Source organism: Chlorocebus sabaeus, chromosome 10 (genome assembly GCF_047675955.1).
Source record: "Chlorocebus sabaeus isolate Y175 chromosome 10, mChlSab1.0.hap1, whole genome shotgun sequence".
NCBI classification, from domain to species: Eukaryota; Metazoa; Chordata; class Mammalia; order Primates; family Cercopithecidae; genus Chlorocebus; species Chlorocebus sabaeus.
Genome location: NC_132913.1, coordinates 17,889,065 through 17,961,153, shown reverse-complemented (window position 1 = coordinate 17,961,153; position 72,089 = coordinate 17,889,065). Strand labels below are relative to the sequence as shown.

The 72,089-nt window shown below is 41.5% G+C and overlaps 1 long non-coding RNA gene and 1 other non-coding gene across 2 annotated transcripts; one reads left to right on the top strand and one right to left on the bottom strand.

Annotated features, from left to right (window-relative positions):
* Positions 1–30,546: 30,546 nt before the first annotated feature.
* LOC103216963 (uncharacterized) lies at positions 30,547–71,620 on the bottom strand. Its single transcript, XR_012094175.1, has 5 exons — positions 65,982–71,620; positions 36,141–36,445; positions 35,253–35,369; positions 31,314–31,459; positions 30,547–30,841 (listed from the first exon to the last, which is right to left on the bottom strand). It is a non-coding gene; the product is annotated as an uncharacterized lncRNA (long non-coding RNA).
* On the top strand, positions 31,398–31,504 carry LOC119620591 (U6 spliceosomal RNA). The gene has a single exon (XR_005237082.1). It is a non-coding gene; the product is annotated as a U6 spliceosomal RNA (small nuclear RNA).
* Positions 71,621–72,089: the final 469 nt, after the last annotated feature.

The window sequence follows — 72,089 nt, the reverse complement described above, 5'->3', positions numbered from 1 at the left end:
ACAGTAACAAGGGATGTGAAGGACCTCTTCAAGGAGAACTACAAACCACTGTTTAAGGAAATAAAAGTGGACACAAACAAAGGGAGAGACATTCCATCCTCATGGATAGGAAGACTCAATATTGTGAAAATGGTTATACTTCCCAAAGTAATTTATAGATTCAATACTATTCCCATGAAACTACCATTGACAGTCTTCACAGAATTAGAAAAAAACTACTTTAAAATTCATATGGAAGCAAAAAAGAGCCCATATAGCCAAGACAATCCTAAGCAAAGAGAACAAAGCTGGAGGCATCATGCTGACTTCAAACTATATTACAAAGCCACAGTAACCAAAACAGCATGGTACTGGTACCAAAACAGACATATAGACCAATGGAACAGAACAGAAACCTCAGAAATAACATCGTACATCTACAACCATCTGATTTTTGACAAACTGGACAAAGTCAAGCAATAGGGAAAGATCTCCTATTCAATATACAGTGCTGGGAAAACTGGCTAGCCATATGCAGAAAACTGAAACTGGACCCCTTTTCTTACACCTTATACAAAAATTAAGATGGATTAAAGGCTTAAATATAAAACCCAAAACCATAAAAACTCTAAAAGAAAACCTAGGTAATACCACTCAGGACATAGCTATGGGCAAAGACTTCATGATGAAAATGCCAAAAGCAATTGCAACAAAAGCCAAAATTGACAAATAGGATCTAATTAAACTAAGGAGCTTGACTTTTATCCTTAAACTTATCACCTCGTAATAGCAAAATGGCTGCCAGAAATCCAGGCATCATGACCTCACACAAACTTGCCTAAGCCAGGGAGGAAGTGGGGTTAAGAACAACTCCCCTCACATGTCTCTCTTTTATAATCAAATAGAAGAATTTCCCCCCACAGCATTCCAGGACACAGGACTTACAGTACTAAATCCAAGAAAGTCCCAGGCAAACCTGAGTTGGTCACCTACTTCATGTCAGAATTGGGTCACATGGCTATGTGTCTCTCATGGGTAGCAGCCCCAGTCAGTAGGAAAGAAAGGGACAGGAGTAGTTGCTGGATAAGAGCCTAGCAGCCTGCCATACAGGCATGCCTCTTCCCTTCTTCCTGGTAGAATCCCAATTTTACTCTGGAAGCCACCACCCTTGACCACACAATTAAGCCAATCATAGCCGTTCTATTTCTGCTTCCTCTGCCAATGACTGATTAAGAATAGCCATATGATGCAATCTGGACAAAGAAGTGGAAGGGGAAACCTGTTTGATAAACCTTCTAGAAAGATGTTTGCAGGTTTAAAAAAGACTCAAAAAATAAAGTAATTGTACAATCCAGCAATTGCACTTCTGGGTATATCCCCAAAAGAATTAAAAGCAGGGTCTCAGCCAGGCGTGGTGGCTCACACCTGTAATCCAAACACTTTGGGAGGCCAAGACGGGTGGATCATGAGGTCAGGAGATCCAGACCATCCTGGCTAACACGGTGAAACCCCATCTCTACCAAAAAATACAAAAAATTAGCCGGGCGTGGTGGCGGGCATCTGTAGTACCAGCTACTCGGGAGGCTGAGGCAGGAAGATGGCGTGAACCTGGGAGGCGGAGCTTGCAGTGAGCCGAGATCGCACCACTGCACTCCAGCCTGGGCGACAGAGTGAGATTATGTCTAAAAAAGGGGAGGGGGAGGGGGAGGGGAAGGGGAAGGGGAAGGGGAAGGGGAAGGGGAAGGGGGGAGGGGGAGGGGAGGAAGGAAGGAAGGAAGGAAGGAAGGAAGGAAGGAAGGAAAAGGAAGGAAGGAAAAGGAAGGAAGGAAGGAAGGAAGAAGGAAGGAAGGAAGGAAGGAAGGAAGGAAGGAAGGAAGGAAGGAAGGAAGGAAGGAAGGAAAGGGTTTCCAAGAGATATTTGTCATAGCTGCATTATTCACAATAGTGAAAAGGTAGGAGCAACTCAAGTGTCCCTTAAAGGATATGTGGATAAACAAAATGTGGTGTATACATACAGTGGGATGTGAGTCAGCCTTGAAAAGGAAGGAAATTTTGACATATGCTACAACATGGATGAACCTTGAGGACATTGTGCTACGGGAAATAAGCCAGTCACAAAAGGACAAACACTGTATTATTCCACGTATATGAGGCACCTGGAATAGTCAAATTTATAGAGGCAGAGAGCTGAACGGTGCATCCAGTGCCTGTGGGAGAGCGGGTGGGCTATGGTTTGAATGTTTTTGTTTCTCAAAAATTCAGAGTGTTCACAGATGGATGGCGACGATGATTGCACGACAACGTGAATGTACTTAATTCTGCTGAACTGTACATTTTAAAAAGCTTAAGAGGGTAAATGCTATGTTATGCATATTGTACCATAAATAGAAAAAGGTCAGGGGGAGGGTTACTCAAGGAAGGGAAGCACTTGTATTTCATTATACAAGGTGGTAACACTTAGACTCTTAACCATTGTAGGACTGTGAGGGAGCCTCCCCTGAAGAGGAAGATAAAAATGATGAGAAGAGAAAGTGGGAGGGTAGAGAGACCCAGGGTCTTGAAGACCATCGAGCTGCTGTCTTAAGCATCCCAGAGGCCTCTACCTTCAGCCTTTTCATTGTTTAAACGTGTTGAGTAAGATTTCTCCTTATTTGTAGGTGAAAGCATCCTAGCTGATACAGCATTCAGCATGTGCTCACTGTTATTACTTTTATATTGGCCATCCTTCTTCAGTCCTGTTCCCACAGGTCTCATTCCTGGCTATTTTCCTGAACTCTGGACTGCTACTTTTCATATTGCTGTGCTTTCGGATCTCATCTGAAGGCCTGGCCTCTGACCTGCTTCCTGTCACGTGCAGAGGAGAGTGGTAGCTTTTGTGTCCCCTGTGGTGGGGGTAAGGGACAGTCCACTCAGCCCAGCTCATCGTCTTCTGGAAACATCACCCCCTCTTTTTTGCTACAGAGCCCCTTCCACAGGAGCCTCCTTTGACCAAATGTGGGCACATGATTCAGACCCAGTCAATCAATGCCCTTCCCAGGATTTGGCCTGAAACTGTCAGAGAAGAGGCTCTCGTCTCCTGGGGTTTCTACCGATGAGCATCACATAAGCCGGGAGCTGCTTGGATCCCCTAGCCCCCTCTGGCTCATCAGTCCCAGCAGCTGCATGCCAGATCCTGTCAGCTTCTGTCACCCCTAGCCAACTTAAAGAGTCCCTTAATGATGGCAACTGCAGACTCCACCCAGCCCAAAGTCTGACCTGATAAGAACGATGCTAGAAGTCCTCACCCCACTGTAGAAGCTGGACACAGCCCGTGACTCTGCATCCAGGTAAATGAGCCTGGGAAGGGGAGGAACTGAGCTGTGGTGTCTGTCATCTCTCAGGCCTGTAGTTTCCCTTTCATCATTTCTGAGGGTGGCAGGATTGCGCCAGACCTCAGGCACTCGGCAGGGAGCCTCAATGCTTTCATCTGGTTTCTATGCATCATTCTTCCCCAGGAATGAACTTGAATATCTATTCTCAAATAGGTTCTACAGAATGACAATGAAGACAGACAAAACCTGGGGACATTCCACGCAGCCTAGCTCATCTGGTTCCTCACCCCTTGGTGACCAACCCAGGCTGGAGTCAGTCCTCAGATTGTCAAACCCAATGTAGCTCCCAGGCTTCCCGCCTGAAGGCCTCTCAAATGTCTCAGTGATATGGCAACCGCACAACCATTACCACAAACAAGTGAAAGAAGGATTCATTTTTACTGGACGCTATGAGCACAATGTAAAATTTCCCGAAGGAATTGCCAGTCTCAAGTCGAGAATACCTGTGAGCACAGGAGGAAGTTTCACACTTGACTGCAATTCTTTCATCAATTCCATTAAAATCAGAATAAGCTGGGCACAGTGGCGCATGCCTGTAATCCCAGCATTTGGGGAGGCCAAGGCAGAAGAATTTCTTCAGCCTAGGAGTTTGAGACCAGCCTGGGCAATGTAGTAAGACCCTGTCTCTACCAAAAAAAAAAAAAAAAAAAATTAGCCAGAGATTGTGGCATATGCCTGTAGTCCCAGCTACTTGAGAGGCTGAGGTGGGAGAATTTCTTGAGCCCATGAGTTCAAGGCTGCAGTGAGCCGTGATCATGCCACCGCACTCCACCTTGACTGAAAATAAAATAATAATAAAAATAATGATAATGAAAACAATTCCATTAACATTAGAATGGCTATTGCTAACCCTGTCCATTCTATCTTCAGAGAAATAAGGAAAAAATGGAAAAAGAACTTTTTAAAAAAAGAAACCCCGACAAAGTGAGATCTATCTGCTTTTCCCAGTCTTCCCCCTGAGTGTCCCTGTGTCAGTCCAAGTCCTCCAAGAAGAGATTGACTGGAAGAAATCCCTGTGAAGGATAAAGAGGAGAGGGAGCTGGTGTACCTGGGGAATGGCTTCAGACCACAGTGTAGGTCTGGCAGCTGTGAACCGAGAGAGGGAAGGAAGAAAGGGGTAGAAGAAGCCTCACACTGCAGTGTGGCTCTGAGAAAGCCTCAGCCAGGCTGGTGCAGAGCCCCAGGATGGAGACGGCCCAGTAGAAGGTCTTGCAATGGGCAGAAATGGCCCAGCTCTAGGCTCCTGCCATGCTTAGTATTAGCTGGGAACAGCCCGGGAAAGCGTGGCCTCTGTGTGAACCCTGGCGGATCCAAAGGTGCAGTAGCTAATGACTATCCACCAGCTACCCTCCTCGCAGCAGGTTCTCTTGAAGCGAGGTCTTAGTGGAGTCCCCTACGGCCACCACAGCCCCTCCCAAACCTCTGCCTCCCGTGAACCCTCCTGCACCGGCTGCTTCTTGGTGTCTCCTCTTTACCAGTCATAACCTGCCCTGCTCCCTGGTAATCCTGGATTATTAATCATGTCAATAATATTGACATGGCACGGGGATGCAGGGTACCTATAAAGATTAATCCATTTAACCTTGATCAACCACCCACCTACTGTGTGGGGATGCAAAGATAAGTTAGGCCTAGGGCTCAAGAAACTCCAAATCTAGCCTAGGGATTCTCAATGTTGTCTGTACATTACCACAAGCTAGGGGTTTTCTAAATCAGGGATCAGGGGCCAGGCATGGTGGCTCACACCTATAATCCCAACACTTTGGGAGGCCACGGCGGGCAGATCATTTGAGCCCAGGAGTTAGAGATCAGCCTGTTCAACATAGTGAAACCCAGTCTCCACTAAAAATACAAAAATTAGCTGGGCATGGTTGTGCACGTCTGTAATCCCAGCTACTCAGGAGGCTGAGGGAGAAGTGTTTGAACCCAGAGGTGGAGGTTGTAATAAGCCAAGGTCGTGCCACTGCACTCCAGCCTGGGTGACAGATAGAGACTCTGTCTCAAATCAGTCAATCAGGGATCAGTAAACTATGGCCTGCTGGTCAAGTCCAGCCTCCACATGCCACGTTTTTGTATGGCCCACAGCGAAGAATGGTCTTTACATTTTTAAGTGACTGAAAAAAATAGAGAAGGATAATATTTTCTAACTTGAATAGCATATGAAATTTGAATTTCAGCGTCCATGCGTGCCATCTTATGGGAACACAGCCATGCTTCTTCATTTACGTATCCTCTGCAGCTGCTTTTGAGCTACCGCAGCAACACCGAGGAGTCACGACAGAGACCAGATGGCCGCAAACCAAGGATATTCACTATCTGGCCCATTACAGAAGAAGGTTGCCAACTCCTGGGTTAAAGCCTTAAAAGTGAATCCTGGAATCCCGCCTCTAGGAGCTTACTGGGACATTGGCGAGAGTTGTTTTGGAGGCTCCTCAGGACATAGGCAGAAGCCACACTGCACTGTGGGCCCCAGGTTCCCAACACACCACATGCCCGACAGATACTGTATCCCACTGACCAAGAAGAAAGGGGAAGAAATGATGAATTTCCTGCTGACCATCCTCCGTACAGCCTGACTTTAAGGAAGGTTTAGTCTTTTAAGTAATTTAGAGGAAAAATTACTGTCTGTGAAGCACAATGTTTATACTGCTTCTTCTGTATAAGTAAATACATTCTTCCTTGTTCCTAGATACGATCCTTCAAAGCAGACTCCAGCACTAATTCATTCCTTCTGCCGAATCCCTCACATATGTCTCATTTCTCTGTCTTTCCATCTTTGCGCCTCAAGTTCTATCTGAAAACATGTAATCTGAAAAGATCCTAGGACCCTATGAGATGTTGATGTCGCTTCAAAATCAACAATCTCAATTTATCACCTCCACAAAATTAAAGGAAGAGCCTTGTTTGGTTTGAACAAAATGCAGAAACCTGTCCTTGAAAATGTTGTCTAGTTGAAGAGATAGAAAATATACATACATAATAAATGTATGTATCATAGAGGCTTAAACTTCACCATCCAGAAATCCAGTATTCGCACAAAGTTGGAGTGAATGGTACTGATGATGGATGGCTCCCAATTCAGTTCCTTGCTTTTTTTTTTTTTTTTTTTTTTTTTTTTTTTGAGTTCTCAAAAAGGACATCCAGGTTGAGTCCATTCTGAATCCTTAACTGTCCCTTTCATTCGATAATTGCCTGCTTCTGTTTCTTTTGTGTTTCCCAGCAAATGCTTTGGAATTCTCTTCACCACTATATGTATTTTCTCTTAGTGATAGTATCTCTATCAGTCCTCCTGATAGAGAACTACTTTGTGTTTTCATTTCAAAGATAATCTTAACATTTCTGTCCTTTACTAATTATAATAAGAAAATTTTTTGGCTGGGCGCCGTGGCTTATGCCTGTAATCCCAGCACTTTGGAAGGCCAAGGCGGGTGGATCACTTGAGGTCGCGAGTTCAAGACCATCCCTGGCCAACATGGTGAAACCCCATCTCTACTAAAAATACAAATTTAGCGAGTATGGTGGCAGGTGCCTGTAATCCCAGCTACTCGGGAGGCTAAGGCAGGAGAATCGCCTGATCCCAGGAGGCAGAGTGAGCCGAGATTGCTTCACTGCACTCTAGCCTGGGCGGCAGAGCAAGACTCCATCTCAAAAAAAAAAAAAAAAGGAAAATTTCTCTTTAACATCAATAATCAGGAAGTCAAATATTTCCACAGAGTAAGATTTTTTTTTCTTTTTTTTTTTTAAGATAGTGTTTCTCAAACCAGGATTTGAGGATAAATTCTTGAGGAGGCATAAGAATTTGTCTTTCTTGGGCCGGACTCAGTGGCTCACACCTGTAGTCCCAGCACTTTGGGAGGCCAAGGCAGGAGGCACGAGGTCAGGAGATTGAGACCATCCTGGCTAACACGGTGAAACCCTGTTTCTACTAAAAATACAAAAAAATAGCCGGGCGAGGTGGCGGGCGCCTGTAGTCCCAGCTACTCGGGAGGCTGAGGCAGGAGAATGGCGTGAACCCGGGAGGCAGAGCTTGCAGTGAGCGGAGACTACACCACTGCACTCCAGCCTGGGCGACAGCGCGAGACTCTATCTCAAAAAAAAAAAAAAAAAAAAAAAAGAATTTGCCTTTCTTGTAATCAAACGTGAAGTATAATATAAAAATCTGTGTTTTGACATATGGATATGAGAATTTGGAAGCATTTAAAATATCTACCAGTGCCAAGAAGACTGGGATGGTCGGACTCCTCAGGGTTTTAATACCTTAATGGTTGACAGTCAATGCTGGCACTCCACTAAAGCTGTTCACCATGAGCTGCTGGTTACTGTGGAAAGAAATTAGAGGTGGTGGAAAACAAGGAAAATATGAGGTACAAGCTAGCAGTATCCATCAACAAGTTCTCCTCTGAGCCACGTTGGAGTCATGGTATAGCTGGCGATCGGGAGAGGATGTCAGACGTCACAGTGTCAACATCTTCTGCAAGTTGTGGGCCGGGACATTTTTGTAGCCAAGGGGGCGTGGCCTGTAAAAATGGGGCAATGGGGTTATTTTTACCAGAAACAATAATACAACGTACAAAATGGGGAATGGCATAGAGGAAAAATTAACAAAACGAAGCATTTGTTGAGGACCTTCTCTGTGACGGACACCACCTTAGCACTTTTACACCCATGGTTTTGTTACTCTCGCAACAACTCTGGAAGGTGGAAACGTATTCTCTTCATTTTATGATGAGAAAACTAAGGCACAGAGAGATGAAGTAATTGCTCGAAGCCAGAGGCTAGCAAGTGCCAGGCAGTGCCCAGCAGAGCGGAGACACTCAGCTGTTAAACTCCACCGAATCTCACAAGTAAACCACTGGTGCTATTCAGAGACAGAGACCTTACTAACTGGGAAATCCGGGAAGGCTTCTTCGTTGTGGGCGATGAAACATTTACAGGCATGGAACAGTCAGGAATTAGGAGGTAAAAGCACCTACGATAAAGGAACAAGCATATAAAAGGGAAAGCATTTTCTTTCCTGTTTCTTTCAGGTTTGTTTTGGTATGTGGAACCTCTCTTCCTAGCACCCAGAACAATTATTCACTCACACTGGACATTCAAATAGTAGGTGTAGTGCCAATATGGACAGAAATCGATCTGGGAAGTACAGAGAGGTCTCCTTTGAAAATAGTTTCGGAGATTTTGGATCCAGCTGTGCCTGAAGCTAGCCAGGCTTCCTCTGACCTTTCCAGTTACCTGAGCCAGTGCATTTTCACAATTTTTTTTTCTAGTTAGGGTGCTTTGAGCTTTGTATTTTCTCCCTGGCCACTAAAAGAGTGAAGCATGAAGAATACACTCTGAAAGCAACCAATTATCTTTTAAAAATCCCATTCCAGAACCTTTGGCAGGGACCAAATCCTCATTCTCCTCCTGCTGAACCCACCTTCCCTTAAGCTGGTGCCAGATAAAGTTGCTTTGAGCATGACAAGGAAGAAAATGTCAGGAATTCCCAGGACATCCTATCAATGACTGGAAGGGAACAAGCACACCATCCCTTCCTTAAGTCTCTAGAAGCCCTCCTGCTAGTAGGGTCCATTTGCCAGCCAGGTCCCCAAGCAGGCAGGCCCAAGCAGCCACATTCCGGAGAGCAGCTGCAAAGCTGGCCATGCTAATGTTCAGTTTGGTACCTAAATTATTTCTCATATAAAGGAAAAGATGGTCCTCTGGGAATATTTTCAGATGCACTCAAGAGAACAAAGCACTTCATGGAATTTGTTGAGAAAAGAAATGAACATGGAGACTCCATAGCCTTTTTCATGCTCTAGTTCTCAAAGTGTCATCTTCTGATCACAGCATCAGCAAAACCTAGGAACTTGCTAGAAACGCAAAATCCTGGACCCTAGCCATCTTTGGTTTAACAAGCCTCCCAGATGATTTGACGTCCATTTTAGAGAGTTTGAGAGCCACAAGGAAAACATGTAAGAGTTGTGGTTTACTCCCTTCATTCTATAAAAGTGTCTTTGGTTTGCTATGCTCTATGATTTAAGGTGATTTAAGGCAATTTAAGACTGGATGCCATGGCTCATACCTATAATCCCAGAGCTTTGAGAGACCGAGGAGGGACGATCACTTGAGGCCAGAAGTTTGAGACCAGCCTGAGGAATACAGTGAGACCCTCTCTCTACAGAAGATTTTAAAAAATTAACTGGGTGTGGTGGCACATGCCTGTAATCTCAGCTACTCAGGAGGTTGAGGTGGGAAGATTGCTTGAGCCCAGGAGGTCGAGGCTGCAGTGAGCTACGATCACACCACTGCACTCCAGCCTGGGCAACAGAGGATGTATTAGTCAGGGTTCTCTAGAGGGACACAACTAATAGGATGTATGTATATATGAAAGGGAGTTTATTACGGAGAGCTGACTCACACGATCACAAGGTCAAGTCCCACAATAGGCTGTCTGCGAGTTGAGGAGCAAGGAAGCAAGTAGTGGATCAGTATGAGTCCCCAAACCTCAAAAGTAGGGAAGCCGACAGAGCAGCCTTCAGTCTGTGAATGAAGGCCTGAGAGCCCCTGGCAAACCACTGGTGTAAGTCCAGGAGTCCAAAAGATGAAGAACTTGGGGTCTGATGTTCAAGGGCAGGAAGCATCCAGCACGGGAGAAAGATAGGGGTCAGAAGACTCAGCAAGTTCACCCCTTCCACCTTCTTCTACCTGCTTTATTCTACCCATGCTGGCAGCTGATTAGATGGTGCCCACCTACACTGAGGGTGGCTCTGCCTCTCCCAGTCCACTGACTCAAATGTTAATCTCCTTCGGCAACAGCCTCACAGACACACCCAGGAGCAATACTTTGCATCCTTCAATCCAATCAAGTTGACACCAATATTAGCCATCACAGAGGGAGACCCTGTCTCAAAAAACAAAACAAACAAACAAACAAAAATTTATATCTGCATCAAAAAGACAAACATGTCCTTACATGTCACAGAAACAAATCATAAGGCTAGTTTGGTATAACAGAGTCCAGCAAATATTCCCCTTTGCAACTTTCTCGATTAATTCCAATATCACTGCTGTATAAAACAGAAGCAGCTGTAGGAATGTCAACATTAAGGGAAAGTGAGATTAATTTCTAAACATCTGTCTTTCTGTTCCAAGACTTCTAGGGCAGAGCTATCAACCATTCACATTTTAGGCTAAGTGAGAAATGCTCTCCTCTTGACGGAAGAAACATTAAAAAACAAAAACAAAAAAGAAAAAATAAGAGTATACGGGCAAGAGAAAACACATTATCCTTCCAGCAGGCTGTGAAAGAGATGGAATTTGCATGAGAGAGGGGATGAAAGGAAATGAGAATGGGGAAGGGTTGTTCAACTTTAAAGTTGAGGACATTTGCTCTATTAACTCCTCACCTTTCTATTTAGCATCAGCCCTCAGCTCCTCAGTAGAAGGGACTTGGGAAGGGAAAAGGTAAGCCAGGATAGCCCAGAGATGGGTAAGCTAAACACAAAAGTGGGATCTAGTTTAGGGTCTTAGAAGTTTTGAGAGAAGGAAATGCTAGGATTCCCCAAAGCAAGATGGCGGCCCTCTTTGACAGGCAACACCAGCTTCCAGGTTTTGCTGGCTTCTTTTGCCTTGCTTCATGGTCTCACCCTGTATCCGTTGTCTTTGATGCTCTTTCTGGATGGAACAATAAAAGGCTCTCCCATTTTCATTCTGTTCACTGACTTCCTAAAGGCAGAGCCAAAGTTTTGCTAAGAAGACCAAAAAAGCAAATCCTCTCCCTTCTCCTCTAATCTGCGGAAAGTAAAGGCAAAGGTAGACTGTTAACTGTCTCGGCACCTTAGGGCTGTGTGACTTGGCACACGTATGAATGAAAAGCTAATAGGAAGAAGAAAAAATATGCGTTGAAATACCTTTCTGAAAAATAAGCTAAGTTTTAGGATTTAAAAAAAGGCACACATCTAATTCACTCCCAGATTCCAATTAGTTTCTATTACTTTGAACTCCATATTAAACACCTCTGTGTTGTCTGTGAACAAAATTTATCAATTAGCAACAGTCAAGGCCAAACATACATCCCATCAGCTGATCTGAGTTGGCCTCACACATGGAGGTAAAGTTGAAGCTAGTAGTCCCCTTGCTGGAGGAGGGAGGGGCCCCAGACTGTTTGCACAGCCCGCAAGCCCCACCCAGGCTCACTCCTCCCCCAGTAAAACAATCCCCTCTTAAAGCGGAACTTTATGACACCCACACTCAGACTCTCATCTCCTTGGCTGCGGATCACTAAGCTCTTCACTTCCCAAAGCTTCTCTGATCTGCTACTGTGCACACATGGGCAAACACTGGCAATTGCAATCTTCATCCCAGTACTTGGTGCTAGGATCCCTCCCAAAATGTGTGTGGCCATCGACATTCTTTGCAACACCCACTCCTAGTTGCCTCTGACTTCCTGTCCAAGTGGCTCGTTTCCCACTAGCGAGTGGGCAGAGCTCCCTACAATCTTCCAGGTCCTTTCCACTTTGGCAGAGGGGAGGAGCACACTTCCAAATAGTTCAGGACCTAGTGCCAGGCGTTGACTTCCTACAGAGGCTAGGCTGCAGCTGGAGTACACGGGTGTGGGCACATCCTGCTTCTGCTAACGCTGCAGTGCTCCCAGGACAGGGCAATAGCCGCCCATCCCCCCAACATCTGGTTGTCCAGCAGTGGGGTTCTTGGCCCCTCTGGCTCCTCTCAACTCTTGTCACAACTCAGCTCCTGGAACCAACTCGAAAGGGACCCTCTCTACCCTGCCTTCAAGAATTCAAGAAACTCAGATTTCAGAGTGTTGGCAAATTTTAGAGAAAGACAAAGAAACCAAAAAAAAGGAAAAGCAAGGAAGAAAGAATTCACAGATTTCATCTTTTGCTACCACTGAAATGCATAAAAATAAAGACCACATTTCCAAGCCTTCTGGATTATGGTCACAGCTTGCCTTCTGCCAGGATGCTCTGCCTCCAGAGCAGCACTACAAGAAGAAGGAAATAGAAAGTTGCCAAACGCCCAGTCTGTTTACTCTGCAAATCATGCCTGGAGGAGGGGGCTGTCTCCAGATGGCTCTGGGCAGGCAGTGAAGCTGAAGAGTTTTGGAATGTGCTGCTGGGAGGCTCTGCAATGGCCCTAAGCAGATTCTCGCCTGAGCTGGCAACTGGAGCCACTCAGCTCCCTATCACATTGTCATCAATCATGAACTTGGAAAAACTTTCAGTGCTAGAGTTTATTATCAACTCTTAATGAAAATATATGGGTTTCACAGAAGAGTCTGAAAAGCACAGTGTTTGAATGTGAAATAGCAAAATTGTCTGATTAGGTGCTAGGGCCAAACTCATTGCCTGATTACAGCTGGGAGCAGCGGGAGGAGAAAGGCCATGGCACCTTCAGTACTCGGAGATGATCACACCTCTGGAGATCCAGCCAGGGCAGGAGTAGCCTGCTCTAGAAAGTATCAGGAGACTTCACTCCCATAAAAACAGTCCAAACATATAAGCTTCTATGTTGAGCACTTAGCAGGCTCTGTGAGGAGGACTCTGCAACCCAACTTCATTCAATCCTCACATCAATCCCATTTTACAGATGAGGAAACTGAGGCTCAAAGACATTAGTAATTTGCCTAGGTCTCACTAGAATCCAAACCCAGGTCTGTCTGATTCTAGAGCCTGAGCTCTTAAGTAGGAGTCAACAAACTTTTTCTGTAAAGGGTCTAGTAAGTAGCAAATATTTCAGGCTTTGTGACCACATAGGGCGTGTCTTCATTTGGAGGGTTTTGCTTTTGTTTTGTTTTCTGCAATCTTTTAAAAATGTAGAACCCCTTCTTAGTTCACTGGCAGTACAAAAACAGGCTCCCAGATAGATTTGGCAGATGGGCCAGAGTTTACTGTTCTTCATCACCTCATGCTTCCATCTACCTTGTGGCCTTGGACAAACATTTCTCCCCTCTCTGCAACCAGTGAGTTTTTTGAAATGGGTTAAACACAAGGACAAAATAGGAAATCGGGAAATGGGAGGGTGGTACTAACTTCCCAGCGTTCTGGGAATATTACCATCTCCTGTAGCTTCTACTGTAGTAATTTCTTTGTGATTTTTACATTGGGTAAATCCCACTAAACGCTAAGTTTGTGATAATTAAATAGCCAGTTACTTCAAATTTGTGTTGGAAAAAAGTGATTGCGATTAAATAAACATATATGAACCATACAAAGTATCACCTAGTCAGTCATAAGAGTTCAATGCGAAAAGACTGACATCAATTGCTTAATTTGATCCACAGCCTCTTCTCCTTTAATGGACAAAGCGGACTTTAAACACATGAAACGTGGGACAAAAAATAAATAAATAAACCAGAGATTTACCTAGCTGGAGGAAAGTTTAGGGTTGTATTCATATGTACATGGAAATAAAACAAAATTAAGTTATTTATAATAATTCTAGGTGATACACATGTTGGGCAAGAAAGAAAAAATAACCACTGGCAACTTCACCGGCGGTTATGATTTGCATTTATATAGCAGTACCAACGCCAATACTACATGGAGCCCAAACAAAAGCAAGAGAATTCTATCGGGAGGATGGAAGAATGAGTGGTGAGGGGATGTTTTAGGTACCAGACAGAAGAGTGAACATGAGCTAAATCTTCATCTTCTCTAATAAGAGAGTCAATAGATACTGGCTCAAACTGGGGGAAAAAAAAAGAAAAAGAAAATGAAACAGCAGTATAAGCATGTGGAGATATGGAGATAGATACCAAAAGAATCAACTAAAATAGTTGAAATGGTTGCCCCAGGGAGTAGGAAAATGGTGGTGGATACACAGGACTGCTATCATTTGTAACAAGTTTTGTAAAACTATTTGACTATGTGTATGTACACTTTGATAGAATAAAAGTCAAATTAAAAACAATAACTGGGCCGAGCGCGATGACTCATACCTGTAATCCCAGTACTTTGGGAGGCTGAGGTGGGTGGATCACCTGAGGTCAGGCGTTGGAGACCAGCCTGGACAACATGGCAAAACCCCATCTCTACTAAAAATACAAAAATTAGCTGGGCATGGTGGCAGGCGCCTGTAATCCCAGCTATTGGAGGGGCTGAGGCAGGAGAATCACTTGAACCCAAGAGGCAGAGGTTGCAGTGAGCCGAGATCACACCACTGCACTCCAAACTGGGCAACCGAGTGGGACTCCATCTCAAAAAAATAAAAATAAAAATAACTACCTGGAGAAGAAATGATAGACTATTCAACATATAGTGTTATAACAATAGAAATTTTAATTATGTGCCATCTCTTTGGGTACAACATGAGTTTCTGTAATACAAATTAGCTCATACGCAATTGGTAAATAAAAGAATCAGGTCAGTCTAATGTGGAGTCATGTTCATATTCAAGGGTTTCCAAGAAATTAAAGTTTTTGCAACTAACGAACAGCAACTGACCACAACATATGCTAAAACAGCTGAATGTACAATCTGCAAAGGGACACAATTCTACATGCAGTGCTTCTTCACTGTATATTTTTCTCTGGGCTTAGTTTAGTAACATGCCCATAGTGAGGCTTCCCTGCTCTTTGCACGTTTTCCATTATTGCTGCACTTACAGTCTCCATCTTTTCTTACTCCTCAGCCATTAAGCTACACTCAGTTTTTTCTCTGTTAGGTAGAATTCTATATATGCTACAACATATCATTATTTATTGAGCATTTAAACTGTCTTTTAAACTGTGCTAGTAGCTTTGTTAGCATTCTTATTGTCTTTTTAGTGCTCTGGTTACAAAGTGGCTTAGGTTTTGAGTGGTCTTTCCTGAACTTTCATTTTCCCATAACCCTGGGATTTTTAGTGTGTGCTTTTGCAGAATATGAGGGTTTTCACAAAAACTTCATCATGTTACAATAGAAGTTCTTGTACCTACTTGACATCGTATGTAATTATTAAAATTCTCAGCCTTCTTTATAAGCAATTTTTTAAAACAGTGCTGTTTAAAAGCAATGTGGTAGCAGAATTCTAAGACAAACCTCAAGATTCCCAACTCCTGCTGTGCAAGACCTACATTATCTCCTTTCCTTGAGTATGACTGGGAGCTGTGAGTATGATGATTGTCATTGCTATGATGATGTTGTGTTAAATGGAAAATACAAAAGCATTTTTACAGATGTAATTAAGATCACTAATCAGTGACTTTCAGATGATCAAAAGCAAAATTACCCTGGAGGGCATAACCTAATCAGGTGAACACTTAGAAGAGGATCTAGGGGTGAGAGACTTAAAGCCTCAAAGACACTCCTGCTGGCCTTGAAGAAGCAAACACTATGAGTTCCACCATGAGTTCCACCACGAGCAAGGAAAGGAATTCTGCCATGGGAGCTTGGAAGAGGATCTCAAGCCTCACATGAGACCCCAGCCCCAGCCAACACCTGGATTGGAGCCCTGTAAGACACTGCACAGAAGACCCGGGCTGTGCTCAGAATACTGGTCCAGGGAAACTGTGAGTAATAAGTGCATGTTTGTTTTAATCTGCTGAATTTGTGGTGGCAATTGGTTATGAAATAGAAATAGCAATAGAAAACAAATACAGACAGAAAGAATTTTTATTCCTTCTCTTAATTATCTGAGTTTGGGTTAGTCTTTCCTAAAGAAGGAACAGAACCAAGAATCTTGGAGAATGAAGGAGAATTTTGATTAATCAGATTTCATAATATTTTGAAACTGTTATATAATAAAAGTCGAGGCTGGGAGCAGTGGCTCACGCCTATAATCCCAGCACTTTGGGAGGCTGAGGCAGACGGATCACTAGAGGTCATGAGTTTGAGAGTAGCCTAGCCAACATGGTGAAACCCCATCTCTACTAAAAATACAAAAATAAATTAGCTGGACGTGGTGGTGCACACCTGTAGTCCCAGCTACTCAGGAAGCTGAGGCAGGGGAATCACTTGAACCTGGGAGGTGGAGGTTGCAGTGAGTTGAGATCTCGCCATTGCACTCCAGCCTGGGCGACAGAGCGAGACTCCATCTCAAAATAAATAAATAAATAAAAGTCACCACAAGTAGTGTTAAACACCAATAGTATGCTAGAGGAAAAGATTTCTAGCACATATATTTACAGCGGAAGTAGACTTGGACACAAAGAGACTAGCAGCCTCCTTCATGACATGATCAACCAGTATATGTACAGTTCTGCAATATGCAAGGTGGGGCATGGGGGTGGGGCATGGATGATGGGGAAAACACTGGAATCTTTTCTTACTATCCCCATGGAGAAGCTGGGACAGAGATGGGTTCCCAGTTTTTCAAATTCAGAGCTGGAACTCCAAATATGTTTTCCATGAAAATGATTTGGTAGCCTATTGAATCCATAGCATGGCAGACATGGCTGGCATCTTTGCAAATTGGCAAGAAGAAATTCCTCCCTAATCTCTACCAGAGGTGGTAAGAAGTGAGGCTTCCTGAGAAAGTCACAGGAAATTCCCTGCTATAGAAGACGACACTGGAGCCACAACAGCCATTTGACTTTTCTAGACCACCTAAAATTTGTCAACATTTAAGTTCACTGGAATGTACATAATAGAAACCTTCAGTTAACTGGATATTTGGCATGGTTTCTATTAAGAGAAAAGAGAAGCCAAGAGAAAACAAAATCTAATATCTAGCCTTGATTGTTTAAAACATGCCTCTTCCAAAAAATTCCTGAGTACAGTTAACATTCATCCCAGTTTCCATTTCCATTCACAATGACAGACTGAACAGTGAGATTTAATGATCAAGACAAAGATCCTGGAAGGGCTGGACAAATTCAATCAGCAAAAATTAACTTCTGCTCCACAAATCGTAGTTATGAATGCAGGACATCAGACACAAACATTTTGGAAAGATATTTTAACAACGAACAATTGAAACAATTGTAGCATGCTTAAGTTGCTTTCGGAAAACATACCTAAGCTTGGAGGATATTTAGGAGTGGACAGTCACATTCCCACACATAGGCTACTATATAATGTTGGGGAAAGAGGCAGAATCCTGCATTCCTGAGAGCTTCTAGGTAACGTAGCTGAAGTTTGGGTCATTATACATGTCGAATCAAAAGGAAAAGGCAATTATCCAAATAATTTAGCCTTTTTTCAAACCTCTCACTTGAAATACAAATGGCTTATTTTGTACTCTGGGCATATTTTAGGTGTGTATTTGAATTATTCATATGAGTTCTTCCATTGTCCATTTCTGTTTTCCTATGTGGAAATATTGCAAGGCTGACGTGATACCGTAGCAGAATTCTAAGTGTGTTGACAGTGGAGTCCTGGATTACGGATGCAGGCCCCAGAGTTGGGGGAAACATTGACCAACTGGACAGCCAGTGACTTCTTCATTTAAAGACCAGACAGATAAAGTACAGCTCTCTCTGGCCCTGTGGGGGGCACTGTTTTTTAGAGTCCAATCAAGATATTAATGGGATTCTGTAGGATGCCTCAAGTCCAGCACTTTGCAGCATGCAGAGCAATAATTATGCTCAATTACAGCCTAGCATGTGGTTTCTGGCACCATAAAAATCACCTTGTGTCAAAACAATCTTCAAGGAAAAGAAGGACCTATTTTAGCGCTCTTCTGCCCTGCTAAACATCCATCCCTAATTTCGTATCCAGAGAGCTTCCACCATTTCATATCTGTTACCGGCTGCCGCGAAATCCCAGGACTAACATGTTCAGTGATGACATCAATATTTCCAGCAAGCTTCAAGACTCAACCTGATTCAGGGATGAACAAAGGATTCTCACTGCCCCCGTCTTATAAAAATGGATCCCTGTTGAGGTCATATGATGAGAAAATAAGTCAGAAGCGAAACAGAGAACAGCCAACATTTGGTAATGGATTTATTTTCATTTTAAGGTTTCAGCCAAGCGTGCTTGTTTGTTCCTTCTTACAAGCACACACCCACCAGCTGTTACGAATAAGAATAGGTAAAGCTAAGCCAAATAAAACAAAAGAAGCACAGGTACAGTAAAGCAGCAGATGCAGAGGCCTGTGCCACCAACCCAGAAGGGGCAGTCTGGATGAGCCACAGCCTTCTCCCTGCCTGCAACTCTGGGCACAGAGATGAATTTCCAAGGCTGGGTGTTGAGATGCATTTTAAGAATCTGTTCATGCTCTACAATACTGAGGAGACTGCAAAACCATTGGCTTCTTGGGTTCCATTATCGAAAACGTACTTACACTCACATATTTCAAGCAATTCCAGTTTGGACTGATAATTTAGGAAGCCCCTAATTTCACCTTAACACTAGAAAGCAAGATTCATCCAGATTCAGGAGAGTCTAATGTAAAGGAAAGGGAGTGAGGGTGGAGCACTGGCCAAGAAACTGGCATCGAGTAAATTACAGGCATGACCAGCAATTTACAATGAAATAACTATAAATGTCTACAATAGTAAAGCACAAAATTATGCTTCTGTCCCTATAAAACTGTCATAAATGAACCTAACATAGTGATCATCCAAGGGACTCCACTGTTCTCTAAAATGTTATATAGTGCATAATAACCCTATTATAAATTTGATGTAAAATTAATTATGCCAGTTTTAAGCATGAAACATTTTATATGCCTCTGTAAAATTAAGAGGCAATTGGAGTATCAATTTAGATGTCTTGAAATCAGAAAAAAAAAGATGTCAGCTAGGAATGTCTGAAACATACTGGACTTTTGTTCCAGAAATCAGCCAGCCGTAGAAACACTCAAAATTACCCCAATGATTAAATAGCACTTTTGACAAATACACCCTGCAGTTCCAGCGATGGCCATTAGGTGATATGAATCTGCATGGAAACCACTTAGGGGGCTCGGGAAACTCAAAGGGGAGTCTACATTTATAAGATTTGAGTCTGAAAATAACTCCAGGCTGAAAGGCCAACACGTCTCATATTAATTGTTTATAAAGTGAAGTGTGTCTGCAATACAGTGCCTGCAGCAATTGGGTAGCAGGCCAGAGGCTCTATGTGAAGGTCCTCCAGAAGAAAGAGCTGTTTAAAGCTAAAAATCATGCAGTTAGGGGCCAGGCGCGGTGACTCACGCCTGTAATCCCAGCACTTTGGGAGACCGAGGCAGGCGGATCACGAGGTCAGGAGATCGAGACCATCCTGACTAACACGGTGAAACCCCGTCCCTACTAAAAATACAAAAAAATTAGCCAGGCCCGGTGGCGGGCACCTGTAGCCCCAGCTACTCCGGAGGTTGAGGCAGGAGAATGGCGGGAACCCGGGAGGCGGAGCTTGCAGTGAGCCCAGATGGCTCCACTGCCCTCCAGCCTGGGCGACAGAGCGAGACTCTGTCTCAAAACAAACAAACAAACAAACAGATGATGCAGTTAGGGAGGCTGGCTGGGTCAGCCAAGAAACCCATCTGAGAAGCGTCCAAATAAAGCTCATTAATCTGAAGGCTCCAGAAGAAGGTGTTGGGGGCAAGGATGGTGGGGGTGGTCTTTTCTTGGACAGAGAGCTTGGTCGTGTGTGGCTTGCATCTCCAATGCTCTTGAAAATGGCTATTTCCAAAGGGAAAGTGTGATTCCGAGTGGGTCAGTAATGCCTTGAGAAAGGCTGGTGCTAAGTAATATGGATAATTTCAACCACAGGTAAAACTGAAAACGTCAAATTGGTCTGAAGGGCTCTCTTCGTCTCTTTTCCATGTCTCAGGTAGGTGTAGTGGCTCATGCCTGTAAATCCCAGCGCTTTGGGATGCGGAGGTGGGAAAGTGACTTGAGGCCAGGAGTTCAAGACCAGCCTGGGCAACACAGCAAGACTCTGCCTCTACTACTACTACTACTACTACTACTACTACTACTACTACTACTACTAATAATAATAATAATAATAAGCCCTGTATGGTGGTGTGTACTCCTAGTCCCAGCTACTTGCAAGGATGAGGCAGGAGGTGGGAGAATCATTTGAGCTCAGGAGTTTGAGGCTGCAATGAGCTATGATCGTGCCACTGCACTTCAGCCTGGGCAACAGAACAAGACCGTTTCTCAAAAAAAGGAAAAGAAAAAAAAATCCATTCCCTTTCCTTTCTCCAAAGCTAGGCTCTCATGCTACTGCCAGCTCCTGTAATGTGTCTATGCGCCTAGCGCCACCCATGCAGTGAGTAGATCAGGTTCTCACCCTCTCCCATCAAAATTTAGCTGCCTGATGCCCCAGCTCCCTACCCTATTCATACCTAAAAAAAGGAGGGGCAGCTAAGGCATTAATTGTTAGTAATGGCTTAATGGAAGTCTTTAGCAAATCCATTTGCATTTTAATAGAAGTCTTTTAGACCTTGGTAGAGAAGTTAGTAATGGGGGCTTTGGGGCTTTTAGAGAAATAAATTAGGGCGCTCCAGACATTTACTGCAGGGTGCTTTTCCTTGCTGGTTCCTTAAATGGTCTGCTACCAAATACTTCCAGAAGTCTACTGTCGCCTGTGGCTTGAGAGTCCTGGTAGAGGTTCCCTAACTTGACTGTGGCAGGCCCCTCCCAAGAGCAACCGAGCTCAGCAGTTCTTTCCCACTCCTTCCACCCTCCCTCCAGTGACTGGGCACTGAGAATGATGCAGAGGAGAAAGGCAGGGAGAGAAATGATTTGCTTCTTAGACTGGTGCAAATTCACACTTTGTGGAAAATTAACAGCTTCCTCACAAGACACCCTCCCCACACCGTGAGACAGTGAGACCGGATGCTCCTTAGCCTCGAGCCGAATGCGATCACACGAATATTGACACCCGAAACTCCCTAGGCCTTAGCATCCATTCGCCCAGTCAAGAATTTCAGTTCTCACAGTTTTTCTGCTCTGCTCCACACATTCCTGAGAATCACCAGGATGTGTCTTACATGTACCAAGAGTGAGCCTGGGCTGCCTCTCACCCTGAGTCTGTGTCGCTGTGGAGGCACCACTCTGCAGCCTTGTTCCTCTCTGCAAGCAGGTTGCCACCCACACTGGCTTGGACCTCTGCCCCAGCCAAGGGGGCAGAGCTATGTCACTAGTCTCAGAGAGTTTCAACAATGCCTGTTGGAAAGGAAAACCCACCTAATTATTGTATCCTTTCTAACTCATTTAGGAAGGATGCACAACATCTTAAATATTTTGGGGTTTGGGGATCCAGTATAACAGAACTTTCAGGCCACACAAAGGTTTTTCCCATAGCTTGTTTCATGGTAGGTATCAGGATGCTATTCTTGGAACTGAAGATTAGACCATGTCATCCCCAAATATGCCATTTTCGGGTGAAGGCAATTAAGAAACAACCAATGCAGGAAGGGCTCTCTGCCCTCCTCCTTTCTGCCTAAAAGCAGTGTATAAATTTTCTGTGAGAAATTTGTCTTTCCAATACTAGGAAGAAGAAAACATTCTTATCACTGGAGATGAGAAGTCAACTCTGACATAAGTCTGCACAAATAAACCTTGTGGAAATAACCCTTATTGTCCATTCATTTCTCCCATATATTTCCTAGTTTTTCCCCCTCAATTTACCACCCATAGAAGCCCAAATTCCTTTTCTTTGTCTAGTCACTTCCCCACAATTTATTGCCCTTTGTTATGATGGTACCATAAGCCCCCAAGTCTCACCACTTCCTTGAGGTTTTCACTTTTTTTTTTCTATGAAGGCCCCTTTCCTGTGCCACATACAAATATTAACGTCAAATACAATTTAAATGATTTTCCATTATTAATCTGTCTTTTGTCAGCTTAATTCATAGATCTCAGTAACGACATTAAGAGGGCAGAGAAAAAGTTGTGTCCTCCCTCACTATTATCAAGCCCTACTAAAGAATATGGCCTCCCATGCAGGATTCCTTCTTTCTAGGACTCACTGACCCTCTTTGTTTTTTAATTGAATTTTTAATTTTGAGTAGTCTTAGATTCACATGCAGTTGTGAAGAATAACACAGAGAGATTTTTGTACCCCTTACCCAGTTTCCCCCAATGGCAATATCTTGCAACTAAGTATACAACAACTATACTTGCAACTATAGTATAACATAGCAACTAAGATATTGACATTGATACAGTTGAGATACAGAACATTTCCATCACAACCAGGGTCCCTCATGTTGTCTCTTATTCCCACACCTGATTCCCTTCTCCCTTCCTCCTCCCTAACCTCTGACAATGAATCTGTTCTCCATTTTTATAGTTTTAGCATTTAAAAATTATTTATTTATTTTTATTTCAATAGATTTTTAGTTTTATCATTTTAAGATGATCCCTGAGGCTACTGTGGGACAATGGATTGCAGGGGGTGGGAGTGGAATGTGGACTCCAGGGAGAGGGATCCTGCTACCTTCAGAGCGAGGACCTGCCGGTAGCTTGGGCTGCCCCTGTTGACTTCTCCTTCCAGCCCACTCACTTAGGGTGAGAAGCAGAGAACAAAACATCCCGTTCAATCTTCCCATCGTGGGAGTCCTTCTCACTGTGCCTCCTCCTGCTTCAGTGAAGCCAGCTGAGATGCAGCTGGAGGGAAGACCCTCCTGTTCACAGGCACCCAAAGCCCCTGCTTTCTTTTATTATTATTATTATTATTATTATTATTATTATTATTATTATACTTTAAGTTCTAGGGTACATGTGCCACTGACCCTCTTTTAATCTGATCTTCCGTTCAGACTTGCCTCCCAGGAATTGTGGAGTTTGATCTGCAAGTTATTTTCCACACAGTATATCTGAAAAGGATGGCTTCATTCTTACAAAGTGATGTCAGACTTTAGAGTGCATTTATTTTAGAGGTGTTGGTGAAGACCACATGCTGCTAGGGAGTCCCACTAGAGCTCAGACACATGTCCTCCATGAGTCTCAATCAGGAATTGGATTTGTCAATGGCGTTTTGCAAAGCTCTTTTTTTTTTTTTTTTTTTTTTGAGACAGAGTCTTGCTCTGTTGCCCAGGCTGGAGTGCAGTGGTGCCATCTTGGCTTACTGTAACCTCCACCTCCCAGGTTCAAGCGATTCTCCTGCCTCAGCTGGGACTACAGCATATGCCACCATGCCCGGCTAATTTTCTGTATTTTTAATAGAGACAGGGGTTCACTGTGTTAGCGAGGATGGTCTTGATCTCCTGACCTTGTGATCCACCAGCCTCCGCCTCCCAAAGTGCTGGGATTATAGGCGTGAGCCACCGCGCCCGGCCCACAAAGCTCTTTCTTAACAAAAGCTGAGACTGGTCTCAGAGAATGCTCCTGCAACAGCAAGAAGAGAAAAATTCATCCCTGGTTCAAGGACCACACAGGCAGGGATCAAGGTGGAAAGAGAGGGCTGACGGAGAGAATGTCATAGAGACCCATGTTTAACTCATTCATGTCCTCAGATTGAACAGTGCTTTGTTGTTGGGGGCCAAATGCCTCAGGTCTCCAGGATGTACAGTTCAGATGCCCAACACTTTCCAGAAGGTAGATTAAAAGTCTCTGCTTCAATATCGAGGGTGGTGGTTGTACTACTGAGCGCTATACACTTAAGAGCCTCCAACACACGATTGTGTGTGTCCCACAATAAAGCACTTGCTGCAATCTTCAACCCCAGACTTGGCTTGAAGAGGAAGATCCCTTCTGATGGTGAGGAGGAGGATGCCGAACCATCCAAGGTCAAGGTGGAGACCCTGCATAAGCTGTGCTAGTCAATACAGGCAGGACTCCTTGCACCTCAGAGAATTATCTGGTTGGGACTCTATAGGCCATAAGTTTAGAGAAGGTACTGCCCAAACCCAAGTGCATCATTTCTTGCACAAAATTTGAAGACCCAATGAAGTGAAAACACCTCTCATTTTGCTCTGGTTGTGGGAAAGAGGTGTCTCCTATTAGCATATAGCAATGGTAGGCCTAGCAATTCAGATGCTAGTTTGCCTGGGAGCAGTCAGGAAGCATGAACAGGAAGCAGAAGAGTCACCCCATTCCCTTGAATAAATGGGCTCTGATGACCCTGGAGGATGGAACTCTAAGGGGAAAAAAATGGAGCAATCAGACTGGGCCCCAGATGTCAGCAGTGAGAGAGATGATGAGGCCAGGTAAGGTCTAATATAGCACCCGACAACCTCTCTCATTCCTGATAAAAAGATGGTAAGGGCTCCTTTGACTCTCAGCTTATAAAGATTAGGCTACATCCGACAGGCTATCCAGAGGTGAGATTCTGGGAATCTGAGTCTGGAAAAAACATTACTGGAAACTAGAATCAGGGAAGAAGCTGTCCCCTCTGGTCATCCTCAGCCTTCATTCATGCTGCCACCATAGAGCAGGTCATATAGACTCGGAGCATGACATCCTCAATGTTAGAGCTTGTCTGGGGTCACTGCATGGTGAGAAAAGGAGCCAGAACTGGATAGCAGAGGCCTTGGAGAGGACACATGGAGAGATGTTGGTTAACATTCAATAAGGAGGCTGCCCAATCCATACTTGAGCATGTGAAGCCTGGCATCACCTGATACATAGAAATATGACCCTGGGGACAGAGTTTGAGGCACAGCATAGCAAAAAACCATGTGTGTTTACCTCCAAGAAGAAAAGTTTAAGTGAAGTTGGTAGAGACTTTTGCAGGTACTGTGAATAATACACTAGGGAGAAAGAGAAATAAACATTCTCTGCACTCTCTTGGAGGCTATATTCTTCCAGACGCTTGGTTGCAAGTAATAACAACCCAGACCATCTTAAGAGGAAAAAGAATAATGTATTAGCTCATAGAACTGAAAGCACAGGAATAAGTGCCTGTTTCAGGCAAAATTAGATCCAAGGCCTCCAACAATGTTTTCTGGAAATTGTTGCTCTGATTCTGCTTTCCTCTTGATGTGATTTGGATGTGTGTCACTGCCCAAATCTCATGTTGAATTATAATCCCCATTGTTAGCAGTAGGACCTGGTGGGAAGTGATTTAAATCATGGCGACAAATTTCTCATGAATTGTTTGGCACAGTCCCCTTGGTGCTGTCCTCAAAATAGTGAGCAAGTTCTCGAGAGATCTGGTCATTTAAAAGTGTGTGAAACTGAAACAGCCAAGGGGTCCCCAGAGAAACTCCAAATGGCCTGCGCACTAGGAGGGGTGCACACTGGGGTGGAGCCTCAGGAAGTTCTTGCTGTTTGCAGCCGGAAGGAGCCTGGCCCCTCCTCTTCCTGGGTGGAACATGGGATTCAGTCTGCGAGGCAGGAAGCACAGTAGCAGGCTTCTTCTGGCTTTGTAGAAGGTCCCTGTTGGGCTTTTGGTCCCTGTTGGGCTTTTTTTCCCTTTTGCCCAATAATTTCCATTTATTCTCACCCTTCAAAGTGTCTGCATGATCGAGACCATCCTGGCTAACACGGTGAAACCCCGTCTCTACTAAAAAAATACAAAAAACTAGCCGGTCGAGGTGGCCGGCACCTGTGGTCCCAGCTACTCCGGAGGCTGAGGCAGGAGAATGGCGTAAACCCGGGAGGCGGAGCTTGCAGTGAGCTGAGATCCGGCCACTGCACTCCAGCCTGGGCGACAGAGCCAGATTCAGTCTCAAAAAAAAAAAAAAAAAAAAAAAAAAGTGTCTACATGCCTGATCTCTCATGGCCATGTGACAAGAACCCAGCTCTTAGCTGAACTAAGGGAAAAGTCCTACAACAAAACTTCCCTCCCCACTCTCCATCTCTCTTCCTCGTGCTCCAACTATGAGAGACGTCTGCTCTCCTTTCACCTTCCCCCATGATTGGAAAGTTCCTGAGATTTCCCCAGAGGCTGATGCTGGTGCTATGCTTCCTGTGCAGCCTGAAGAACCATGAGCCAATTAAACCTCTTTTCTTATAAATTATCCAGGTTTAGGTATTTATTTATAGCAATGTGAGAATGAACTAATGTGCTTCTCTATAAGCTTCATTTTTCAGGCAGGCTCCCTCACCCCTTCTGGAGAACATCACCTACTCTAGGCTTACAGTCTACAGTTTAAATCCCAGGAGAAAAAAAACAAGACTCTTTTTCAATATTTCCAGCAAAAGTCCAGGCATTGATGCCAATTGGTGTAGCCTGGTCATGTGCCCATCACTGGTTGGGCCAATCACTGTGCCTAGAAGGACGTGGTCTGATACATTAAGCCCACAGCATGACCTCACCTCTGACACCTGTAGGAGGGATGAGAGCTCCTCTTTACAGGACTGAATTGAGAGTGGGAGGACTTAGCTCTCCAGAGGAAAACAGGTGCACTGTTACTCAAAGAGGAAGTGTTGGCAAGGCGAACCAAGTGTTCACTCACCCAGCGGCTGAGGAAGCCACTTCTGCCATAAAATTGCAATACGGGTAAATGCTGGAGCTCTGAACACAGGCAGCGGTGGGCTTGAGTCCTTATGACTTATTAGTATGAGCTCAGTAAATTATTTCACTCCTCTAGGCCTCAGGTTTCTCTCTGTAAAGTGAGGGTACTGCCTTCTTTGTGGATATACTGGGAGAGTGAAATGAAACAATATTAAATATTCATTCAATGCTAAATACTAATAGTACCTTTTCCCAACCTCCCCTAGCACCTTCAGCTTAGACTAAACTGAAAGAAAGTAAAGATTTTGTCTGCTTTCTTCATGACTATTTCCCCATTCTTCATAGAAAGTAGGCACCCTGGTATACAGTTGCCATAGTGTCAACATTTGTTGAATAAATGAATGAATGATGACAAAATTAATAAATTTCTGGGGAATTTCTACTTTTGAAATATCAGCTCCCAAGCCCTAGCAAACAGAATAATTATCCTCTCCTGTGTGTCTGCTGGTATTTTTAATTAGCTCCTCTTCCAGCTCTTATCAGCCAGAATGTGAACCAGGACCATGTGTGACTCAACTCAAGATCCTACTGCCTGGCACGCAGCACAGTTTACGTTGCTGAATAAAAAAGATCATCTAGTCCAAACACCTTACCTTACAGATGTTGTAACAGAGCCCCAGAGAGGTTAAAGAATTTGCCAAAAGCCCCACAGCTTACCAAGTGAGCCATTACTTCTAGTCCACTATTTTTTCTACTTCATACTCAGGACTCTGTTTTTTTCATGCTGCCATGAGCAATGCATGCTGCCAGGAATGAAGCAAAGTTCTTGGTCCTCTGGAAAGGAAGAAGCATCTTCAGTATGAAAAGTCATCATCTGTAAAGAGTGGCATCAGGTACCAAATGCAAGTGTAAGGGTCATTCACTTGCTTCATACCACATACAGTTTTCAGTCTCAACATTTTTATTTTTATTTTTGTTTTTGCAACCTTTACTTCTTTCCAATAACTCAGGCAATGCTCAGTCATTCCTATCCACCCTCCCCACACATGCATCCCCAATTCCCAACTATTGTCGGAGGAGGCCAACAGTCCTTATCTGGGCTGGAGACTGAATGCTAAGCCCACAGCAATGGGTTGTTAACCTCCTCACACTATATCCCTTTTTCTGTCTGAAGGAAGAGGTCCCAGCAGGTACTAAGCTAGCATCTCCCCTTCCCTGACTGCTCCTAAACCCAATTTCCCAAAGTCCATGTGCCCTGTCCAATTAAATTCTATTCAAATGGGATCCACCAGAAACACATTCAAGATTATTTATGCCATTTTCCTTATTGGAGACTATGAAAAGACATTTCTCTTATTCATTTACTAATTCGACAAACATTTTAGCAGCTACCTGTACTATGTGCCAGGCACTGAGCATGCCAGAACAAATACATGAATCATGAAGAATGTATGCAGTGGCTAAAGCAACTACATAATCTCTTAATAGATTTTGTATCAAAATCCCCAAAGCAGAGCTTTCTCATTCACCAACCTCTCCCCGCACCCCTCCCCCACAAACACCAATATTTAACTCAAAGAAATGTTTTGCAGAGCAGGTCGTTAATAGCTTTTTAATTAAGAGGAAAGGTTCTTTCAAGGTAAGCTGAATCTTTTGGCTTGCAAAAAGGTGTTCTTTTTATTATAATAATAAAAAAAAACAGCAGGTAGTTCTCTCATATGGATAGAAAGAAGGTTGATGTTGATGTTGATGTATTCACTACTTCCTTAATACCAGGAGGAAGGGCTGAATCTAAATTCAAAGTACATGGAATGTTTTGATGTGAGAAGAAAGCAAAACATGTAAGACTCCATCAAAAATCCCATTTGGAGGAACTCAGAAGAGCAAGACATTTCTCCAAGACTCAGGTGCACAGCTAATATATCTGAATGAATTAACTCGGCTGTGCATAAACTATTTTTCTTTTGTGTGTGTGTGTGTGTTCAGAAGTTTTACTTGTGATAGCAAAAATTGAAAACAACTCAACTTTTCATCAACAGATAAATATGAAAACACATTACGATATATGCATACAATAAACTCCACTCTACAATAAAAAAGAATACATTTGGTACATTCTACTACATGAATGAGTTTCAAAAGAATTATTCTGAGAAAATATTTCAGATTTAAAAAATAGTATCACACTGCGTGAACAATTTCATGTATTTAAATTCTACAAGGAGACACAAAGCAGTAGCGTGATTGTTGGGAGAAGAGGGAGGTATTACAAAGGGACACGTGAAAACTTTTTGGAGTGGTGCATATATATAATGTAATGATTATGGTGATTATGATGAGTATGTATGCACATTGAAACTTACCAAAGTATATATTTTCAGTGTGCAGTTTATTGTATGTCAATTATACCTCAACAAAACTGCTAAAATTATTTTGTATTGTGACAACTATTAAACATTAATTATGGCATTCCTTTAATCTCTCGCTAAATTTTAATGGTTTTAGGTAATAATAGTACACACTTTTCAATTGAATAAATATCGTTAAAGAAGAAAACAAATGAGTATAAAACAAATTAATATATCTTTTGACCCAGAAAGTTTAGAAACCTGATGGAAATCAAGGCAAGCTTTTTTTTCTAACTTTTATTTCAGGTTTGGGGGTACCTGTGAAGGTTTGTTACACAGGTAAACATGTGTCATGGGGTAATTTTTCTTCCTCTCTTATTCATAATGAATTCATTCATTTTGAAAATTTAATGACCCTAACTTAGTAGTGTTACGCCAGGCTTCTCGAATGTTCCCTAGTATTCCAAAGCTCCTTCCTTGCTAACTGTAAAAAAGTTTCCTTTTCAATTTATAAAAAGATACATCTTGGCTTCTCATTTCTGCAAATATGTAATTTTCGAGTGAGGAAACTGAGATTCAGAGTGATATTGCTTAAGAGTACACAGCTAATTAGCTCTAGATCCAAGACCCAAACCTCTTAACTACAAATTGAGAATTACACTTAAAGAAGTCCATTCAATAACTGTATTCCTTGAAATTTACATAATAGTCTAACCAATTATTAAGGGTCTATTATGTACTAGGTACTTTACATATTTTTTTCGTTGAATCCTCAAGTAAAACCTCCAAGATAGGGGTCATTAATGGATGCTGTTGAAGTGTTTAAATAATACCATTATATAGCACTCAGGGTGTACTGAATATTTCCTACATATTATCTCCAATTTTCACAAAAACCCTGCAAAGTATCATCAACCCTGTTTTATAGATAAGAGACCCTGGGTCTCTGAGGGATAAAGCAACTTGCTAAGCTCACGCAGCTAGGACATGAGTAGGGCTAGATCCAGATCTCGAAGCCTGTGTGCTACCCCTGAAATGCTGCTCATATAGGCAGCCATAGACCTATCTCAGCCCAAATAAATAGCATCAAAGAGTCTTTCTCTCAGCAGGCCTATTGTACACCATAGAAACACTCCCCAGCATGAGGTAGCTAGCTACCCTGATGGTGCAACTGATAAGGTAGGTGACCCTTCCAGGCAGGGCCGAGCTCTCAGCATAGCAGTGCCATGTAAGGGGACCTTGCATTATGGTTCTGTCTGGGTCTTGGCTTGTCAGAGTCTGGAATTTCACTCTAACATTTCACTTAGGGGTGGCTGGTATCCTTAAATTTTTTTTTTATTTTAGCTGTATCACAAAATAACAATCATAGAATGATTATAACAATGATGATACTGACTACCATTTGTTGAGTCCTATGTCATATAATGTGCTTTATGTACTTTATCTCTAATTACTATGGAGATTGACTTACCTACCTAAAATGAAGCCCATTTCTCTTTCAGGATGCATCCTCCTGTTGAACTGTGGTGTTTAAGAGATTTTTTTCAGAATTGTTGCAGACAGAGATGGGTTCCTGTCTCCTTCTACAATTACTTGCTGAATATCCTCGAGTGGGGGTTAACTGCCATAAAAATAACTCGCGAAAAGTTAATTTTCCTTATACACAAGTGATTGTTTTAGTCTGTTCAAGCTGCTATAACAAAATGCCATAGGCAGAGATTAGTTACTCATGGTCCTAGAGGCTGGAAGTACAAAGTCAAGGCATTGGTAGATTTGGAGTCTGGTGAGGGTCTGCTTCCTGGATCATAGATGGCTGTCTTTTTCTGGGTCTTCACATGGTAAAGGGGGTGAGGAATCTTTCTGGAGTCTCTTTTATAAGGTTGCTTGCACTTTTAAATGAGGGTCCCACATTGTTGCCAAGTGTACAAAAATAGCAGAAAAGCTAAAATCAAAATGTTGGACCAAGATTAGATACAGGAAAAGATGTAGACAGCAGATAAAAACAAGTATGTAGAGTCATGAATGGCTCAAAGTCAGACACAACACCATCACAAATAACAGTCTAAACACTGGTCATTTCTGAGATATCTTCTGCAGATTAATCTCACCCATTGCATACAGATGCTTCCATTTTATCTTAACATTTCAAGGTGATTCATTTTATTTTGAGGACCTATGTGCCATTCGTTTTCTTCCACAGCTGCACCAACATACACACGCACTCGAACATTAGTCTCATCCAAAAATTACATACACAAACAGACTGAAGCTGGGGATGCAGTCAGCCAGAAGTTGTTTGGTAAATCATCTATTCATTTGGAAGAAAAATAAAGTTAGATCCCTATCTCAAGCTACTGAATAAACAAAATTAAAACTCCAAAATATAAACATTAAAAAAAAAACTATAAACATACTAGAGATGATACTTCAAGTTAGAGCAGCCGAAAAAGGTGGACAAATCCTCTCCCCACAAAACAAATATAAAAGTAAAAATTGTTTTGCTCACTTCAGCAGCACATGAACTAAAATTGAAACGATACAGAGAAGATCAGCATGGCCCCTGCACGAGGATGACACACAAATTCACAAAGTGTTTCATTTTAAAAATAAGTATAAAACTGTTTAAACAAGCATTTTAGGACTGGAAATCAACCAAAAGCAAATAATAAACTAAAAAGGGTATATTCATGAAATCTGCCCAAATGTCATATAAGAACAGCAGAAGTCTGAACTTACTGATTATTTCCTCCTGTCATCTCACATCTATAGATATAGATAGATCAGTAGAAATTATCCTTTCTGCAGCCAGGCGAGGTGGCTCATGTCTATAATCCCTGCAGTTTGGGAGGTCAAAGCGGGTGGATCACCTGAGGTCAGGAGTTCGAGACCAGCCTGGCCAACATGATGAAACCCCATCTCTAATAAAAATACAAAAATTAGCGAGGATGGTAGCGGGCGCCTGTAATCCCAGATACTTGGGAGGCTGAGGCAGGAGAATCACTTAACTCAGGAGGCGGAGGTTGTAGTGAGCCAAGATAGCGTCACTGCACTACCACAGCCTGGGCAAGAAGAGCAAAACTCTACCTCAAAAAAAAAAAAAAAAAGAAAAAAAAGAAAGAAAGAAATTATCCTTCTGAAGAACATAGAGAAAAATGAACAGAGCCTCAGAGACCTCTAGGACAACATCAAGCATACAAACATACGTATAATAGGAGTCCTGAAGGGAAGGAGAGCGGAAAAAAGGTTAAACAAACTTTTTTGAAGAAATAATGCCCTGAAAACGTCCTAACTATGCTGAAAAACATTAATCAGCAGGTTCAAGAAGACCCACAAACCTATGTAAGAAAAACACAAAGAGATTTGCACATCATAGTTAAATTGCTAAAAGCCAAAGACAATTTAAAAATCTGGAATGCAGTAAGAGAAACATAAATCCCACGTACAGAAGAACAACAACATATTTAACAGCTGAGTTTCCATCAGAATCAGTGGAGGCCAAAAGGCAGAACAACATATTCAAAAGACTCAAAAAAAAAAGTGTCAACCAGTATGTCCAGCAAAATATCTTTCAAAAATGAAGGTAAAATAAATTCATTCAAAGATATACAAAAACAGGCCGGGCACGGCAGCTCATGCCTGTAATCCTAGCACTTTGGGAGGCCGAGGCAGGTGGATCACTTGAGCTCAGGAGTTTGAGATCAGCCTGGCCAACATGGTGAAACCGTATCTCTACAAAAAATACAAAAATTAGCTGGGCGTGGTGGCGGTCACCTGTAGTCCCAGCTGCTCTGGAGGTTGAGGCACAAGAATCACTTGAACTCCAGAGGTGGAGGTTGCAGTGAACCAAGATCGTGCCTCTGCACTCCAGCCTGGGAGACAGAGCAAGATTCTGCCTCCAAAGAAAGATGGACAAAAACAGAATCTGTAGCTAGCAGAACTGTCCCATAAGAAATACTAAAGGAAGACTTTCAGGTTAAAAGAAAATGATACCAGAAAATGAATCCACAGAAAGAAATGAAGAGCAATGGAAATGATAAATATGTGGGTTAACATAAAAGGCTGTATGAACAGGTTTTTTTCTCTTTTTTAATATGAGTTTGTTTTAAATGTTCTGTTTAAATGTATCTTTATAGATATATATATGTTTGTATGACATATAAATGTATATACATTTGTTAATATAAAATAGTTTAAAATGTTTTTTAAAATATATGATTGCATAAGGCAATAACTATATCACTGTTCTGTTGGATTTATGGCATATATAGGTATAGTAAATATGGCATTAATGGTACAAAGAATGGGGAAATGGAGCTATATTACAACAAAGTTGTTAAATTTTTCAAAATTCCCAGTATTAAGCTAAAGTAGATTGTGATAAAATATATATTATAATCCCTAGAATAACCACAAAGAAAATTAAATTTCAAAATAGTTAATAAAATAGGACTTAAAATGTCTCACCTAAAAAAAAAAAAAAAAGATGTGTTTAACACAAGAGAAGGCAGCAAAATAGGATAGGGAAAACAGACATGGGACATACAAAAACAAATAGTAAAATGGCAGATGTCAATCCAATCATATCAATAATTAAATGTAATGGATTAAACGCTACAATCAAAAGGCAGTCATTATCAACATGTACAAAAAAGTAAGTTCCAACTACAGCCATGTGCGACATCATGACATTTCAGTCAATGACAGGCTGCATATAGGATGGTGGCCCCATAGGATTATAAAGAAGTTAAACAATTTCTATTGCCTAGTGACATCATATCTGTGGTAATGTTGCAGCACAAAGCATTACTCGAGTCTGTAGTGATGCTGCTGTAAACAAATCTACTACCAGTCATACAAAAGTATAGCCCACATAATTATAGTGCAGTCTCTAATACCTGATAATGATAATAACTGACTATGCTACCGGTTTTTATATATACTGTACTATACCTTTTTGTTATTTTGTTATTTTAGGGTGCATACCTACTTTTATTTTTTTTAAGTTAACTGTAAAGCAGCCTCAGGCAGGTCCTTCAGGAGATATTCCCGAAGAAATTATTGCTATCATAGGAAGTGACAGCTCCGTCCATGTTACTGACTCTGAAGACCTTCCAGTGGGACAAGATGTGGAGGTGGGAAACAGTGATATTGATGATCCTGACCCTCCCTGTAGAGCCCCAGACTAATGTGTGTGTTTGTCTCTTCATTTTTAACAAAGAAGTTTGAAAAGTAGGGAAAAAATTACAAATTTTAAAAATAAAAAAATGGAATGAGGATATAAAGAAAGAGAATACTTTTGTACAGCTGTACAATATGTGCTTTAAGCTAAGTGTTATTTTAAAAAAGTCAAAAAGTGAAAATATTAAAAAGGGTATAGGCTGGGCGCCGTGGCCCATGCCTGTAATCCCAGCACTTTGGGAGGCTGAGATCGGTAGATTACGAGGTCAGGAGATCGAGACCATCCTGGCCAACATGGTGAAACTCTGTCTCTACTAAAAATACAAAAATTAGCTGGGCGTGGCAGCACATGCCAGTAATCCCAGCTACTCGGGAGGCTGAGGCAAGAGAATCACTTGAACCCAGGAGGCGGAGGTTGCAGTGAGCTAAGATTGTACCACTGCACTCCAGCCTGGCAACAGAGCTAGACTCTGTCTTAAAAAAAAAAAAAAAAAAAAAAAAAAAAGTATAAAGTAAAAATTATATTATGCTAAGGTTATTTTATTATTGAAGAAAGAAAACTATTTTTTAATATATTGAGTGTAGCCTAAGTGTACAGCGTGTATGAAGTCTGCAATAGGGTACAGTAATGTCCTAGGAATTCACATTCAATCACCGTTCACTCACTGACTCACCCATTGCAACTTCTAGTCCTACAAGTTCCATTCATGGTAAGCTCCCTATACAGGTGTTACATTTTTTATGTTTTATATCATATTTTTACTGTATCTCTTCTATGTTTAGAAATGCTTATATACCCAAGTAGTTATGATATGATTATGTTACAGCTTCCTGCAGTGTTGAGTACAGTGACATGCTGTACAGGTTTGTAGCCTAGGATCACTAACCATCTAGTTTCTGGAAAGGTACATTTCTCAAAACATATCCCCGTTGTTAACTGACACAGAACTACATAAGCTGTCTTCAAGAAAAGCACTTTTGATTCAAAGACACAAGTAGTTACAAAGTAAAAGAATGGGGAAAATACGGCTGGCTCATGCCTGTAATCCCCGCATTTTGGGAGGCCCAGGTGGAGGGATCGCTTGAAGTCGGGAGTTCGAGACCAGCCTAGCCAACATGGTGAAACCCCAACTCTACTAAAAATACAAAAATTAGCTAGTCATGGTGGTACACACCTGTAATCCCCACTACTCAGGAGGCTGCAGCAAGAGAATCGCTTGAACCTGGGAGGCGGAGGTTGCAGTGAGCCGAGATTGCACCAGTGCACTCCAGCCTGGTGACAGAGAGAGACTCTGCCAAAAAAAAAAAAAGAATAGAGAAAATATATATAAATCATACAAAATGTTACCATAAGGAAGTTGAAGTATCTATGTTAATATCAGAAAAAAAAATAGAATTTAAAACAAGAAATATTGCTAGGGATAAATAGCAACAACATTTCATAATGATAAAATTATGTAAGATAAAGATAAAACAATTGTAAAGACATAGGCATTGAATAACACATACATGCAGCAAACACTGACAGAATGGAAAGGAGAACTGGGCAATTTAGTAATTATAATCAGAGATTTCAAGTCCCTTCTCTAAGCAACTAATAGAATGGCTAGACATAAAATGAATAAGGATATATAAATCTTGCACAACTGTCAAGCAACTTTACCCAAGTAACATATAGAATGCTCCCACCCAACAGCAGGGTACACAATCCTTTCATGTCCACACGGAACATTTTCCAGGATAGAGCCCTAGCTGGATCACAAAACTAGTCTCAATAAACTTAAAAGGACTGAAGTCATCTGAAGTATGTCCTCCAACCCTGATGGAACTAAATTGAAAATTAACAACAGAAAGAAATTTGGTAAACCCTCAAACATTTGAAAAACATACTTCTGAATAACCATGGAGGCTGGGAGTGGTGGCTCACGCCTGTAATACCAACAATTTGGGAGGCTGAGGCGGGTAGATTACCTGAGGTCAGGAGTTCAAGACCAGCCTGGCTAACATGGTGAAGCCCCATATCTACTAAAAATACAAAAATTAGCTGGCATGGTGGCACGCACCTGTAGTCGCAGCCACTTAGGAGGCTGAGGCAGGAGAATTACTTGAACCTGGGAGGCAGAGGTTGCAGTGAGTTGATATCGAGCCACTGCACTCCAGCCTGGGTGACAGAGTGAGACTCCATCTGTGAAACCCCATATCTACTAAAAATACAAAAATTAGCCGGCATGGTGGCACGCGCCTGTAGTTGCAGCTACTCAGGTGGCTGAGGCAGAAGAATCGCTTGAACCTGGGAGGTGGATGTTGCAGTGAGCCGAGATCGTGCCATTGCACTCCTGCCTAGGCGACAAGAGCAAAACGCCATCCCCTGAAAAAAATAAAATAATAAATAAATAAATAAATCATTGAATAACCATGGGTCAAAGAAAAAATCATAAGGTTAATTAGAAAATATTTCAAACTGAATGAACTGAAAACCACTGAAATTTATAAGGGTAGCTAATGCAAGGCCTGGAAGAAAGTTTACAGCTTTAAATGCTTAAATTAGAAGGAAGAAAGATCTATAATCCATAATCTAATCTTTCACTTCAAAAAGGTAGAAAAAGAAGGGCAAAATATACCCAAAGTAAATGGAAGGAAACAATAGCGATCAAAATACAAATCAACAAAATAAAAACAATAAGGAAGAAAGTCAAAAGCTGATTATTTGAAAAGAGAAATATAATTGATAAAATTTTTGCTAGACTGACAAAGAAGAAAAGAAATAAGACATACATTACCAAAATCAGGAATGAAAAGAGAATGTAACGACTGACCCTACAGAAAGAATTTTAAGGGAATATTATGAACCACTTTATGCCAGCAAATTATACAACGTTGATGAAATGTGTAAATTCCAAGAAAGACAAAAATTACCAAAACTGACTCAGTCAGAAATTTAAAATCTGAAGAGACTGATAACAAATAAGAAATTGAATTAGAAACTTAAAATCTTCCCACAAAAAAAAAAAGGTCTAGGCCCAGATGACTTTACTGGTAAATCGTATCCAATATTTAAGGAAGAAATCTTGCCAATCCTACACAAACTCTTCAGAAAATCGGTGTACTTGTTTATGAGGGCTGCCATAACAAAATACTGCACTATGTCGCTTAAACTACGGAAATGTATTGTCTCACAGTTCTAGAGGCTACAAGTCCAAGACCAAGGTGTGGATAGGCTGGTTCCTTCCAGGGACTGTGAGGGAAGGGTCTGTTCCAGGCCTCTTTCACTGGCTTGCAGAGTCATCTTCTGCCTGTCTTCACATTGTCTTTGTCAATGTGTCTGTGTCTGTGTCTGTGTCTCTGTGTCTGTGTCCAAATTTCCCCTTCTTATAAGCACACCAGTCGTATCGGATTGGGACCTACCCTAAAGACCTCATTTTAACTTGATTACCTCTATAAAAACCTTATCCCCAAATAAGAGCACATGCGGAGGCTCTGGCGCTTAGCATTTTAACATCTACATTTGGGGAGGAGGACACAATTCAACCCATATTAATATGTGAGGAGGAAATATTTCCCAACTCATTTGACGAGACCAGGGTCGTTACCCAGATACCAACACAATACAAAGATACCGGAAGTAGGAAAAGCTATCGACTAAAATCTCGCATAAAAATAGATCCAAAACCTCTTAAAAAATAATACTAGCGAACTGAATATATAAACATATATTTTTAAGTACACACCATGACAAAGTGGGAATTAGCTCAGGAAAGTAAGGTTAGATTAGCATCTGAAAATATATTAATATTGCATACCATATTAATAGGATAAAGAATAAAAATCACATGATCATCTCAATAGATACAGGAAAATCATTTGACAAAATCCATGATAAAATAAAAAGAACTTTCCACAAAGTAGAAAAAAGCAGAACTTCTTCAACCTTATAAAGAGCTTTTCTCAAGAAACCTATACCTATGTGATACTTGATGGTGAAAGACCCAAGAGATCAGAAACAAGACAAGCATGTCCATTCTTAATACTTCTATTGAAAATTTTACTGAAAGTTATAGCCAGGAATAGGCCAGAAAAAAATAATAGAAGGCATCCAGACTGGGAAAAAAAGAAATAAAACTGTCCTTAATCACAGAAGATGTGTGTAGAAAATCTGGTGAAATCTATTTTTAAAAACCTGCTAGAGCTAATGAGTAAGGTTAGAAAGGTTGCAGGATATAAAACCAATATAAAAAATCAATTGTATTTTTATATGCTAGCAATGAACAATCTAAAATGATATTAAGGAAAAAAATTGCACTCACAATACAATAAAAAAATAATAAAACACTTGGGAAAATATTAACAACAGAAGTGTAAGACTCATACACTGAGAACTTTGAAACAATATTTTGTGAAGGTATAAATAAATGGAGAAACATGTTATGTTCCTGGGTTGGAAAACTTAGTGTTGTTGAGATGGCAATTCTAAACAAATTTATCTACAAATTCAAATGCAATCCCTACCAAAATTCCAGTTAGGATTTTGTAGAAATTAGCAAGTTGATTTCAAAATATATATTAAGATGCAAAGGATCTAGACTAGCCAATGTAAGTTTCAAAAAACTCCACAATTCATATTACTTCATTTCAAAATGTACTGTAAAACTAGAGTAATCAATTCAGCGTGGTATTGGCATAAGGACAGACATGTTGGTCAATGGAACAGAATAGAGAGTACAAAAATAAACCTTTACATTTATGGACAATTGATTTTTGACAAGGGTACAAAGGCAATACCTGTAGAAAAGACAGGTTTTTTTCCAACAGATAATGTTTATTAATATGGTTTGGCTGTATCCCCACACAAATTTCATCTTGAATTATAGCTTTCATAATCCCCATGTGTCATGGGAGGGACCCGGTGGGAGGTAATTTAATCATGGGGCGGTTACCCTCATGCTGATCTCATGATAGTGAGTGAGTTCTCATGAGATTTGGTGGTTTTGTAAGGGCCCTTTCCCCCTTGTGCTCTGCACTTCTCCTTGCTGCCACCATGTGAAGAAGGACGTGTTTGCTTCCCCTTCTACCATGATTGTAAGCTTCCTGAGGCCTCCCCAGCCATGCTGAACTGTGAGTCAATTAAATCTCTTTCCATTATAAATTACCTAATCTTGGGTATGTCTTTATTAGCAGTGTGAGAATGGACTAATATACTTATAGAATTGAATTGCTATAAAATAAATGACTTTAGGCCTTTATCTCAAACCATACAGAAACTTACTATTTTTTGTCTTTTTTATTTGTATTTTTATTTACTATTTTTTTATTTCAATAGTTGAAATTTTCAATAGTTGCATGGATGAATTGTATAGTGATGAAGATGTAGCTTTTTATCACTTGCCCCCCCCCCACCCTTCTGAGTCTTCAGAGTCCATTATATCACTCTGTATGCCTTTGCGTACCCATAGCTTAGCTCCCACTTGTAAGTGAGAACATGCAATATTTGGCTTCTTATTCCTGAGTTACTTCATCAAAGTTGCTGCAGAAGACATTATTTGATTCTTGTTTATGGCTGAGTAGTATTCATGGTGTATATATACCTTATTTTCCTTATCCACTTATTAGTCGATGAGCACTTAGGTTAGTTCCTTATCTTTGCAGTTGTGACTTGTGCTGCAATGAATATATGCATGCAGATGTCTTTTTTATAATGACTTTTTTTCCTTTGGGTTGATACTCAGAAGTGGGATTGTTGGATCGAAAGGTAGCTCTACTTTCAGTTTTTTAAGAAATCTCCATACTGTTTTCCATAGAGGTTGTACTAATTTACATTCCCACCAGCAGAGATACACAAAAATTAATTTAAATGGACCATAAGCTTCAATGTAAGAACTAAAACTATAAAACTTCTTTAAAAGATAGAAGAAAAATCTTTGTGACCTTGAATTAGGCAAAAAAAGATTTTTAGATTTGACACAAAAATATGATTCATAAAAGAAAATATTGATATATTATACTTCAACAAAATTTAAAACTTTAGTTCTTCAAAAGATAGTATTTAAAAAGTAAACAGATAAACCATACACTTGGAGAAAATATTTGCAAATTATTTATTTGATCAAGGATTTATATACAGATAATGCAAAGAATTTGTACAGCTCAATAGTTCGAAGCTAATTAAAAATGTGTAAAGAATTTTAGTAGACATATCACCTAAGAAGATATATGAATGGCTAACAAACACATGAAAAATATTCAAAATAATTAATCATTAGGGAAATGCAACTAAAACCACAATAACATACACTCAGCTCATACCCACTAAAATGCCTATAATTAAGAGATTGACAGTACCAAGTATTGACAAGTATGTGTTGGTAAGATTTTAAAATGGCATAGTCACTTTGAAAAATAGTTTGGAAGTGTGTTAAAAAGTTAAACCTGCACCTATACTTAAGAAATCATCCATCAATTTCACTCCTAAGTATCTATGAAGAGAATTGAAGGTGTATGTCTACCTAAAAACGTACATGGGAGTGTTTGAAGCCACATTATTCATAATAAGTAAAAACTGAAAGTAATTCAAATATTCATTAACTAGTGCATAGATAAAGTAAATGTAGTAGATCTGTACAATGGATGCTACTCAGCAATACAAAAGAAACAAACTACTGATATTTCCACATGAATAAACCTCAAATGCATTGTGCTAAATGGAAAAAAAAAAGACACAGAAGGCTACATATTGTACAGTTCCAATTGTATAAAATTTCTAGAAAAAGCAAATCTATAGAAATAAAAAGCGTATCAGTGGTTGCTTGAGGCTGAAGGTGAGCATGAGAAAGAACTGCAAATGGATACAAGGGCATTTTATAAGTTGAAGAAAATGTCATAAAACTAGATGGTGTTGATGGTTGCATCACTCTCTACATTTACAAAAGTAATTAAACTGTGCATTTATCTTGGGTGAATTGTGTGCATGTAAATTGTATCTCCATAAAGCTACTAAAATTAATTAAAAATGAAAAAGTACTGGAAGAGAAATAGAAAAATTAATACATGTTTATTAAATACTGCAGAAGCAAATGATGTGGGAATGAACCCAAAAAGATAAAAATAACATTTCAAAGAAATAACTTACAATTACTAAAGCTTGGAAGAGCAGGGTAAAAGACAGGAAGGAATAAAAAAGCATGAGTTTTCGCATCAGAAGTCAGTAGACTGAGCTGCTCTAAGGAGGGTATAAAATATTACTAACAAGTTTGGTTGAGTTTAAGGTATCTGATAGGCACCTGGAAATGCAACCCCGGAGATCAGACTGTCAGTTTGAAGGAGATACATTTGGGAATCATCCACAGAGTTGAAATCATGGGAGTGAGAGAGATCATCATGACAGTGAGTGTTAAGAACAAGCAAGACAGGACAGAATCTTCTAGAAAACACACACCTATGGAGCCTGAGGAGCAGAGTTAGAACAGACATATTTGTGGAACTACAAAAAAGAAAGAAAGTCTACAATGCATGCGTTCATGAGATACATATTTTGTTTTTTATTTTTTAAAGTTTCATTTCCCTTTTGTCATAAATGACAGTATTTCAATGTTTTTTAATGGCTGAGTAGTATTCCATTGTATATATAGAGCACATTCTGTTTATCCATGCATCTGTTGATAGACACTTAGATTGATTGCATTATCTTGGCTATTGTGAGTAGTGTTGCTGTAAACACAGGAGTGCAGATATCTGTTTAACACATTGATTTATTCTGGTTACATACCCAGTAGTGGGATTATTAGATCATCTGGTAGTAGTGTTTTTAATTTTTCAGGAACCTCCATAATGTTTTTCATAATGGCTAGACTGATTTCTATTCCCACTAATGGTATGTAAGGGATCCCTTTTCCATATCCTTTCCATCGCTTGTTATCTTTTGTCTTTTTGATAAAAGTCATTCTAGCTGGAGTGAGGTAATGTCTCATTGCATTTTCATTTGCATTATCTGATGATTACTTGATCTTAGCCAAAAGGCCAAGAAGTGATCTCTCTGATGATTAGTGATGTTGAGCATTTTTTTTTTCCATGTACCTGTTGGCTATTTGTATATCTTCTTTGCAAAATGTCTATGAGATCTCTTGCTGAATTTTAAAATCAGGTTATCTGTTTTTGCTGTTGAGTTGCTTGAGTTCCTTATGTATTTTGGACATTAATCTCTTATGAAATATATAGTTTGGCGGAGCGTGGTGACTCGCACATGTAATCCTAGCATTTTGGGAGGCCGAGGCAAGTGGATCACCTCAGGAGTTTGAGACCAGCCTGGCCAACATGGTGAAACCCCGTCTCTATTAAAAATACAAAAATTGTAGGCCGGGCGCGGTGGCTCAAGCCTGTAATCCCAGCACTTTGGGAGGCCGAGACGGGCGGATCACGAGGTTAGAAGATCGAGACCATCCTGGCTAACACGGTGAAACCCCGTCTCTACTAAAACTACAAAAAAACTAGCCGGGCGAGGTGGCGGGCGCCTGTAGTCCCAGCTACTCGGGAGGCTGAGGCAGGAGAATGGCGTGAACCCGGGAGGCGGAGCTTGCAGTGAGCCGAGATCCGGCCACTGCACTCCAGCCTGGGCGGCAGAGCGAGACTCCGTCTCAAAAAAAAAAAAATAAAAAAAAAAAAAATAAAAATAAAAATAAAAATACAAAAATTAGGGGGCGGAGCAAGATGGCCGAATAGGAACAGCTCCAGTCTCCAACTCCCAGCGCGAGCGACACAGAAGACCGGCGATTTCTGCATTTTCAACTGAGGTACTGGGTTCATCTCACTGGGGAGTGCCAGACGATCGGTGCTGGTCAGCTGCTGCAGCCCGACCAGCGAGAGCTGAAGCAGGGCGAGGCATTGCCTCACCTGGAAAGCGCAAGGGGGAAGGGAATCCCTTTTCCTAGCCAGGGGAACTGAGACACACAACACCTGGAAAATCGGGTAACTCCCACCCCAATACTGCGCTTTAAGCAGACAGGCACACCAGGAGATCATATCCCACACCTGGCCGGGAGTGTCCCACACCCACGGAGCCTCCCTCATTGCTAGCACAGCAGTCTGTGATCTACCGGCAAGGCAGCAGCGAGGCTGGGGGAGGGGCGCCCGCCATTGCTGAGGCTTAAGTAGGTAAACAAAGCTGCTGGGAAGCTCGAACTGGGTGGAGCTCACAGCAGCTCAAGGAAACCTGCCTGTCTCTGTAGACTCCACCTCTGGGGACAGGGCACAGTAAATAATAACAAACGCAGCAGCTCTGCAGACGCAAACGACTCTGTCTGACAGCTTTGAAGAGAGCAGTGGATCTCCCAACACGGAGGTTGAGATCTGAGAAGGGACAGACTCCCTGCTCAAGTGGGTCCCTGACCCCTGAGTAGCCTAACTGGGAGACATCCCCCACTAGGGGCAGTCTGACACCCCACACCTCACAGGGTGGAGTACACCCCTGAGAGGAAGATTCCAAAGCAAGAATCAGACAGGTACACTCGCTGTTCAGAAATATTCTATCTTCTGCAGCCTCTGCTGCTGATACCCAGGCAAACAGGGTCTGGAGTGGACCTCAAGCAATCTCCTACAGCTACAACCTACAGCTGAGGATCCTGACTGTTAGAAGGAAAGCTATCAAACAGGAAGGACACCTACACCAAAACCCCATCAGTACATCACCATCATCAAAGACCAGAGGCAGATAAAACCACAAAGATGGGGAAAAAGCAGGGCAGAAAAGCTGGAAATTCAAAAAATAAGAGCGCATCTCCCCCGGCAAAGGAGCGCAGCTCATCGCCAGCAACGGATCAAAGCTGGATGGAGAATGACTTCGACGAGATGAGAGAAGAAGGCTTCAGTCCATCAAATTTCTCAGAGCTAAAGGAGGAATTACATACCCAGCGCAAAGAAACTAAAAATCTTGAAAAAAAAGTGGAAGAATTGATGGCTAGAGTAATTAATGCAGAGAAGCTCACAAACGAAATGAAAGAGACGAAAACCATGGCACGAGAAATAAGTGACAAATGCACAAGCTTCAGTAACCGTCTCGATCAACTGGAAGAAAGAATGTCAGCGATGGAGGATCAAATGAATGAAATGAAGCGAGAAGAGAAACCAAAAGAAAAAAGAAGAAAAAGAAATGAACAAAGCCTGCAAGAAGTATGGGATTATGTAAAAAGACCAAATCTACGTCTGATTGGGGTGCCTGAAAGTGAGGGGGAAAATGGAACCAAGTTGGAAAACACTCTTCAGGATATCATCCAGGAGAACTTCCCCAACCTAGTAGGGCAGGCCAACATTCAAATCCAGGAAATACAGAGAACGCCACAAAGATACTCCTCGAGAAGAGCAACTCCAAGACACATAATTGCCAGATTCACCAAAGTTAAAATGAAGGAAAAAATCTTAAGGGCAGCCAGAGAGAAAGGTCGGGTTACTCACAAAGGGAAGCCCATCAGACTAACAGCAGATCTCTCGGCAGAAACTCTTCAAGCCAGAAGAGAGTGGGGGCCAATATTCAACATTCTTAAAGAAAAGAATTTTAAACCCAGAATTTTATATCCAGCCAAACTAAGTTTCATAAGTGAAGGAGAAATAAAATCCTTTACAGATAAGCAAATGCTTAGAGATTTTGTCACCACTAGGCCTGCCTTACAAGAGACCCTGAAGGAAGCACTAAACATGGAAAGGAACAACCGGTACCAGCCATTGCAAAAACATGCCAAAATGTAAAGACCATCAAGGCTAGGAAGAAACTGCATCAACTAACGAGCAAAATAACCAGTTAATATCATAATGGCAGGATCAAGTTCACACATAACAATCTTAACCTTAAATGTAAATGGACTAAATGCTCCAATTAAAAGACACAGACTGGCAAACTGGATAAAGAGTCAAGATCCATCAGTCTGCTGTATTCAGGAGACCCATCTCACATGCAGAGACATACATAGACTCAAAATAAAGGGATGGAGGAAGATTTACCAAGCAAATGGAGAACACAAAAAAGCGGGGGTTGCAATACTAATCTCTGATAAAACAGACTTTAAACCATCAAAGATCAAAAGAGACAAAGAAGGCCATTACATAATGGTAAAGGGATCAATTCAACAGGAAGAGCTAACTATCCTAAATATATATGCACCCAATACAGGAGCACCCAGATTCATAAAGCAAGTCCTTAGAGACTTACAAAGAGACTTAGACTCCCATACAATAATAATGGGAGACTTCAACACTCCACTGTCAACATTAGACAGATCAACGAGACAGAAAGTTAACAAGGATATCCAGGAATTGAACTCATCTCTGCAGCAAGCAGACCTAATAGACATCTATAGAACTCTCCACCCCAAATCAACAGAATATACATTCTTCTCAGCACCACATCGTACTTACTCCAAAATTGACCACGTAATTGGAAGTAAAGCACTCCTCAGCAAATGTACAAGAACAGAAATTATAACAAACTGTCTCTCAGACCACAGTGCAATCAAATTAGAACTCAGGACTAAGAAACTCAATCAAAACCGCTCAACTACATGGAAACTGAACAACCTGCTCCTGAATGACTACTGGGTACATAACGAAATGAAGGCAGAAATAAAGATGTTCTTTGAAACCAATGAGAACAAAGATACAACATACCAGAATCTCTGGGACACATTTAAAGCAGTGTGTAGAGGGAAATTTATAGCACTAAATGCCCACAAGAGAAAGCAGGAAAGATCTAAAATTGACACTCTAACATCGCAATTAAAAGAACTAGAGAAGCAAGAGCAAACACATTCGAAAGCTAGCAGAAGGCAAGAAATAACTAAGATCAGAGCAGAACTGAAGGAGATAGAGACACAAAAAACCCTCCAAAAAATCAATGAATCCAGGAGTTGGTTTTTTGAAAAGATCAACAAAATTGACAGACCACTAGCAAGACTAATAAAGAAGAAAAGAGAGAAGAATCAAATCGACGCAATTAAAAATGATAAAGGGGATATCACCACCGACCCCACAGAAATACAAACTACCATCAGAGAATACTATAAACACCTCTACGCAAATAAACTGGAAAATCTAGAAGAAATGGATAATTTCCTGGACACTTACACTCTTCCAAGACTAAACCAGGAAGAAGTTGAATCCCTGAATAGACCAATAGTAGGCTCTGAAATTGAGGCAATAATTAATAGCCTACCAACCAAAAAAAGTCCAGGACCAGATGGATTCACAGCTGAATTCTACCAGAGGTACAAGGAGGAGCTGGTACCATTCCTTCTGAAACTATTCCAATCAATAGAAAAAGAGGGAATCCTCCCTAACTCATTTCATGAGGCCAACATCATCCTGATACCAAAGCCTGGCAGAGACACAACAAAAAAAGAGAATTTTAGACCAATATCCCTGATGAACATCGATGCAAAAATCCTCAATAAAATACTGGCAAACCGGATTCAGCAGCACTTCAAAAAGCTTATCCACCATGATCAAGTGGGCTTCATCCCTGGGATGCAAGGCTGGTTCAACATTCGCAAATCAATAAACATAATCCAGCATATAAACAGAACCAAAGACAAGAACCACATCATTATCTCAATAGATGCAGAAAAGGCTTTTGACAAAATTCAACAGCCCTTCATGCTAAAAACGCTCAATAAATTCGGTATTGATGGAACGTACCTCAAAATAATAAGAGCTATCTATGACAAACCCACAGCCAATATCATACTGAATGGGCAAAAACTGGAAAAATTCCCTTTGAAAACTGGCACAAGACAGGGATGCCCTCTCTCACCACTCCTATTCAACATAGTGTTGGAAGTTCTGGCTAGGGCAATCAGGCAAGAGAAAGAAATCAAGGGGATTCAGTTAGGAAAAGAAGAAGTCAAATTGTCCCTGTTTGCAGACGACATGATTGTATATTTAGAAAACCCCATTGTCTCAGCCCAAAATCTCCTTAAGCTGATCAGCAACTTCAGCAAAGTCTCAGGATACAAAATTAATGTGCAAAAATCACAAGCATTCTTATACACCAGTGACAGTCAAACAGAGAGCCAAATCAGGAATGAACTTCCATTCACAATTGCTTCAAAGAGAATAAAATACCTAGGAATCCAACTTACAAGGGATGTAAAGGACCTCTTCAAGGAGAACTACAAACCACTGCTCAGTGAAATCAAAGAGGACACAAACAAATGGAAGAACATACCATGCTCATGGATAGGAAGAATCAATATCGTGAAAATGGCCATACTGCCCAAGGTAATTTATAGATTCAATGCCATCCCCATCAAGCTACCAATGAGCTTCTTCACAGAATTGGAAAAAACTGCTTTAAAGTTCATATGGAACCAAAAAAGAGCCCGCATCTCCAAGACAATCCTAAATCAAAAGAACAAAGCTGGAGGCATCACGCTACCTGACTTCAAACTATACTACAAGGCTACAGTAACCAAAACAGCATGGTACTGGTACCAAAACAGAGATATAGACCAATGGAACAGAACAGAGTCCTCAGAAATAATACCACACATCTACAGCCATCTGATCTTTGACAAACCTGAGAGAAACAAGAAATGGGGAAAGGATTCCCTATTTAATAAATGGTGCTGGGAAAACTGGCTAGCCATAAGTAGAAAGCTGAAACTGGATCCTTTCCTTACTCCTTATACGAAAATTAATTCAAGATGGATTAAAGACTTAAATGTTAGACCTAATACCATAAAAATCCTAGAGGAAAACCTAGGTAGTACCATTCAGGACATAGGCATGGGCAAAGACTTCATGTCTAAAACACCAAAAGCAACGGCAACAAAAGCCAAAATTGACAAATGGGATCTCATCAAACTAAAGAGCTTCTGCACAGCAAAAGAAACTACCATCAGAGTGAGCAGGCAACCTACAGAATGGGAGAAAATTTTTGCAATCTACTCATCTGACAAAGGGCTAATATCCAGAACCTACAAAGAACTCAAACAAATTTACAAGAAAAAAACAAACAACCCCATCCAAAAGTGGGCAAAGGATATGAACAGACATTTCTCAAAAGAAGACATTCATACAGCCAACAGACACATGAAAAAATGCTCATCATCACTGGCCATCAGAGAAATGCAAATCAAAACCACAATGAGATACCATCTCACACCAGTTAGAATGGCAATCATTAAAAAGTCAGGAAACAACAGGTGCTGGAGAGGATGTGGAGAAATAGGAACACTTTTACACTGTTGGTGGGAGTGTAAACTAGTTCAACCATTATGGAAAACAGTATGGCGATTCCTCAAGGATCTAGAACTAGATGTACCATATGACCCAGCCATCCCATTACTGGGTATATACCCAAAGGATTATAAATTATGCTGCTATAAGGACACATGCACACGTATGTTTATTGCAGCACTATTCACAATAGCAAAGACTTGGAATCAACCCAAATGTCCATCAGTGACAGATTGGATTAAGAAAATGTGGCACATATACACCATGGAATACTATGCAGCCATAAAAAAGGATGAGTTTGTGTCCTTTGTAGGGACATGGATGCAGCTGGAAACCATCATTCTTAGCAAACTATCACAGGAACAGAAAACCAAACACCGCATGTTCTCACTCGTAGGTGGGAACTGAACAATGAGATCACTTGGACTCGGGAAGGGGAACATCACACACCGGGGCCTATCATGGGGAGGGGGGAGGGGGGAGGGATTGCATTGGGAGTTATACCTGATGTAAATGACGAGTTGATGGGTGCAGCACACCAACATGGCACAAGTATACATATGTAGCAAACCTGCACGTTGTGCACATGTACCCTACAACTTGAAGTTTAATAATAATAAATAAATTTAAAAAAAAAAAAAAAAAAAGAAATTTAGAAGAAAAACATCAATAGTGCTGACCATAGAAGACACTGTTGCTCCTTTGCCCACATCTTCCCAGTCCACCCCGCAGATCTTTGCAACTTTGGTGGACATACCTATACATGCCAAAAGCATCCTGCCTCCAGGATCTGCGCCTCTCTCTGCCCAGTGACTTTCTCTGAATGACAGGGCACACAGGATCAGTTGGAAGTGCTGGGGAGGTAGAATATTCCCACCTCTGAGAGCAGCCCTCCAGCAATGAAAAGCAGGAGTTGTTGAATAAATACCCTGCTTCTTGGCCCCTCGGGGAGCAATGCTGAGATGTGTGCTCTGTAACAGTCTTGTGGAGGGTCCTGTCGGGATTGAGCCCTACTTTCCCACCAGGACAATCCACCCATAAATGCACCTACCATTGGTTTTCCTCCTTTCCCTGTTTTCTTGGGACTATCTCCCAAATAAACTCCTAACACCCAAATCCTTATCTCAGTGTCTGTTTGGGGAGAATGCAATCTGAGACCATGTTGTTTTTTTTCCCCCACCGGCATGTTTTTACAAGTTCAACCATTATGTCATTTCTCATTAAGTAAGTATTTATCAAACACTTACTATGTACAAGAATGGAATACGATGATGAGCAAGTGAAAAGTGATCTAGGCCTTCATTTGACCTAGACTATGGTAACCATAAAGTCCAAGGTGCTAAGGGTACATGTAGCTAGCGTTCTGAATCTAGTCTGAGAGGGTCACAGGAGACTTCTCAAAGAGAGTGATGTTTCCGTTCTGCCTAAACAGCAAGCAAGGGCTTGGAAAAGAGGAGGCAGAAAAGTGTTACAAGCTGTGTAATTTAGGAAACATTCTTTTTGTATTTGGGGAAATAAAAATCATGGCAGAGGAGGAAGAGCAGACTGCCTTTGTCAAACATCTGAAAATCCATTTTAATACGAAATAAAAGAAGGTGAATAAGTATTTAATTGGTGATTTGTAAACGGTGCATTCTTTTTAAATTAAAAACAAATTGATCCCTAGAGTCATTAAATGCTTCCCAGACCTTCTGAAAGAAACTCACTCATTTAACAGAGGGCCACTGTGCTTCTATATCTATCACTCCCTCAGATCCTGTGTCTGTTGTCTTCCATGGATACAAATGTTAATGTACTCTATTTATCACCCTGGGAAATTTGTAACCCCCCCCCTTTTTTTTTTTTTTTTTTTTTTTTTGCCTGAAGAAAGAAAGTTCAGAAATGGAAACCGTGATTTAATTCTTTCTCTTGTGAAATGTCTACTCAATTTGTAGATTGTCTTTGTTTTCTTGGGTGAAACAGGAAGAGAGTAATTTTCAGTGTGAAAATATGAACCTCAAATAAAAAATTTTAATGTGAAAAAAAAAAAATACAAAAAATAAAAAAAAAAAAATACAAAAATTAGCTGGGCATGGCAGCACGGACATGTAATCCCTGCTACTCGGAAGGTTGAGGCAGGAGATTCGCTTGAACACAGGAGGCGGATGTTGCAGTGAGCCAAGATTATGCCATTGCACTCCAGCCTGGGGGACAAGGGTGAAACTCCGTCTCAAAAGAATAAAATAAAATAAAATACATATCTTGCAAATATGTTCTCCCATTCTGTAGGTTGTCTCTTAACGCCATTGTTTCCTTTGCTGTGCAAAAATTCTTCAGTTTGATGTAATCCCATTTGTCCATTTCTTGCTTTCGTTGCCTGTGCTTTTGAGGTAAATTATTGCCCAGACCAATGTCACAGAGCTTTCCTCTGTGTTTTCTTCTAACAGTTTCATAGTTTTGGAGGCTTAAATTTAAGGCTTTAATCCATTTAGAGTTGGTTTTTTTATATGGAGAGAGATAAGGATCTAGTTTCATTCTTATGCGTGTGGCTATCCAGTTTTCCCAACACCATTTATTAAAAAGACTGTCTTTTGCCCATTGTGTGTTCATGGCACCTTTATCAAAAATCAATTTACTGGCCAGGTGCAGTGGCTCACACCTATAATCTCAGTAGTTTGAGAGGCTAAGGCAGGCAGATGACTTGAGCTTAGAAGTTTGAGACCAGCCTGGCCAACATGGTGAAACCTCGTCTTTACTAAAATGACAAAAATTATCTGGGTGCGGTGGTGCGTGCTTGTAATCCCAGCTACTCGAGAGGCTGAGGCACGAGAATCACTTGAACCTGGAAGGCAGAGGTTGCAGTGAGCCAAGATCACATCATTGTACTCCAGCCTGGGCGACAGAGTGAGACTCTGTCTCAAAAAAAAAAAAAAAAAAAAGATATTAACTCTGATCCATGAACATGGAATGCTATTCCATTTGTTTGTGACACCTATGATTTATTTCAGCAGTGTTTTTAGTGTTTTGTAGTTCTCCTTGTAGAGAACTTTCACTTCCTTGGTTAGATGTATTCTTAGGTTATTTTTTTATAGCGATTGTAAATGGAGGCCAGGTGTGGTGGCTCACGCCTGTAATCCCTGCACTTTGCGAGGCCAAGGCGGGTGGATTACCTGAGGTCAGGAGTTCGAGACCAGCCTGGCCAACATGATGAAACCCTGTCAGTTATAAAAATACAAAAAATTAGCTGGGCGTGGTGATGCACACCTGTAATCCCAGCTACTCAGGAGGCTAAGGCAGGAGAATTGCTTGAACCCTGGAGGCAGAGGTTGCAGTGAGCTGAGATCGTGCCACTGCACTCCAGCCTGGGCAACAAGGCAAAAACTCCACCTCAAAAAAAGAAAAAAGAAATTTCTAAGAAACGGAGGAGGAGGGGTACATGAGAACGATGGAAGAGTTTGAAAATGAGAAAGGCATGAAGAAGGAAGTAAAAGGAAGAGGAAAAAGAAAGACAATAGAAGAGATATAGAGAAAAAATTAAAAAGCAGATGGAGAATTTTATATGGGGCTTAGTTGGCATTTCCTGGGTACTATCCCCATCATGGGAGGATTCTCTGCCCCACATCCCTGTCTCCACCCTGCTTCCCCATGCCAAGCCTGCCCTACCTTTTTGCAACATCAGCAGTCTTCCTGTGTCTGTGTCCCTCAAGACCAAGAATCTATAGCACCTTCCTGTGGGTGGTAGAGGAGAGGGAGGGAGTCTTCCTGGGACAGAGACAAGAAGCCCTGGCCAAAGACTGCTCAGATTTTAAAGAGATGCAAGTTTTCAACAGAGTCATCAAAAACTCAGTTATTTAATGCAACACATACTTCTGCACTGGATTTTTTGCTATAAGAGACATTATATGGGAAAGCTGAAGAAATTTGAATATGGATGGTATTAATGTTGCAGTGTCAATTTCCCAATTTTAGTGGTTGTATTCTCGTTATGTAAGAGAATACCCCTCTTTGTGGAAAAGATTAAAGTATTTGGAGTGATGGAGAATCATGGGGACAACTTCCTCTCAAGCGGTCCAGGGGATAAATGTTCTTTGTACTACACTTGCAACTTTTCCAGAAATTTAAAATTGCTTCAAAATTTTTTAGAAGTTGTATATTAATGGGTAGGGTGGTTTCATACTAGTTTTTGGTTTATGGGTTAGTAGGACCAAATAGAACAAAATGGGAAACAGAGGGAAGTATCACGTGTTTCCGAGCCCTGGTTCTGGTAGAACTCCAGGTTACATAAGACTGGAAGTCACTCTGTTTGCCTTGTGAAATGTAAACAAAAGCATTATACTTACACACTGTAATAATGTGCTTTCCTCACCCTAGCTAACAGCAGGACTCCGTCATCAGACCAAATAAGCCCAGTCGATTGCACTGAGAAAGTTCGCTCCCACAAAGAAGAGGCAATTTAAGTAATTAGCCAGTCTTTATGGCCCTGATCATCTTCCAGGCTCAGCGGGGTGGGAGGGAGCACATGGCTATAGTGCAATAAAAGCAATTCTTCATTTTTACACTCTCTTCTCCTAACTCAAACTTTCAAAACATGCCCAGAGAGCACACTTTTCCTCAGTGTCTCTTGGTGCTCCAGATGGGACAGGGCTGATGGCTAAGCCAAACCAGCACATATTGAGAAGGTTTTGTTTCATTTTGAGTTTTGATTGTTTGTTCCAAAATAAAACCAGTTTTATTGTTTTTCCAGATGATAAAAGTAATCCATGCTTGTTATTAAAACAAATGAAGACAAAACAAGTAAGGGTAGCTAGAAAGTAGAAAGTTAAAACTATTCATAATCTTCCCAATCAGAGAGAGTTATGGATCATATTTTAGTGTATTATCCTTCAAGTTTATATAATTGTAAATAAAAACGTGTAAGATTTGAATATGTCCCCAAAATTTCATGTATTGGAAACTGAATTCCCAAATTTATACATTGATTGGAGGTGGCACCCTTAGGAGATAATTAGGATTAGATAAGGTTATTAGATGATGGAACTGGTGGCTTTGTTAGAAGAAGAGAGACTTGAGCTGCTATGCACACTTTTTTCATGTCATATGATGCTCTCTGACATGTTATGACACAGCAAGGAGGCCTCACCAGATGCCAACACCATGCTCTTGGATTTCCCAGCCTCCAGAACCATGAGATGAATAATATACTTTCCTTTATAAATTACCCAATCTGTGGTATTTTGTTACAGCAGCAAAAAATGGACTAAGACAATATGATTATATTAAGCAAGTTGTGTTAGAGCCATTGTAATTTTTACCTTCTCTTCCAGTATTATGAGCATCTTTATATGTTAATAAATATAAATCCATGACATCATATCATATAAAAGCCTTTGCTCAGCTCAGACAACCCAATAGAAAAACGGGCAAAGGACTTAAGCAGCCCAGGCATGTTGGCTCACACCTATAATCCCAACATTTTGGGAGATTGAGGTAGGTGGATTGCTTGAGCCCAGGAGTTCAAGACCAGTCTGGGCAACATGGCAAAACCCAGTCTCTACAAAAAATACAAAAATTAGCCAGGTGTGGTGGTGCATGCCTGTAGTCCCAGCTACTTGGGAGGCTGAGGTGGGAGGATCACTTGAGCCCAGGAGATTGAGGTTGCAGTGAACCATGATCGCACCACTGCACTCCAGCCCGGGTAACAGGGTAAGACCCCATCTCGAAAAAAAAAGAAAAAAAAAAAAAAGAGTTAAACAGTTTTTTGGAGGAAATGCTCAATATGCATTAAAAGAATGTTCAGCTTCATTAGTCATCAGGGAAATTCAAATTAAAACCACAATGTAATACTACTACATATACACCAAAATAGCTAAAATGAGAGAAAGATATAAAAGCGCATGTTGGCAAGACTGTAAAGCAGTTAGAACTCTCATACTCTTCTGGTGGGCAGGTAAACTGGTACTACCACTTTGGAAAGCTGTTTGACAGTATGTGCAGATGGTCCTTGACTTGTGATGATTCAACTTATGATTTTTAAACTTTACAATGGTGCAAAAGTTATACAGTAGGAGGCATATTTTTGTTTTATTTTGTTTTGTTTTGAGATGGAGTCTCGCTCTGTAGCCTAGGCTGGAGTCCAACGGCATGATCTCAGCTCACTGCAACTTCCATCTCCTGGGTTCAAGTGATTCTCCTGCCTCAGCCTCCCTAGTAGCTGGGATTACATGTGCCCACCACCATGCCTGGCTAATCTTTACATGAGGTTTTTAGAAGTAGAGTTTTTCCATGTTGGTCAGGCTGGTCTTGAACTCCTGACCTCAGGTGATCTGCCCACCCCAGCCTCCAAAAGTGCTGGGATTATAGGTGTCATTTCCACCCAGCTGGAAGCATACTTTGAATTTTGATATTTTCCTGGGTTAGCGATATGCGGGACAGTACTCTCTGATGACGCTGGGCAGTGCAGGGAGCAACAGCTCCCAGTCAGTCACATAATCCTAAGGATAACCAACTGACACTGTGTGGTGTACCGCATTGCCAGATGATTTTGACCTGCTGTAGGCTAATGTAAGGTTTTCTGGGCACATTTAAGGTAGGCTAGGCTAGGCTACGGTGTTCTGTAGATTAAGTGTATTACATGTATTTTTAATTTAGTAGTATTTTCAACTTACGATGGTTTATTGGGACATAATTCCACTGTAAGTCAAGGAACATTTCTATACATATAGTTCAGCAATTGTATTCCTAGATATATAAACAAAAGAAGTGCATATACATATTGACTAAAAGATAGGTAAAAGAATGTCCGTGGCCTCACTAATCATAATATCCCCACATTCGAAACAACCAAATGTCCATCTATAGTAGAACAGAAAATACATTGTGGAGAATGAATGGATTAAAACTGTGCATAACAACATGATTGACTCACATTCATAATGTTGAACACAAATTTGTGAAAGTTACACACTGTATAATCCATGTACATGAACATCAAGAGGGAGCAAACTAACCTACAGTGCAGGGGGTCAGGAGAGAGGTTACTCTTCACTGCAGGTGGGGAAACTGCAAGGAGGTACATGAACACGTCTCAGATAAGGCAAAGTTCTCATTCTTGATCTGCATGCTGGATATATGGGTTTATTCACTAAGTGAAAATTTATCAAGCTGTACACTTAGGATCTGTGTATTTTTTCTGTATGTAATATGCTGTTAAATACCACATGTAGTAATACTACTAATAAAATTAACTGATCAATTCCTAAAATCTGGAATCTATAGGGTTACATTTAAATATTTTTCTCATGGTCAAATTGTAGAAATTTCCTAATTTGTAGGGTAAAAAAAAAAATATCCAAACTGCATACAATATTCATGGCATTTTAATTTTTAACCACTTTCAACTATTTTGACCTATATCTACCTGTCTCCTCTCAATATGTTGTCCTCTGATAGATAGCAAACAACACCCACAAACATCCATGGGTCCATGAGTCACCCGAAGGGCTAGAACAGTGGTTCTTACCAAAAGGTACAACAAAATCACCTGAAGCTCTTGTACATCTAGACAAGCACAAGCTAGGCTGTTCTTAACTGCAGATTGTTCATGTTAAAGATTGCCACCCAGACTCCACCTCAGAGATGAGACACTCGTCTTCATCTTCCCAGCTGCTGGGAGTGTTGCTTGCTGAGAACTCAGAGCCAGTTCCTCCCCAGAAATTGCTCTCTGCAAAAGAAAGCTGCTGCCTCAAGATTTTGCTTCTCACAGGAGGCAGCCCACATTTAATGACCGGTCCATACAGCAATAGAAAGTCTGGCCTCCCGGCCTCAACAGGCAATCCCAGCTCCAGGGTGCCCCATGACTTTACTGAAGCTTCTGTTGCAACAACATCGCAGTTTTCAAATTTACCCTGTATCCAATCCTTCTCCCCTTTACTTCCTCTCAGGTTTGGGTTTGCGACTACTCCCCACAAACATCCTGCATGCAAATCTCCATTTCACAGTTTGTTTCCTGGGGAACCTGCCCGAAGACATTCACTTATGAGGACACATTCAAAATACATGTCACATAATTGAGGCTATTGTTGTTCAGGATAGGCTTTATGGAGAAAGCGATATTTAAGGTTACAAAAAAAGATGATGATTTTGGAGAAAGCAATGTAAAGCTTGCCAGATGAGGAAGCCCAGGAATGCATACGGTGAGAAGCTGAGAGATGAGCAAAGTAAGTGGAGGGACCACTGTGAGGGTCGCTTAACCAGAGCAGGAGATGGCTTTATTGGGAAATAGAGACCCAGGTTATAAACCAATCATAGGGCTGTGGGAGGGGAAAAAAAAGTCTTAGCAGGAAATGTGTTTCTGTATAATGGGAACACTTTGTTGATGTTTCAGCAAGTGATCGCAAAGGAAAAGCTGTTTTTAGATAAATCTAGCGTCAATGTGCAAGTCTGATTGCAGGGGGCACTGGCAATCTGAAGATCCGAATGGCAGATGGGGCCGCAATCCTGGGGAAAGGTGTGACTCACTTTGGAACTAGCTCACAGCATAGACACGAGAACTAACTTCCCGTATTTGAAGGACCATCAAAAGAAAGAAGAGTTGGCCTTGCTCAGTGGGGCAACACTGAGCTCTTAGGGAAGCAAAATAGTGAAATGCAAAGAAATGTGTGAAACCAGAGAGCTATCCACCTATGATGGGACTTCTCTTTGGTGGAGGTGAGTTCACATCTCTGGAGATTTTAATCAAAAGGTGATATGGTTTCTTACCAAAGGTAAGAGGACCCTAGCAATGAAAGGAAGGTAGAAGTAGAGTTCCTTTAACCTTTCAAGACTTCTGCAAAAATAAAAGAAAAAAAGCTTTAACTCCACCAAGGAATATTTAGCTACATTTTGGTGACTTCTGGAGACATGGGGTGAAGAAATGTGGTCAAATAGCCTCCAAGTTTTCAAACCCAGAGGATGGAATGCAGTTGGTAAAACTGGTCCAACAGGAAAGTTTAACAACTGGGCATTTTTTCAAACAATAAAGCAAACAATCTGATTTGACTTTGAGTTAAAGTGGAAAGGATGCATGTGGTGTCTTGTGCCAACCACAAGACAGGAGCCACAAAGTAGCTTGTATGCCTCACTTTCCTGCAAAGCTCATTCCCATTTTTCAAACTGGAGCTTCTCCTGCCACCTGGCTCTCAGAAGCTCCATTGCCTCAGAGCTCCTGCACTACCAGAGAACGAGCCCTCGCAGCAGCAAACCAAGGCTTCAAAGTTCCCTAATGGTTTCTTTGCCCTCACTGCTGCATGCCACAAAAAGACCATGCTATGAAAAGACCAACATCTCCAAGCGTAGCTGGAGATGACTTTCCTTTCACTTCTAGTTACAACTGAACTTACTTATTCTTTGTCTTCTAAAGAAGCCATTCATTTGTTGAGAACTTTTCTGGTGTCTGGTTCTGGAATTTGTCTTTTAGACGACAATTTTTTTTCTCTAGAGTTAGACAAAGACTCCATGGCATTTTATTATATTTATAGTGTATTTTTATTATAGTTATACAATCAGTGTTTTTCTTTTTAATGGAGTTCTTTTTCAAGTTTGATTTTTTTCTTTTTTCCTTTTTTTTTTTTTTTTGTTGTTGTTTGTTTTTTGAGACAGGGTTTCACTCTGTCAGCTACGCTGGACTGTAGTGGCACGATCTCAGCTCATTGCAACCTCCACCTCCTGAGTTCAAGCCATTCTCCTACCTTAGCCTCCGGAGTAGCTGGGACTAAAGGTAGGCATCACCATGCCTGGCTAATTTTTGTATTTTTTTGTAGAGACAGGTTTCACCATGTTGGTTAGGCTGGTCTCAAACTGCTGACCTCAAGTGATCCACCCACCTTGGCCTCCCAAATGCTGGGATTACAGGCGTGAGCTACCATGCCCAGCCCCGAATTTGATTTTATTATACCAATATTATCTTCTCCCCCTCCCACAGTTCCCCAAACACTTCTCTACACATTCTGGTCAGGCACAGTTTCCCACTTGTGGAGTTGATATTTGGGGCTCGTACTGGAAGGAGGATAAAAACAGAAGGAATTTGGCCTGCTTCCTTCACACAGCACTCCTCCATCTTCCACACATGCGGCATTTGCTCTCACAGTGCGTGTCAGAATGGCATGCCAGCACCGGCCTCTGGTCTAGCATACACAGAAAGGGTGAAAAGTACACATGGTGACCATTGTCGGTTTGCACATTTCCTGCTGCATGCTCACATGTCTAGAACCAGTTTTGCTACTATTACACCGCTAACCACAGAAGCCAGAAAAAGAAAATACATTTTTTTTTTTTTTTGAGATGGAGTCTTACTTAGTTGCCAGGCTAGAGTGCAGTGGCACGATCTTGGCTCACCACAACCTCCACCTCCCTGGTTCAAGCAAGTCTCCTGCGTCAGCCGACTGAGTAGCTGGGATTACTGGCACGTACCACCACGTCAAGCTAATTTTTGTATTTTTAGTAGAGACAGGGTTTCACCATGTTGGCCAGGCTGGTGTTGATCTCCTGACCATGTGATCCACCCGCCTTGGCCTGTCAAAGTGCTGGGATTACAGGCGTGAGCCACCGCGCCGGGCCTGGGAAAATACATTTTCAACAGAGAATTTTCTATTAAGGAAGAGAGTGTTCTTTCAGCAAAGACAGGCTTTAGCCACACCTGTTTTTATAAGGATTTGAGGGGAGGGAAATATGCCAAGAGACAACTTCAGAACTTTATGAAGACAAGAGTGACCTCTCCAAAACAGCTAGGAGAGTGGGTCTTTAGTGGTGAGGTCTTCATCTCTGTCCAATCTCTCTAGGCTGAAGGACAGATGTGAATTTGCTGTGAAGGGATATTCTTCTCAAGGACACTTACCGTCTGTTGCTTGGGGATAGGAAGGTAAGTCATCCAGTGTCAAGAACCTTACTGGTAAAACAGTAAAACTATGTATTCATTCAGATTTGTGCTCTTTAAGTGAGAGGGGTTCTAGAACAGCCTTTCTGTCTGGACTCCTTGATGGCAAACCATCCCATGTGAGGTCTGCTCTTTACTGTGTGGATGAGGCCAGGGCTATTATTCAACATCCTGGGGCCAGCTTGCCACTCTGCTCCATGCCCATAGCCTGCAGTCTAACCTCGGCCAGCTCTGGTGTGATTGTACTTAGTACATCAGTGGTCATGAGAAAACCAGCTAAGAAAGCACGGAGCTTCAATTGGAACAAAATATGTATGCAACACCCATGACTATGTGGCTGTTTTATCCCCACTGCTCCTTTCTTTTCTGCAGAAGGTTCTTTTTAAATTTTAACGTATATTTGTCCAATTGTTTGGTAATACATGTCCATGTTTTCAGAAACAGTGAATCAAATCTGAACTGGAACACCTCTCCCTCACTCACCTCCTGCACCCAGCACCTGCCTCGTTGTAGGAATGCCCCATCCTTGGTGTCTTAAAATTTGCAGAGCTTCTTTACTTGTACATAAGACATGTGCATATACAGAGCAAAAATTCTGCATGACCCCACTTACGTGTGGACTCTAAAAACGTCACACTCACAGAAGTGGAGAGTAGAATGATGGTTACCAGAGGCTGGAGGGAGGAGCGGGTAGGGAAAGGGAAGAGGTTGATCAATGGGTACAAAGTTTTTATCAGTTAGAAGGATTAAGTTCTGGTGCTCTATTGCACTGTGTGGTGACTATAGTTAATACTAATGTATCGTATATTTCAAAAGACCTGAAGGAGAGAATTTTAAGTGTTCTCACCACAAAGAAATGGTAACTACGGGAGGTGATGGATATGCTAATTAGCCTGGTTGTATCATTCCCCAGTGTTTATGTGTATCAAAACATCACATTTTATCCCATAAATGCATGCAATTATTTTTTAATTACAAACTTTTTAAAACTTAGGCCAGGCGTGGTGGCTCATGTCTGTAATCCTAGCACTTTGGGAAGCTGAGGAGGGTGGATCATTTGAGGTCAGGAGTTCGAAACCAACCTGACCAACATAGGGAAACCCCCTCTGTACTAAAAATACAAAAATTCGCTGGGCATGGTGGCGCGTGCCTCTAATCCTAGCTACTCAGGAGGTTGAGGCAGGAGAATCACTTGAACCCGGGAGGCAGAGGTTTCAGTAAGCCGGGATCGTGCCACTGCACTCCAGCTTGAGCGACAGAGCACAGGCTCTGTCTCAAAAAAAAAAAAATCTAAAAACTTCAAAAATAAATGTGTCTTATTGTCCCAAATGTTTCACACACCAAAAAGCCATTCTGTTCTAAACCTTGTTTTTCTTTTCATTGAACAATATTTTTTGGAGAGCTTTCCAAAGCAGCACATATAGAAATTCATTTTTTTTTTGTAGCCCTATAGTGTTTTATTTTTGAAAAATTTATTTCAAAGCCTCTATTGAGGGACACACAGACTGTTTGCAATGCTTTACTATTTTTTTTTTTTTTTTAAAAAGAATGTTGCAGTGAATTACCTTACACATATATCTTTTGCCTTGTATCTATAGAATAAATTCCTAGAAATAGAATTGGGAGGGATATACATTTGTAATAAATATCACCAAATTGTCCTCTGTAGGCTTTGGCTTATCACTTTATAACATAAAAATTTCTATAATATATAACCTTACCTCATACCATATGAAAAATTAACTCAAAATGAAACAAAGGCCTAAATGTAAGAGAATACAGAGGGATACATCCTTATGATCTTAGGTTTGGCAACAGGTTCTTTGTTCTGAGAATGCCGACTCCCTCACAGCGTCAGAAGCTCAAGCAACAAGAGAAAAACATAGATGAAATGAATTTCAACAAAATTTTAAACTTTTGTGCATTGAAGAACTCTATCAAAAAAGAGAAACGACAACCCACAGAATCAGAGAATATGTTTGCCAACTGTATGTATCTGTTCAGGGTCTGTCTAATGTCCTGTGGTTTCAGAGATTCTTTTTTTATTTTTTTATTTTTTTTTGAGACGGAGTCTCGCTCTGTTGCCCAGGTTGGAGTGCAGTGGCGCGATCTCAGCTCACTGAAACCTCCGCCTCCCATATTCAAGTGATTCTCCTGTCTCAGCCTCCCACAGTTAGCTGGGATTACAGGCACACGCCACCACACCTGGCTAATTTCTGTATTTTTAGTAGAGGTGGGGTTTCGCCATTTTGACCAGGCTAGTCTCAAGCTCCTGACCTCAAGTGATCTGCCCGCCTTGGCCTCCCAAAGTGCTGGGATTACAGGCGTGAGCCACCACACCTGACCTGAGATTCTTTACGTCCATTTGGCATCTAGTAACTGCAAGGCCAGCAGACAAGTGTTTACCTCTCTCCTTCAAGAAGGGGCATTCCTCTCCAAGGATGGGGCATTCCCACAGCGAGGCAAGCCTGGGTGCGGGAGGCAAGTGAAGGAGAGTTATTTCCAACCACATTTGATTCACTGTTTCCAAAAACATGGAAGTTCATTATCAAACAATTGGACAAATATACGTCAACTTGACTAGAATTCTCCTGTCATGTGCAGACAGGCTGATCCAAGTCTGTGCCTCCACCTGCCTTCTATATAACTCTCACACACCAAACCAATATTTCCCTTATCCTAAATCATCCCAAGGCCAGGTTCCAGGCAACTAGAGACCACCCGTATAGCCCAGGCTCACCCATGTTATTCGAAGTAGCCAGTCCTAAACTGATGGCCCAGCCCAGCCTTGCCTTCCCTGCAGAAACTCCAGCAAAGGCTCTGGCCCATGCCTTCTCACTCGTCTTTTGCCTCTTGACCATCCTAATGCTTCCGCTGTGGCCCTGTGTGTTGTGGCATGTCCCCTCCTCTCAGGAACTGTAAGAAAGAAAACTCTTCTTTCAGTAGCATTGGCCTCTCCGCATCATCATTCAGTCACCTCCATAAACTAAAATCCTGCTGTTACAATTGAGACAAGTATCCAGAATATATAAAGAATAGTCACAACTCAACAATAAAAACACAACCCAAATCAAACATGAGCAAAGATCTCAAACAGACAGTTCTCCAAGGAGGATATACCAATGGGCAGCAAACCCAGGAAAAAGATGCCCAACATCATTAATCACCAGGGAAACGCAAACCAAAACCACCGTGATGTGAACAATGTGAATGTAATGAAGGCTGCTGAGCTGTACAAATTAAAAATGCCTCAAACAGGCCAGGTGCAGTGGTTCACACCTATAATCCCAGCTTTTTTGGAGGCCAAAGTGAAAGAAGCCCTTGAGCCCAGGAGTTCAAGACCAGCCTGGGCAATATAGGGAGAACCCAGCTCTACAAAAAATAAAAAATTAGCTGAGTGTAGTGGTGCATGCCAGTAGTCCCAGCTATTCAGAAGGCTGAGGTGGGAGGATCGCTTGAGCCTGGGAGGTTGAGGCTGCCGTGAGCTGTGACCGCACCACTGCACTCCAGCCTGGGCAAGAGTGAGTCTTTGTCTCACAACAACAACAGGCTAAAATTATAACTTTTATGTGCTGCATATTTTACCACAGTAAGAAAAAACAATTAAAGCCTTGTATTAGTCAAGGTTCTCCAGAGAAACAGAACCAATAGAATTTGTTTGCTTGTTTATTTATAAGATATCGATTGGTTCATCTAGGACCAGAAATACCATTTGACCCAGCAATCCCATTACTGTGTATATACCCAAAGGATTATAAATCATTCTACTATAAAGACATATGCACAGGTATGTTTACTGCGGCACTATTTACAATAGCAAAGAGTTGGAACCAACCCAAATGCCCATCAATGACAGACTGGATAAAGGAAATGTGGAACATATACACCATGGAATACTATGCCGCTATGAAAAAGAATGAGTCCTTTGCATGGGTCGTTTATCCATGTCCTTTGCAGGGTCATGGATAAAGCTGGAAACCATCATTCTCAGCAAACTAACACAGGAACAGAAAACCAAACACCACATGTCTTGCTCATGAGTGGGAGCTGAACAATAAGAACACATGGACACAGGGAGGGGAACATCACACACCAGGGTCTGTCGGGCGGTTGCGGGGAAAGGGGAGGGAGAGCATTAGGACAAATACCTAATGCATGTGGGGCTTAAAACCTAGATGACAGGTTGATAGGTGCAGCAAACCGCCATGGCACATGTGTACCTATGTAGCAAACTTGCATGTTCTGTGCATATATCCCAGAACTTAAAGTAAAATAAAATAAAATAGATACTGATTGGATCACATGATTCTGGAGGCTACGTCCCGCTGTGAGCCACCTGTGAACTGGACATCTAGGAAAGCCTGTGGTGTCCAAAAGTCCCAGAGGTGGCGAATCAATGGTGTAGATTCTAGTCCTGGTTCTCCTAAGGCCTGAGAACTGGTTCTCTTAAGGCCTAAGAACCAGGAGTGGTGAGGGCTGGAGAAGACTGATATCCCACCTCAGTAGTCAAGCACAGTTAATTCAACCTTCCTCTGCCTTCTTGTTTTATTCAGGCCCTTGGTAGATCTGGTAATGCCCACCCACGTTGACCATCTTCTTTACTCAGTCCAACCATTCCAATGCTAATCTTTTCTGGGAACACCCTCACAAACACACCAGAAATAAGGTTTAACCAACCAGCTGGGTATCCCGTCACCCAGTCAAGTTGACACATGAGTAACCATCTCAAGCATAGACCACAAAAACAAAACCAAAAAAATCACAGTGATATACCACTTGGACTTATGAGTATGGCTGTATGAAAACAAGAAAGTCCCTAAAAAACAGACCATAGCAAATGTCGGCGAGGGTGTGGAAAAACTGAAATACTCATACATTGCTGCTGGAAAGCAATTCATGCATCAAATATGCACAGCCACTGTAGAACAGCTGACCAGTTCTTCAAAACTTTAAATACTGAGTTACCGTTCGATCCAGCAATTCTACTCCCAGATATATATCCAGGAGAAATAAAAACGTGTCCACACGAAAACTTGAACAAACATTCACAGCAGCACTATTCATAATAGCTAAAAGGTGGAAGCAATCCAGACACCCAATAACTAGTGAACAGGTCAACAAAATGTAGTTTGTCCACACAATGGAATATTAATTGGTCATAAAAATAGGCTGGGTGCGGTGGCTCATGCCTGTAATCCAGCACTTTGGGAGGCCAAGGCGGGCGGATCACCTGAGTTCAGGAGTTCAAGACCAGCCTGGCCAACGTAGTGAAACCTCGTCTCTACCAAAAATACAAAAATTAGTCAGGCGTGATGGCGGGCACCTGTAATCCCAGCTACTCAGGAGGCTGAAGCAGGAGAATCGCTTGAACCCAGGAGGTGGAGGTTGCAGTGAGCTGAGATGGCACCACTGCACTCCAGCCTGGGCAAGAGAGTGAGATTCTGTCTCAACAACAACAACAAAGTGAATGAAGTACAGAAACACTACGACATGGATAAACCATGAAAACATTATGCTAAGTGAAAGAAGCCAGTCACAAAAGATTACTTACTGTGTGATTCCATTATGAGAAATCTCCTGAATGGGCAAAATGTATAGAGACAGAAAGTAGATTTGTGATTGGTTTAGGGCTGGGGACAAGGAGGGGATTGGGGAGCAATTTTAAAGAGGTACAAGATTTCTTTAGGAATAATGGAAAAGTTCTAAAATTGACTGCAGTCATGGTTGCATGGCTCCATGAAAACACTAAGAACCATTTAAGTGCACACTTTAAATGGGTGAACTATGTAGAATGTGAATCTATCTCAATGAAGCTGTTACAAAACAAATGTAATCTCATTACTAACAAACACGTGTCTGGGAGGGGCGGGAAATCAATGGCGGGGCTTTCGTGATTATCCGCACTCAAGAGCCTGTTGAATCTTGATCCATATCACAGTCGAGCATGCCCAGGCCTCCTCTGAAAATGCCCCATTTTAAGCACTAGGAATGGGAGCCCACCACTTTGCCATTGGGTGATTTTAAACCAGTAAAAATATTCCAACCACTACATACAGCTGATTCATCACCATTTAACTTCTGGATTTTCTCCATATTGAAATGAAGGATAAAATCAAAGAAAATGGCATTCTTGAGGCAAATGATGCTACACAGTAGACTACCCAAAGGTGATCTGAAACAGGAGTCTTAGACCCGTGTCCACAAGATAGGTGATTCATGCATCAAATACGCAGGTATAGTAGACAACACCTGACAGCCATTCATCATTTAAACATCTACTGAAGAGCATAATTTATTTATCCTATTGTTCACTGAATCTTTGGATTGACCTCATTAAAAAAAAACAAAAAATCCTACAAATCAATAAGTAAAAGACCCACTGGCAAAGAACATGTACATACCATTCACAGAGAGGAAAAAATGTGAAAATAGGATTTAAGTATGAAAAAGTGTCTACCCTCTTCGGCACCTTAAGAGATTCAAGTTAAAACTACCCCCCAAATCCATAATTCCTCATCAGAGTGGCAAAGATTAAAACATTTTCAAAGGTATTTTAAAAATAAGCCTCTCATGCATTATTGGTGTAAAAGTAAATCGGCGCAATGTCTCCGAAAAGTAACTGGACAGCATCTAACAAAACCTAAGATGCAGCCGGGCGCGGTGGCTCACGCCTGTAATCCCAGCACTTTAGGAGGCCGAGGCGGGTGGATCACTTCAGGTCAGGAGTTCAAGACCAGCCTGGCCAACATGGAGAAACCCCATCTCCACTAAAACACAAACTTTAACCGGGCGTAGTGGCACATACCTGTCATCTCGGCTACTCGGGAGGCTGAGGCAGAAGAATCGCTTGAACCTGGGAGGTGGAGGTTGCAGTGAGCCGAGATCACACCACTGCACTCCAGCCTGGGCAACAGAGTCAGACTCTTATTGTCTCAAAAACAAAACAAAAAAAAACCACTTAAGATTCCAACTCCTTGGGCTCAGCAATTACACTTCCAGAAGTCATGCCTCAAATGCACTTTTCTCTCTTCTAGACCTTTTCTCCTCTCTGTCCTAATCTCCACTCCATGCCTCAAGTGAAGCCAATAAATGGGTAATGATTCCCTTAAACTCTGTGGAATTAATTTCTTCTTGACTATAGGATAGGCAGTTCAAAAAAAAAAAAAAAAAAAAAAAACCTGGATTCCTTAATAATTAAATAGAAACCTTAAAGTTCCTTCTAAAAAGGTTCACGGCTATGAAAGTAATAAATGAATCGCCCAAAATACTGCACTGTGGGTCGGGTTAATAATCCTGTTGGACAGGAGCTGGCTATACTCGGTTTGGGCGGCCGAGCCCGGACATCAGCATATGTGCTACTGTAGCTCCCTCTTTTGGCCGAATGCAAAATCAAATTTATGTGGTCGTTTTTGGTCAACACTGTTTTCCATAGCTGCTTACAAGCATTGAGTTTCCTGCGACTTCCTGTTCACTGCCTCTGCTCTCCTCAAGTTCTCAGTTTTTTCTTGCATCAGCTAGGCTTGCCTCCTCCTTCTCAGGGAAGATCAAGAGCCCCTGATATTCCTAATCTTAGCTCCTAAGATTTGCCCCTTCCACTATCCTGTTTCCTGGCTGTTTGCACCATAGCCTCCCTCCTTGAGTAATTCTAGTTCAATCTGTTCTCTCTGTATCTATCTGCCTCCGTACTGGCCATTTACCATGTGCCCACATTGCACCTGGGCCTCTGCACTCACTGCCCCATCTCACCTGCACTTGCCTGAGTGCTCTCCATTCATTCCTTGATCCAGGGTTTTTTTTAATGAGGTCTGTGGACAATCTACAAGCTCTCCACCTGGCTGCTTGCTACAGGGCAGATTCCTGAGCTCCCTGAATCAGACTTTCTGGAACCCTGGAACCTGCATTTGTAATAAATACCCTAAATCATTTTTATGTACATGCACACACATACACACACACACACACACACACACACACAATACATAAACCACCCTGATGTTTTTGTTTGTCTGTTTGTTTTAGCCATATGATCTTGTCCAGAAACTTGCCATGGCTCCAAACCATCTAAAGATTTAAATGCAAAAGACTCACACTGGCTTTCAAGGCTTTTGGTAAATTGTTTTATATATTAACTGTTGTTCTTTCCTGTAAGAGGATTATATTTCCCGTTTCCCAGGGATGGCAGGCATGGCCAAGTGACTTGCTTTGGCCAATGAAACGTAAACAGCAGTAACATAAGCCACAGTCAAGCGGACACTATGAAAACCATTGAACAGTTCTGCCATATTTTCTTTCCCTTGGCCAGAACCGATGATAACCAAGATCGAAGCTGCCTCTTTAGCCTGACCCCAGAACAAAGGAGCCACGGAGCAGAGCTACAGATACCCACAAGGGAAATGTAATGTAAGAGAGAACTAAGCTTGTAGTATTGCTGTGATTTGGAGAGTCCTTTGTTACTGCAGTTTAACTGCCTAAGCCGACTGATACACAGTGTTTCACAATTTGCTTTTCTAACTCTATTTCCCATTATTCCCTAACACTTATTCCAACTCCTGCCAGACTGAACTACTTGCTTTTCCCCAAAGACCAACAAATTTCTCCAACTCTGTTCAGTTATTTGCTTCCTATCTCCTGCCTGCCAACAACACCTCTTGAAGTTTAATTTCAACCTTCAAGTCCATCTTAAGTGCTCCTTTCTCTGTGCAGGGGTGTCCGATCTTTTGGCTTCTCTGGGCCACACTGGAAGAAGAACTGTCTTGGGCCACACGTAAGATATACTAACACTAATGATAGCTGGTGAGCTAAACAAACAAACAAAAAAATCTCATAATGTTTAAAGAGAGTTTACGAATTTGTGTTGGGCCACATGCAGCCCACGGTCCACAAGCTAGACAAGCTTGATAAAAAGCCTTTCCCCCTTCCTTTGATGGCCTAGGAACACCCCCGACCCACCCTCCATTATGGCAACTACTGTAACCTATGTTTATTGTTTTTACATATTTTCTTATCACCTCCCCCAAGAAAAAAATCATAAACCCCTTGAGATTAAAGACAATCTTACTGGCCAAGCGCAGTGTCTGACGCCTATAAGCCGAGCAAATTGTGACGGGCGGATCACTTGAACTCAGGAGTTCGAGACCAGCCTGGCCAACACGGTGAAACCTCATCACTACTAAAAATGCAAAAATGAGCCAAGCATGGTAATGTGCTTCTGTAATCTAAGCTACTTGTGAGGCTGAAGCAGGAGAATCGCTTGAAACCCAGGAAGCAGAGGTGGCAATGAGCTGAGATCGTGCCACTGTACTCTAGCCTGGAAGACAGAGCAAGACTCTGTCTCAAAAAAAAAAAGACTATCTTATTCATCAATGTATTCCCTGAAGCTTTGCAAATAGTAAGTATCCACTCAAATATTTATCAAATTAGCACATTCAATTAGAGAATTGTTTAATATGTAAATAAAAATATAAATAAAAATGATTTTTTTTATAGGAAGATTTTAAAGAACATATACTCATTGGGGAAGCAAAATTAAGATGCAAGAAGAATTAAAAATAATAGCAAATAGCAAAGATTCCTACTGAATAAAATATAGGCCAGGCACAGTGGCTCATATCTGTAATCCTAGCACTTTGGGAAGCCAAGGCAGGCAGATTGTTGAGGTCAGAAGTTCGAAACCAGCCTGGGCAACAGAGCAAGACCTCATCTCTACTAAAAATAAACAACTTAGCCAGGCTTGGTGGTGTGTACTTGTAGTCCCAGCAGCTTGAGAGGCTGAGGTGGGAGAATCACTTGAACCCTGGTGGTGGAGGTTGCAATGAGTCAAGATCATGCCACTGCACTCCAGCCTGGGTGACAGAGCAAGACTCCATTTCAAAAAAAATAAATAAATAAAGTATAACTCAAAGTTTAATGAATCTCTTTCTCTCTCTTTCTCTCTCTCTCTCTCTCTCTCATCTGTAAAAATAAGCATGTCTTGACCTTCATCTCTTTCTCTCCCTGTATATACCCAACAGATCTTAAAGTAAAACTTCACCAAAGGGAAACAATGTGTCACACGACTCATGAGTTATGACCGCTATTGTTACGGTCCATATGCTAAAGGCAATGATTTTTCTAATTGTGGAAAAAATTAGCTTCTGTATATTCTTAGGCATAGGAAAAATGTATTTCCCTGCTTATGATTAAAAGCCAACAAAATATAATTCCAATTTTAAAACAAATCACCTTGCCAAACCCCAACAGCAAAGTGCTGCCCCTACAACCCTCACAGCAAATAGAGTCCTTATTCTCAGTGACTAGCAGCTGCCTCTTTGCCCACTCCTCTCCAGCTTCGATTAACCTAACGCCCTCTGAGGCATTTTGGCAGTAATTGCAAAGCTTCTTTCAGTTTGGGAATCTAATTTAAAAAGGATAGGAGACATTATTTTTGAACTGCTTATCAATCTTCTGCTGTGTGATGTTTTACTACAAGCTGAAGGTAAAAGTACTACGCACATATTAGGGACACGAAGTGGATTGCCAAAGCACTTCAAATCTGCCATCTGTGCCTAGGAAAACATATTATCTATTCACCCTCTTCATTATCTCAGAAAGGGAAACATTTCTTCCCCCAAAAATGCAAAATGACACAAAAACATGTAAAGATTCCCGACCTTTTGTGAGTCCTTTTGCCAGCATTTTCTGAACTGTATTCTATGGAATGCGAGTGTCTCTGCATAGAGAATAGATGGTTAGCAACAAAGCAAGGACTTATGGGGTGGGGGAGTGTGAGGAATCAGTGATCAAATGAGCATGAAGAAAACTGAAAATTAGGCCACATCCTCTCTTAAACCCTCTCATCCTCTTTAAAATCCCCTTTGTTTATACACATATCGAATCTTTCACACGATGCTGCAGTAAAGAGTCCTGTTTCACTGCCACAGTGAAATCTATGAACATGTTTCCCAAGTTTTCCATCCTAGAATTAGCTTTTGTTTTGATGTTTTGTTTTGGAACACCCATTATCATCTGGGCCACTAGTCCTGGTTTTAATTGAGAAATAGTTTCACGTAGGTATGCTTGTATCATCCACCTAAAATGAATGTTAAAACAAAAATTATCTGACTTAAAAATTCAGGTTATAGGACATACAGGGATGTCGTATAGAAGACTGAGTGGTTGATTCGCAAACACTATTCAAGAACACAGGGTTAATAGGTCTCCCAGATTAAATGTACCTGACAGAAAAAAGAGGTCCCATTAATATTCCCTCATTTTGATTATTGAAGGGCTTCAATGCACTCTTAAACTTCTGGATTCTTTCAGATCGAGAATAGTGCAGCCCAGACTGATGCTGTTGGTCAAGGCAAGTCTTTTTCTATCATATGTACAGAACTTTATTAATTAATGGTTTGTAAAGCCCTGGTCACACTCTCCACAGCATACATTCTTGTAAGGCTCTTTGCCAGTGTTCATGTATCATTCTCTCCTTAGGCCTAACTATTTGCGTGTTTTTGGAGTATGCACCAGAGTTTCCAGAGCATTTTAGCAGCTAGTAATAACTGCTCCTCATTCAAGCAAATCTAAAATGCACTCATCAGAGGCACTATATATTTTTTTAGGACTCATCTTAATTCTGGAATGATTTAGAGATGATGTAGCAGTCACTTGTTTTAACAAAAGCATAATAACCTGCTATTTTCTTTGTGTGAAGGTACAGCAACTTACCTGTTAAGGCTTTTCCATCATCTTTATGAAAACAGCACCCATTGTATATTTTAGATCCCCTTAGCTTTGGGGGTGATTTGGGTTTATGTGGCAAGATTTAATTCTAGATGCTTCTCCTTATACCAGTTTAAAACTAAATACTTGCTTGTTCTCTTTTATTTCCTGGTAATAACGGGCTTATGGCCCTGAGAAGAAAAATTGGGGCCAATAAAACAAGCTGGATTAGTCTGGTTCTTCACTGGCTCCACAAATCACCCTACCATTTGTGCAAAGACCACTCCAGGAGGAAAATGCTTTGAAGGTAGGACTCTAACATCCTAATCCAAAGACCCAAGATTAATTGTTGGCCAATATTGCTTCCTTTGTGGACCATATCCGTCTAGTATAAAGAACACTAGACTGACAGTCAGAAAATGTGAGTTTTGTCAGCAGCCTAGGTGTTAAGAAACATGGCGCATATAAGGGTGGTCAGGTAATTTATTGTCTAAACTATGACACTTTTGAAACTGAAAGGGGCACTATTCATGACTGTACCAGGACAGCAGGTAGAAACTGGGACTGTCCTTGGCAAACCGGGACACCTGGTCACCCTAGAGACACTTGAAAAATGATGCTGTGGGCCAGGTGCGGTGGCTCACGCCTGTAATCCCAGCACTTTGGGAGGCCGAGGGCGGATCACGAGGTCAAGAGATCGAGACCATCCTGGCCAAGATGGTGAAACCCTGTCTCTACTAAAAACACAAAAATTACCTGGGCGTGGTGGCGTGCGCCTGTAGTCCCAGCTACTCAGGAGGCTCAGGCAGGAGAATCACTTGAGCCCAGGAGGCAGAGGTTGCAGTAACCCAAGATGTTGCCACTGCACTCCAGTCTGGCAACAGGGCAAGGCTCCATCTCAAAAAAAAAAAAAAAAAAAAAAAGATGCTGTGATTAGTGAACTGATTTTAAATGTTTCTCTCTAAAGGTTAGGATTGACAAATGACTAAGTGAGTTTTCAAAATAATTAGTGGATGAAGAAAGACGTTATAAGTAGTCAGAGCAAGGCTTGAAGAACACTATCTCCTTAAGATTCTATTTTCAGTCTTTCAAGAAAAAAATTTAAGAAATTATTTTCTTTCCTTTTTCCCAAAGCATCTATGAATACACTATCCTGAATACTTCCATTCTTATCTTTTGTCACTGAAAAATATTTTTCATGTTTTACATGTTTTTG